At 37.2% G+C, this 60,948-nt stretch overlaps 4 long non-coding RNA genes across 4 annotated transcripts; 3 read left to right on the top strand and 1 right to left on the bottom strand.

Moving 5' to 3' along the window:
• The first annotated feature begins 467 nt into the window (after nucleotides 1-467).
• LOC143885573 (uncharacterized) lies at nucleotides 468-5,199 on the top strand. The gene is made up of 3 exons (XR_013253506.1): nucleotides 468-489; nucleotides 706-761; nucleotides 5,129-5,199. It is a non-coding gene; the product is annotated as an uncharacterized LOC143885573 (long non-coding RNA).
• Nucleotides 5,200-13,620: 8,421 nt separating this feature from the next.
• Nucleotides 13,621-33,930, top strand: LOC143885494 (uncharacterized). The gene is made up of 3 exons (XR_013253287.1): nucleotides 13,621-14,120; nucleotides 16,166-16,238; nucleotides 33,585-33,930. It is a non-coding gene; the product is annotated as an uncharacterized LOC143885494 (long non-coding RNA).
• Nucleotides 33,931-38,191: 4,261 nt separating this feature from the next.
• Nucleotides 38,192-44,254, top strand: LOC143885495 (uncharacterized). Its single transcript, XR_013253288.1, has 3 exons — nucleotides 38,192-38,636; nucleotides 39,844-39,999; nucleotides 42,367-44,254. It is a non-coding gene; the product is annotated as an uncharacterized LOC143885495 (long non-coding RNA).
• A 9,189-nt stretch (nucleotides 44,255-53,443) lies between these two features.
• On the bottom strand, nucleotides 53,444-57,325 carry LOC143885493 (uncharacterized). The gene is made up of 3 exons (XR_013253286.1): nucleotides 57,195-57,325; nucleotides 56,834-56,927; nucleotides 53,444-54,691 (listed from the first exon to the last, which is right to left on the bottom strand). It is a non-coding gene; the product is annotated as an uncharacterized LOC143885493 (long non-coding RNA).
• Nucleotides 57,326-60,948: the final 3,623 nt, after the last annotated feature.

The raw sequence follows: 60,948 nt of genomic DNA, 5'->3' as shown, positions 1-60,948 counted from the left end.
AAAAGCGTGTTCGTTTCTCTCTCTCTCTCTCTCTCCAATGTTTGCTGATCCAGCAAGAAGAAGAGGTAACTTGTTTTCCCTTTATTTTGTTTGGGCTTTGGGTTTTTTTGGGGCTTCAACTAATTTTTCCAGTTTTTTTTGAGATTTATTTGGTTCTCTCCAGAAATTTCATTAGGGTTTTTTATTTTCCTGGAGATTTTTGCTTCAGCTATTTCCTTTCAGTTTTTTTTCCTGATATTTCATTAGGGTTAAAATCCTATTTTTGATATTTCGTTATGATATTTTTTATCATCCTATTTAAAATGATCATCACAATGTATGTAGTTAAGCCTCTTATTTTCAGGACTACTTCTATCTTTGCACCATTTTTTTGTCATGATGTGATGTTTACATGACTGGGTGTTAGAGCCTTTAACTCCTTCCATGCACGAACATCTCTTGCTACATGACATCTTTCCCCGTTCATTGATATGCCTTGTCATTTGAGAGGTTAGTACAATATTACCCCCAATCTATTCTTCATTTGCTTGGATTTTGGATCAAATTTTATTTTATTTTATTTTTTGCTTTTCTTAGGAACATAGCTATTTTATTTGCTCTTCATTTCTTACCAGGTGAGCAGTATTATTTGAAGCCCCTCTCTGTCTCTCTCTAATGTGAGTTATGTTTTTCATTGTTCTCATCAATAAATTTTTTTTATTTCAGCAGGCGCGGAAAAAAGTGAGTTGTAAGTGAGTTGTATTAAGAAGCATGCTTAGCAAGTGAGTTGTATTATTTGTTTTTTCTAAACTTTGTTCCATGATAATGGGGAGTGTAATTCTCTCCTTAATATGTTGAATGGTACATAATCTCACCAATTGGGTTAGGGGACCTTGGCTATACAAATCAATGGTTCATAATCTCACCAGTGGTTCATATTTTATTTGAATAGATATAGCAAAACTTTATTTGCTGGGAAATTGAGATTATTTAATTGCTACTATTTGTGGGGGTAAAATTTGGTTTAAGCTTATTGTAAATGGGTTGAGTTTAGGGTCAAGGCTAATACATTATCATGCCACAGCTCCCTCAAGCTCTACGAATTTGGGGCAGCTTCCACATGAATAGGAGATTATGGGCCTCTTTGGATGTCACCAAAATCGATCCTTATCTCCAAATGGGCAAGGTTAACGCCTGTTAGGAAGTCATTAGAAATAATATATTTATTGACTTTAAAAAAGGCCTTACTGCCCTATTTGCATATTAAAACAAGAGTGTGTATATGCAATTTTAGAAATCACATTTTGCATCATTTTTTCCACAGAGTAGCATTATTTCTTTGTACCCATGCTTTTTGCCTGTGAAAATAGGTTGGTATTTTGCCTACCAACCCATGTGTTGCACAACATGATGGTTGTTAGGTTATTTTCATGTGTGGTTTAGATTGGGTAATGAGCTATGCTGTGCTGTTTAGATTGGCACTTTCGACTGTCTATTTCCAGGTTTTTGTAATTGCAGTTGAAATGGCTTTGTCTCTTTATATTGCCTTTGAAATCGCCCCGACAATGATAAGCTTAATTTCTATATCAGCGATTTGGCCTGCATGTGCACCCAGTGGAGGTAATTACGAAGTTATTGTTCATTTTCTCAGTTTTATTGGAATATACTTCTTTACCAATAGATTACAACCAATGATCAGTTTTACTTCTATCAAACGAGGGTTTGGTATCAATTTCATTCTTTTATTGGTAGTGTTACCTCAGAACTAAGGAATTGATAATTTTATCTTCTCTTTCTTTTGTTTTTTAATTACTAAATTGTTTGTACATTTAGTTTTTCTTTCTTTTATTTTTATAGGTTTGTCAACATTTATCCTCATGGATCTTTTTAAGAATGCATTTTGTTTTTTAAAATAGTTTTAAAGCATATTTTGCTCCTCACTCCGTGCATCACACGGGTCTGCAACTAGTTAGAGATTAAACCAACAACATTTTTTTTATTATTTCATAAATGTGATAGAAGCCGGTATTTTGACTTATAATTTTTCTTATTAAGTTCTTCCAGAATATACTAGAAGACAAAGCTTTGAACTTATGATTTTGTTTGACTTAAGTTACTGGAATGTATTGTTGTTTGTGTAATGTTTCAAATAAAAATTACCGAGATGGATATCTGAAAATGATAAGCTCTATTTATTTCTATGGTAATTTTCCTAGTTTCAGTTGAATATTGTAATACAAAATCCTTATTTCATAATCTTTCACACATCCTATGGATATAAGATAAATGTTGATTAGTTGAGAATTTTCATGATTATTTTAGGTTTCCTTGTTTTTTACATGAGTTACTTTGATATGAAGGTATTCAATGCACGTATTTTTCCTAAAAAAAAGGGTAGCATTTTCATGATATGTGATGAGTGAATAATATTCTTAATTCAATAGGTTATACAGTTTTGTGTCTTATTAGTTCATCAAGCCTTGAAGTAAGGTTGAAATAAAACTAACTAAAAGTTCATGGTATACATATTGGGTCATATTCCTTTGTGATATATAGGCGAGTTCCAGGGTATTTGATGACTATTAAAGCATTGAGTTTTTTTATTTCATTCAAGCTGTTAATATGTTTTGGGAAATGGCTTTCAATTGAGAATTGGTTGAGACCTCTTCCTCTGCTTCCTTGAGTGAATGGGCTAAAATTGATCTGTTGTTTGTATTCCTTTTTGTTAATTCAATAGTTAACCACCGTAACCTTGGTCTTTGTAAAGCTGTCAAGATGAATAGAGAAGGTGTAAAATTTGTGTGCCTTGTTGATCCGTTTAACATACTACTTGTGGTGGCAGGAAGTTTACAAGCTTCAGTTGGTTGGAAACAGCTATAGTTTTAATAAATACATGAAATTGGCTTGTTCTTAAATGGATATATACTTTATTACAGCAACTTTATCACAGAATTTGCATGCTAACTGATGACTTTAAGTTCGCACTAGGTGAAATGCCTAAAACATTAGCCATAATTAAGAGAGACATTTATAGAAATATTGGCTTGTGTTCTTGACGCCATATGTGTAGAGGACTACTTGAATGGAATTTAGGTTGCTTGAATGACAAATTCTTCAATTGGATAGATGGATAGATGATTTGGGAGGGTATATCTGACATATTATATTCAATTTGTTCCATGATTGTTGTGAATTAAAATTATATGTGATTTCCTTTCTATTAACTTGTTCCAATTTAATCATCCATGGTATGTCATGATAATATGTTCATATTGTCTGTGTAAAGTATTACCCTTCTTCATTCTATAGAAATGAATGGTTTAGACCATTGATTTTAGTATATCTTATCCGCATTCTCTTTTGCAAACAGATTCTGTTCAATTAGAGTTAGTTCCATTTCATTTGTTTTGTAAAACTAGTTATCATTTGTCATTTAAAGTAGATGATGTTTACATTTTTTTTTAAATCTGTATAAATATTTAAACTTTAGGGGTCTGAGGAAAATGTGTCTATTTGATGATTATTGGTCAGTTGTACATTTCATTGAAATCATGTGTTTACTTTTCTTTAGGAACTTGAGGCATGTTTTGGGTGTTCCATTTATTTCATTTTCAGGAGGTTTTTCAAAAGAATATACAGGCATGTGTATACTCATTGGATTGGATAACAGGTGGTAGTTATCAAAATAGAGCAATATTTACTTTCATAATGATGTTATTATATCTAAGGCAATAATATGTAATATGTTCATCTTTTTCAAGGTAATTGTATCCTTCCTCGAATTCTTAGTTGTCCTATTGAGTCTACTTTGGTTTAGGATTTATCCAAGATATCTGTTAGTCTTTCCAATTGGTTTAGGACAATGAAAGAGTCATCTAGAGCCCCCTATAGGAGACATGCTTTGTCTCTATAGTAAGTTACTCTTTAGGAGACAAGCCCTGTCTCAGTAGAAAAGTACCCTCCTTTAGGAGACTATCCAAGTCTCATAACTTGCACCCCTAACTAAGTTAAAGACTAGCTTAGTCTTTTAGTTGCCCTATCCTATTTATCATTGCAAGGGCAATGATAAGAATACTTGGAGTCAATCTCTGTGTGTAGGAGACTTGCTCAGTCTCACTAGCACCCTTCTTTGTCTCCTCTTCTTCTAGGAGACTTGCTTTAGTCTAGTTAGCACTCCCTTTAGAGCTTATAGACTAGGAGTCAGCCCAATAGAATAGGAGTCTACCCTCTAGTTAGGAGTCAGTTCTTCAGTAGGATTCTGTCCTACTATCGTAGAGAGTTAGGATTTTGTCTTACTTTCATAGAGTCATAGGATTCTGCCCTATTGTCATAGAGTCATAGGATTCTATCGTACCCTTGCAAAGTTTAGGAGCCTGTCCTACCCTTGCAGACTTTAGGAGTCTGTCCTACCCTTGCAAAGTTTAGGAGTCTATCCTACCTTGACAGACTTTAGGAGTCTGTCCTATCCTTATAAAGAATAGGAGTCTGTCCTGCCCTTATAAACATGATTCAAACATGAATTCCCAAGATCGAGAGCTTAGCCTCAATATCCAACTCCGGAATTCGAAGGATGAGGAACAATGTAAGCGAAAAAAAAAATCTAAACTAGTATATGGATCTTGCCCAAGGAATTGAAATTTAAGGAAACTCAGATTCCTAATGTAATAATGGAAATTTACTATGAAAACACGGCAAATATACTTAGAAATATAACTAAATATGAGCTTATTGTTGTAGTGACTACTCCTAAGATTTTCTTTTTTCTACAATTCACATTCCAAAAATGGGGAAACATTTCCAGAAGAACGCAGGCACTTTCTATCCTGGAAGGATGAAGGAATGCTCTTATACATTGAATTCTCTTGTACAACGTTCTGAATTTTGTTGTACATGGAATTTTCTTTTATATCTACTTGTATTGATTTGAGTGCAATATATAGGCCTCAAATTATGGCATATGGATAGTTTTGCTAGAGTTTTGCTAGAGTTTCAACCAACTTTTGAAATTTGCAGTAATTAGAGTTTCTCACATGCAAGAGCTAGCCGTGAAATGGCTTTCCGGCCTATCCAAAAGTACACTTTTGTCAACTAAATGTGGATCTTTGCTTCTTTTTCTTTTTTGAACAACCATTTCTACGGTCTTAATCAGATGGTTACGGTCATTGGCTCTATGTGCTTTTGGATGGTTACATGCCAAGGTGGGCCTATGACAATATGACCCTCTAGATTGACCGAGGTGAGATTTAATATTAGTCTAATTTATAACACGTGTAATCTTCATAGTTTCTTTACACAATTATTTTGTGAAATTATATTTTCACCCCCTTTTTGTCCTTGGCCACTCTTTCTTGTGTATTTAGGACTACTTTTTTAAACACTAGAAGGGGGTGTGAAAATATCACTACCCTTAAAAAATATGGGATACACCAAATGCTAGTTATTGAGACTATCACCCCTCACGTATGCTGAGAGGCAATATAAAAAGTGATGGGGGTTCCTAGCAAGACGGGATCCGTGCTGAAAAAAGCACAAGATCCTCTATTGTTACACGTGCTCAAGAGACAAAAAGAGAGAGCGTGTATCCCCACAAATCCAAAAGAAAAAGGGTAAAAATATCCAAATCCTTTGGTTATTCTCATCCCTGATTTATTTTTGGCACAAGATCCCGTTTTGAAGTGTTTTCCAAGAGTGATTGAGATTGTCATGTGGAGTGTGTAGCATGCCATAGAGAGATTATCTTGATTGTCTTGGTTTTCAGATCCCACACGGACAACCTTGAATTGTTTGCTGGATGGACAAGTAAAATACATTTCTAACATACATGCAACTTTATCTATTTCTTTAAATAATTCAAAAATGCTAATTAGTGGAACTATTTTCTATGAGGGTCTGTTTGGTTGCTTGGCATGGACTTGGAGAGTACTGGAATAAGTAGTCAACATGGAGGAGACAAGCATTGGATTTGCCTGGAATTAACTCGAAGAATAGTCGTTGAAAGTTTTCGGTTGCGCAGCATAGGCTCGGAGAGTAGGGGAATAAGGAGGGGGTGTCATTACCAATGCATAGAGAGAGAGAGAAAGCACTGCTCTCAAGAAATTTAAAGCGAAATTCCACCTTTTTGGGTGTGTTTGATTGCACAAAGCCAGGATAGTTTAGGGGTTTTACTTTGCATTTGGGTGCTACATCAGCAAAATCTCTTGTTTGGTTGCCAATGTAGCAACGAAATCTCTGGATACTACTACAAGACAAGATTCATAGGTCATTATTGCATGTCTAGTGACGTGGCATCCATGTCCCACCCTTATACCTTCCGACCCATGTCTGGTGACATGGCATCCATCTCCCCTCCTTATAACTTCCAAACCAAATTTCTCAAAAAAGGTGGATTTTGGCTCGGAGAATAACGCCTTTTCTCTTTCTCCCTTGCTTTCTCTATCCTTTTTATACTAGTAATGACACCCCTCCCACTACTCTACAAGGTTGGCAACCAAGCACTACTTATCACTATTCTAGGAGGTAAATTCTAGGTAAATCAAAATTTTGTCTCCTCCCTATTAAGTAGTTATTGTTGGAGAAAATATGTCGGTGGTGATGGTGGGAAATAGAAAAGAAAGAGATGCTTCAAAGCGCGTTGTCGCTTTCCTGAAGATAATATTCGCCCCCACTAGTTAGTGTGCAAGGGGTATCACGAATTTGCCTCCAACATACAATGAAGCCTGGTGTTATCTGTATCTAATGTTTGTTGACGCTTTGTACTAAGCGAAAACAAACTCTAAATCACCTTTGGATAAACAAGTATTTGAGACACCGGTTACTGTTTCTGCAGAAAACAGTACACTAGAATGGATTTGTGAAAAGAAAGCAAAGAACACAGTTGATAAACTTCCAAGAGAGTAATTTTGGCTATGGATTTACTCGAACTCAAGTCCCACAAGTGTAATTTTTGTATTTTATTTCAAAGGTTGTTATCTACTCTTTTAATAGAGTATTTGGCAACCTTTATGTTTGATTTGCACCCCTACAAGGGCACCTTTTAAAAGCATGTTGAAATTTGGCCGTTAGATCGCGCCAATCCACGATTCTACAGTCCAGAGCAATCTTGGAGTGATTATTGGTTTGTGTAAAACCTCCGTCCTCCCCTCTAACTGCTAGATCAATGATCCACGGTGCAGATTGCACCCTTTGGCTTTTGATCGTTGGGACGTGACGGGACATAATCCAACAGTCCTCATCACACCTTATCACCCACTAGTCGTTACACAACGATCTGAAGCTTTGGATAGCACCCGCTCAAGCACTAGCCGTTGGAGTGTGTTGGACCAAAAGATCGACCACCCATATGAGTAAAACCATGGCCCAACCCGACCGAGTGGGACCTTGATCGATCCAACGGTTCATTCGGCCACCTACGCGACCGATCCATGTTCAATCCAACCGATCAACTGGTCTTTATTAGACGGCTCATATCAAATCTGGTAAATTTTAAACTCTCCAGTCGCTCCTAGCGATGATGCGAAGTGCGCCAAAAGAGCGCCACTAGCAGCCTACAGACCACGTCACGCATGCGGATGGTGTGTTGCACCGTGTCGTGGGTCCACCTGTTGTGCAACAAAACAATAGAGAGAAGTGGATAACGCTATTTATACCCTTTTCCAACTCTTTGAACATCCATTGTGGGCCTATCCCCCCCAAAGCGGTTTTAACCTCTTTTCCAAAGCACCCCCACTTTTACAAACCAAATGCACTTTTATATATAAAACCTTTTCAAAACACTTTTACTTCGAAAATACACTTACAGTTATACCACTAACCTGAAGCCAAGAGCCACATCTACAAGCAAAATTCTTGTATGTTACAATGCACAAGAATGTTATATCAACATACATGCAATAATTACCCAGGCGACATGTTAGGGAGTCTCCAAGGAGTTCAATGCTATATTGCAACCAAGAATGAAGAATTTTGCTGACATGACACCCGGATGCCAAGCAAAATCCCTAAGCCTCCCCTGCTTTTATGCAACCAAACTCACTCTGAATGTAAGGATGTGGAGATCGTGGGGTGCCATTCTTCCCTCGAGGGTCCCACAAACTGGAGTGATTGAGACCTAGTAATGAGTGATTGAGATGGTCATATGCAGTATATGGCACGGCATAGACATTTGGTGGGGTGTTCTTTTCATGAGAGAAATATAATGGAAGAGAAATTATATGGTGCTTGACCGTCAAGTAGCGTCAAGGTGGTACTTCAAAAGTACCACCCTTGATCTTTGATCCAACAGCAGCCTCTTAAAAAGTGGGCTGCTGTTGGATCAAAGATCAAGGGCGGTACATTTTTTAGGCTGCTTGACGGTCGGGCAACATATAAAAACTCATAATGGAAAATGAGAAAAAGAAAGTAGATGAGAGAGAGAGAGAGAGAGAGAGAGAGAGAGACGGCAACCCATGCTAATTGAAATTGAGAAAAGTAATAAGAATAAAAAATCGAACCGACCCCACTCCTCCCTAACTCCAATCGCTAAATGGCCTAAAAAATCAAATTGGAACCGACCCCACTCCTCCCTAACTCCAATTGCTAAACTGCCAAAAAAAATAAAATTGGAAGGTAAACGAAATAATTATACTCTCTTGATCATACCCAAAATATCTCTTGGATTTTAGATACCGTGGAGACTACTTTGAGTCATGTGGGTCTGTTTTCAATGAATGTAATGAGAGACTTACTAACGAGTGATTGAGATGGTCATGTGACGTATATGACACGACATCGACTATTAAATTTTAATTGCTTAAATCTCTATCAACAAGACTGCTTTTTCATCAGAAGTCCGTATTAAATTTTAGGGATAATTACATTTACACCCCCTCTGGTTTCTGACACATCCGCTTCCACCCCTATAGTTTAAAACGTGACAAATACACCCCTGTAGTTTCAATTTGTTTAAGGTTTGCCCCCTCAGCTGAAGGTTCGTCCATAGATTGAAGGGTTAGGATGATCCGATTGAGCTGATTTTTTGGGCACACCCTATCTATCATTCCTCAATAATCCTAACCCCGGATCAACAGAACGACGACATTACAGAAAATGATACAGATCGGAGGGTTAGGATCAACCTAAGGGGAAGAATTTTGGGCACAACCTACTTACATTAAGGTGACCCAAACGAATTATTTAAATCTAGAGTAATGATAGATGCAAGGATGCCCTTGCATAAAGAGCTGGAAAGGGCCCCTGATTTGATCCACATCTTGAGGAATGATAGATGCAAGGGCACCCGTGCATCTATCATTCCTCATAAATCTGTAAACAAACTTCGGCTCAACTATTTGTTTTTAAAATAAAAACAAAAATAAATAAGGCACAGCTACTCCTTTAATGTAAGGTGAAGGAATTATTGATGAGTGATTTAGAGTGTGAGGCACGCAGTGGAAGTATTCTGGAAGTATTCTCTTGACTCTCATATTAGACGGATAGAAAAAGAGACGACCTTTCCTGTCACAGTTGTGGGTCTCACTCTTTATGAGATGTCACTATTATTACACATTTTTCCCATATATGACACAACATTGACTATTAAATTTTAATTGTTTAAATCTCTATCAACAAGACTGCTTTTTCACTAGAAGACATTAAATACAGTCCGACCCGCACTCCACACTAGAGACAACTGTCTCAATTAATCGGAATCTTCCATCCAAGGATGATAAATTAAGATTTTCGATCTTTTGAGAGATGATAAATTCACACCTCCTGGCAGAATATAACACTTTTTTTTACGTGTAATAGGGGTGCGAATCGTCCTACAAGGGGTGCGAATTTAGCATCGCCCTTCTCTTATCCTTTAGGGTATCATATATTTCCGTTTTAGGGTCAATTTGTTTTTCCATAAAATGGGTGTAAAAGTTTACAGTCTTGAATTATTTACTTTGAAATTTTTTACCTTATTTGTTTTTAGCTGTGCATTACTCGTTATCTCCTCTTGAAAATGACCAAAGCAAAACTCTCACATAATAATAACCCCCGACCCCACCACACACACACACACACACACAATTTTTAAATATGAAGTCTATAAGAAGGTTATTGATGTTGGCAGTGGGACTTCCGCACTTTTTACTTGCACTAATTTACCTTGTCTTTTATTTCCTAATTTGCTTTTACGATATATTTTTTAAAGGAATTTGCTAGCGTCCATCGCAGAAGGCATTTTGCGGAGCATCTTATTCATTTAATTCATCTGAGCTGGCTGCTCCCTCATGCAAAAGACTCTCCGTGAAATGCCGTCTGCGACGCCAGCAAATCCCCAAATCCCTATTTTGAAATTGTGATACCATTGACAGCTGGTAAAATAGTACAAGACAATGTGAGTTAGTGAAATTATCAGAACATGGTGTGCAAATTTCAGGAGCCTATCAAAATTATTGAATGTGCTACAACAAAGTCTGTGTATCATATCACATACTTAAGAGATGTTATTTGGATTGCGTATGACGGTAAACTTTTAATACAATTTGGTCGAATTTAATTTGAACAGTGAACTTTTGGGTCTTGCACACATAGCATGAGGGGTGCCATGGCCCCCACTGACTGGCAAAATCTCTTTTATGATGCATGGTTAGCTAGTTTAGTGGTCATGTCCCCCAACGACCAATGCAGCCAAGTGTAAATTAGTCCGGCCCCCAACTGTAAATTCCTGTCCAAATCGTTGTATCTTATAGATTAATGGATATGAAAATTAATGTTTTAATTTTTCTCCACCCAACTCTGAACAAGGATACATGGATCACCGAGCCAATTTGAGACGAAAAGATGGGGCCGACCCTAATGGATGGTCCAGATTAATCAATGGTGAAACTCACCACGGTGCACGTCTCCTAGCCTACCGATGGATAATCCATCGGTAGGTTTGACGGGATTAGTATCATGGACAGCTCTGTAGTTTTTTTACGGTCTAGATTGACTGAAAGTGTCTTTGATCTAATTCTCATTTTGTAATATATAAACCTGCATCTTCTTTAAATAAATAGAAAATAAATAAATAAAGGTTACACAAAATGAAAATGAGTGTGAGACTTACCATCCTTTAATTATTGATGAGTGATTTAGAGTGTGAGGCACACGGTGGAAGTATTCTCTTGACTCTCATGTTACACAGATAGAAAGCCATTAAATAAAGAGACGACCTTTCCTGTCACACTTGTGGGTCTCACTCTTCATGAGATGTCACTATTAGTACGGCGTTTTTCCTTTCATTTTCAGTTGGGTCCCATATACTTCTACTAGTCATAAGCCATCAACGAGAGAATACTTGGCTAAATAGTTTATAAGATAGTACTTATTGAATTTTATTAAAAGTTAAAATTTAACCATACGGAATTAAAAAACCTAAAATACTTTTCCCTTTAAATACATCTGCTTGGCCCATCCTGCTAGCTGGCACTCTGTTTTTGCTCTGCCCCATACAAATTTTGTATAACTCAACAAATAGGAAATTTATTATGAAAATATGGTTCTAAATTTTAAATATGATGTATGTGCTTAGATATGAGTATTTTTCAAAAAAAGTGGGCCCCGCTTTGTTCAAAGATCCAAACCCTTCATATGGATTACCATAACATAAATATGGTGTGCCTCAATAATCCTAACCCCGGATCAACAGAACGACGACATTACAGAAAATGATACAGATCGGAGGGTTAGGATGATCCTAAGGGGATGAATTTTGAGGCACAACCTACTTACATTAAGGTGACCCAAACGAATTATTTAAATCTAGAGTAATGATAGATGCAAGGATGTCCTTGCATAAAGAGCTGGAAAGGGCCCTTGATTTGATCCACATCTAGAGGGATGATAGATTCAAGGACGCCCTGCATCTATCATTCCTCATAAATCTGTAAACAAACTTCGGCTCAACTATTTGTTTTTAAAATAAAAACAAAAATAAATAAGGCACAGATACTCCTTTAATGTAAGGTGAAGGAATTATTGATGAGTGATTTAGAGTGTGAGAAGTATTCTCTTCACTCTCGTATTAGACGGATAGAAAAAGAGACCACCTTTCCTGTCACAGTTGTGGGTCTCACTCTTTACGAGATGTCACTATTACTACGCGTTTTTCCCTTATATGACAAGACATTGACTATTAAATTTTAATTGTTTAAATCTCTATCAACAAGACTGCTTTTTCACTGGAAGACATTAAATACAGTCTGACTCGCACTCCACACTAGACACAACCGTCTCAATTACTCATAATCTTCCATCCAAGGATGATAGGTCCCACAAATTAAGATTTTTCGATCTTTTGGGAGATGATAAATTCATACCTCTTGGTAGAATATAACACTTTTTACGTGTATTAGGGGGTGTGAATCATCCTACAAGGGGTGCGAATTTAGCATCGCCCTTCTCTTATCCTTTTCATAGGAGTGAGAGTCGTCCACAGGAGATGTCCTATCATTTTCAGTTGGGTCCCATATGCTTTTACTAGTCTTATGCCATCAATGATATACCTGGCTAAATATTTCATAAGCCATCAATGATATACCTGGCTAAATATTTTATAAAATAGTACTTATTGAATTTTATTAAAAGTTAAAATTTAACCATAAGGAATTAAAAAACCTAAAATACCTTTCCCTTTAAATACATCTGCTAGCTGAGTGTAAGGAAGAGGCCATTGACAGCTGGTTGAATAGTACAAGACAATGTGAGTTAGTGAAATTATCAAAACATTTTCCCAAACGAAATCTTTCTTGCATGCATGTATTACAATATGTATATGCCTGGTTTGGATTGCAGGAATTTTATGAAAAATGAAAGGAAGCACTTATCCAATTTTTCCTTCTTTTCCATTGTTTGATTTTATATGAAAAAAATAACTTGAACCTGTTCAATTTTTGGTGAAAAACAAACTTTCAACTTGTGGCTTTACATGCATGGTTAGCTAGTTTAGTGGTCATGTCCCCCAACTACCAATGCAGCCAAGTGTAAATTAGTCCGGCCCCCAACTGTAAATTCCTGTCCAAACCGTTGTATCTTATAGATTAATGGATATGAAAATTGATGTTTTAATTTTTCTCCACCCAACTCTGAACAAGGATACATGGATCACCAAGCCAGTTTGAGACGAAAAGATGGGGCCGACCCTAATGGATGGTCCAGATTAATCAAAGGTGAAACTCACCACGGTGCACGTCTCCTAACCTACCGGTGGATAATCCATCGGTAGGTTTGACGGGATTAGTATCATGGACAGCTCTGTAGTTTTTTGACGGTCTAGATTGACCAAAAGTGTCTTTGATCTAATTCTCATTTTGTAATATATATACCTGCATCTTCTTTAAATAAATAGAAAATAAATAAATAAAGGTTACACAAAATGATAATGAGTGTGAGACCTACCATCCTTTAATTATTGATGAGTGATTTAGAGTGTGAGACCTACCATCCTTTAATTATTGATACCTGCACTGGAAGTATTCTCTTGACTCTCATGTTAGACGGATAGAAAAAGAGACCACCTTTCCTGTCAAAGTTGTGGGTCTCACTCTTTATGAGATGTCACTATTACTACGCGTTTTTCCCTTATTTGTGAGCTCAGCTTCTACTTTAGACATTTGGACAGTCCAGATTTATGAATGGTGAGGTGGCCAAGACCGGGAAGACTTTGGATCCACCTTCCAGCTTCCACCTTTCCTTCTCTACATATAGAGTGAAACTACAACCGAGCTTTTAGTTTGGAGATAAACTTGCTAAAAATATGAGGGGTTTACACGCGTATAGTATTGTTAGGGTGTTGTGGTTTGTGAGTGTATGTTGCTGCTTTTACGGGGGCCAACCATGTTTGGAGGGAGAGAGAAAAGCTCTCTTACAATTGAAAGACTCCATCAACGACTATCCAAATAATGCTACTTATCCTGTCTTGGAAGATTGGGTTGGAGAGGATTGCTGTCAATGGTGGGGTGTATCATGCTCTAATTCTTCATCTCGCGTGATAGGAATCGACCTTTTCAATGCAATGGATTCTCCTTGGTTTGGAGTGTGGTATCCTAATGCTACTCTGTTTGCCCAATTCAAAGAATTGGAGTCACTGGGTTTGGGTTATAATCAGATCGGTGGATGGGTTATGCCAGAAGGTAATACTTGTTTCCTCCAATTTTATAAATCCTTCCTCAAATTGCATAAAAACCCTCAATCTCTTTTCTTAGGCAATTCAAAGATATTGATGGATGCTTAGCAAATCAGGTTTTTCTTTTGGTTCAACAAAGACCTAAAATGGATTCACCGTCTATATATTTTTCTGGAATTCTCCAAAAGGAAAAAAGAACAAAAACAACAATGGACAAATGGTAATTTGAAAGCAGTGGTATCCAACAATCATTCCCGCCATGAGGCCCATATATGTTTTAGTATTATTATAAAAGGGGAGGAAATATAGTCATCAGCACCTCACTCTCTCATCGTCTCTTCCTTTTGCAGGGTTCATTCAAATGAAAAACTTAAAGTTACTTTACGACCAACTCCATAGAATGATCCAAACCATTCATTTGATGGGCCACAACGTAAATAGGTTGTGCCCCAAAAATCATTTCCATAGGATGATCACAACCCTACAATCTATAGAGGTTGCATAAGATGTAGTTTCTATTTAGATTGGAGGGCTAGGATCAGCCTATGGAAATGATATTTTGCCATGCAACCTATCTATGTTTATGGCCATCAAATGGACGGTTTGGATTATCCTATGGTGTGGTATGGGCGGGGCTTACGTTGTTCAAAGATGGGCCCACCATTCCACCAACGGTTTCTGTTGGGCCCACCAACTGTTCTTGTTGTGTGTGTGGAGAGAGAGAGAGAGAGAGAGAGAGAGAGAGAGAGAGAGAGAGAGAAAGAGAGAGAGAGAGAGAGAGAGAGAGAGGTCAAATGGTGGGAAAGTGACATATAAGTTAAATCCTAACGTTTAACGTTAGCCAGCCGTTGGGGGGGGGGGGGGTGGGGGTGGGGGTGGGGGTGGGGAATATCAGCGCCCTAAATTGACCTACTTTATTTAGTGTGAAGCACGCAGTGGAAGTATTCTCTTGACTCTCCCATGTTAGACGGATAGAAAAAGAGACGACCTTTCCTGTCATAGTTGTGGGTCTCACTCTTTATGAGATGTCACTATTACTACGCGTTTTTCCGTTATTTGTGAGCTCAGCTTCTACTTTAGACATTTGGACGGTCTGGATTTATGAACGGTGAGGTGGCGAAGACCGGGAAGACTTTGAATCCACCTTCCACCTTTTCAAGCCAAATTTTTGGCTATGGACTTACTCAAACTCAAGTCCCACAAGTGTAATTTTTGTATTTTATTTCAAAGGCTGTTATCTACTCTTTTTTTTTTTTTGATAACGAAGGGTGTCCCCACCCCCTTCGGGGGTAGGACTATTTCCCTACGGATGCGCGCAATCACCCGGAAACCTCGTGCATCGGGTAATCAAGGGGGGATTCGAACGCTCGTCACTGGGGAGCAAACCCATGACTTTACGCCAAAGAGCCACACCCTTCCGGGTTAGCTGTTATCTACTCTTTTAATAGAGTATTTGGCAACCTTTCTGTTTGAGGCAGAGGTGGGGCCCAAGATTTTTATAAAGATTATTAGTATCACTTGTGCCTTTTTGTAACTAATCCCCAAGGTTTGGAACGGCTATCAGTTACTAACCGTTAAGACTAAAAAATTCAAATTCAAAATCTGATTAAAAAAAAAACCGAACCAAAGCCCCTCTATCAGACAACACCTACAAACAAGAAACGAACTCTTTCAACCCATTACCCTCAAAACCCATCATCTCCATGTTTGTGGTTGATCGGAATCTTGCCAAAAAATGGACCAAACCGATGGAATTCCGATCAAATTATACGATCTCCAGAGTGAGCCCTCCTCGTTCCCCTCTTCTCCAAAAAACCCTCTCTAAGACATCAATGCTAGTGAATTTTCTTCCCACGGGCACCCTACTCACCTTTATGATGCTCCTCCCATCGGTCTCCGGCACCGGCTAGTGCTCCCCGGTGAATACTATGATGATCCATGTCCTTTTAGGCCTATGCGCCTTGTCATGTTTCTTCTTTTAGTATTATTATAAAGGGGGAGGAAATATAGTCATCAACACCTCACTCTCTCATCATCTCTTCCTTTTTGCAGGGTTCAGTCAAATGAAAAACTTAAAGATATTGCATCTTGGGGACAATATGCTAAACCAAAGCAGCCAATCCTTGTCAGTGTAGACACCCCATTTTGACCGGACCCAAGTTCGCTATGCTTGGGCGAAATCCCGTTCAATCATTTCCGCCATGTTTCGCACTTTTCCGTTAAGTGTTGAGAGAGATTATTCCCAAGAATCCGAACAAGAGAGAATTTGGATCCGATTGATGGGCCCGTCTTGAGCATTTGTTTAGATTTGGATCAAACAGGGTGGCCCGCACATTGTTTTAGTGAAAAATGAGTTTTGAACCTACTTCGATCCAACACCTAAAGATGATCATCAAGAGAACGGTCAAGATCTCAGAGAAGTCGTTTTAACAACCAATTTTGTTTCGATCATCAGGTTGAGTTACTCGGATCAGCCCATTGAAATGATTTAGGAGGACACAACCTACTTAGGTAGGGGACCCATCAATTGGATGGTCTGGATCGTCATAGAGGAATGATTTAAGGGGGCACAACCAATTTACATTGCGACCCACCATTTGAACGGTCAAGATCATCAATTGTCGCCCATCAAATGGACGGTTCGGATCATCAAATGGGAGTGATTTAAAAATGGGGTAACATATTCACATTTTGATCTATTGGATGGCTTGGATCAGCCCATAGGATTGATTAGCGGAGCACAAATTAAATCACATTGTCGCCCATCAAATGAACGGTTCCGATCATACTTTGGAGTGGGGCATATGATTTTATGCACAATTGGGAATTTGGTCACATATGGGACCCATTTGGATTATCTTTTACCTACTCAAAAGGACTTTAAAAAACATGCATGGGGCCACACACATGTCAAAATTCAATGTCCACAATGGTGGCCACCTACCATGGAATATGTCCACAATGGTGGCCACCTACCATGGAATAAGTCCACAATGGTGGCCACCACCCTCCCATTCCTTTGCTATAAATGGTTCAATGAGGGTGAGTGAGGGAGAACTCATTTCTCTTCTATCATGTGTTCTAACAAAGTTGCTATGAGGGGTTGAAAAGAAAAAAAAAAGAAAAGAAACAAGAAAAGAAGAAAAAGAAACAAAAAAAGAAGCAAAAAGAGAAAGAAAGCGGAAGCGATCGCACGGAGGCGGAATTTTTGAGTTTTTCGGCTCTCGGATTCGGCGAGGATTTCGATCACAGGTAGGTACACCGTTCTCGGAATTTTTTTTAGAATTATTTGGTATATTTTCGGATTTTTGCATGATTTTTAACAAAGAAAACTAAACGATATACTAAACAGATTCCAAAAATAATGAAATTTCGTGAGAAAATAATATGATAATGATACATTCTACCATGAATTTGTGAGAATTTTTGGATTTTGTTTGGTATATTATTTTACGCATTCTTTGAAAATTATCAGATTTTGGGAGAATTGTTACTGACGTCAAATCACAGATAAAATTCTCCAAAGTTTTACAGTAGTCTTAAATTCTATACTTCTTGCTTCTGTAAAATTTTCAAGTGATTTGGATCTTGTTTCATATGAGCTGTAGTGTTAATTCATAATCTGGTTTGAAATTTGAAAAATCCGAAACTGATAGTAAATAGTTTTCTAAATTCATGGAAATCTCACAGCATGCTATTTTCACTTATCTCTTACTACTGTAGAAATTTCATGGAATTTAGATATCTATTTCTAGTAGTTTATGTGTTATTTTTGCAATCTGGTTAATTAATTTTTAAATCCATATTAAATATGAGTTTAATGTAAAAATCTGTAAAAATCTTCCAGTAAATTACATCTCATCATATCTTGTTGGTGGAGAAGTTTCAACTCATTTCGAGTTCGTTTGCAACAGCTTCACTTGTAAAATCACTCATATGGTTAAAAATTGGTAAAATCCATTAAAAAAATAAAAAATTAAGTGAAAATCATCTTAAAATCTCTAAAGCACCTTCATCTTTGTGTGTGTTTGGGAGACCCGCCAGGTCTCATTCTCTCGTTAGTCCTCTTTGTGCGCCGTTTGGTTTTGGGAGAACACCCTACTCGGCTTGGCTTCATACCCCTACCCTTATGGGTATTGGGTTGCACATTTGTTGCACCCTAGGGCTAGGTAGCTGTCCGGCCCGGCTTGGTGTTTTACCTCTGCCAAATGTGCAAATTCGTGTTTCCTTTTCTTTTAGAGAGTCTTTGACTCATCTATCCTTTAGTTGGTGTTATTGGAGTCTTTGACTCATGTTTCCATTTCTTTTAGAGAGTCTTTGACTCATTCGTTCTTTTGTTGTATTACTAGGAAGTCTTTGACTCATTGGTTCTTCTGTTGGCGTTATTTGGGAGTCTTTGACTCATTCCTCCTCTAAGTTGTAGTATTAGAGAGTCTCTGACTCATTTGTTCCCCTCTTTAATGTTGTTAGTTCGGAGTTTCTCCTTTAGAGTTGTTGATTACTTCGCTTTTGATTAGAGGCTAACTCAGTCTTATTAGAGCTTTGCTTGCTTGGGATCTTGGATCGTTTTCTCTCTTCTTGGGACGCTATCTTTCTTGTTGTGGTTTGTCTCTTTGAGACGCTAATTGCTTATTCGGGGTTTCCCCTTTTTGCTTTAGGGCTTTGCCCTAGTTTGTGGTATTACTTGCGTGTTCCCTTTAAGATTAAAAATATTTTAAGGTCCTGAGCATTGGAAAAGCTTTAAAATCCAAAAACATTAGAAATTTAAAACTCAAAAAACATTTGAAAACATCAAAAACCTTAAAAAAATCTAAAGTGTTGAGTGTTTCTTTTAGAAGCGTAGTTTGAGAGTTCGTTTCGAACTACGTTGGCTTGATCCTCTTACGAGGTACGTAGGGCAGCTTGGGATTTATATCCCAAGTCCAGCCAAACTTTTTTTGTAAATAAACGTTTTAAACCTTCTTCAAAAACCTTTAAAATATTGTTTTCAAAAGACCTTCCTCTAGAGTTAGGAGTTTCTCCTCGATAGAGAATTTTAGAGTTAGGGTTTTTCTTTTGATAGGTTGTTTGATTGATTGTTTGCTGTGTGCTTGTTTTAGAGTTAGAGGTCTGTCCTAGAGTTATAGGAGCGCCTCCGTCCGATCAGTCGGCGATCCATATCGCCGAGTGATGACTAGAGTAGGATACGCTAGTCCACCCTTGGTTTTCCGTAGGAAATACAGCCTAGTCACACATAGGTTGTAAGAACCACCTGCATTAGCTTAGGGCTAATCTGCATTTAGTTAGGGCATATAGGGTGTCATAAAATCCACAATTCACTGAAATTTAAATAATCGTACAAGAAACTTTAATAACCGGTTCGGTCTTTTAGATCGAGTCTAGGATAGAAGTCTAGGTGTCTTAGGCATCCTAGCTTAGAATAGGCGCGGAGAACTACGTTGCCTTGATTCTCGTGGAGGCGGGGATACGTAGGCTTCTTTGGATGAATACCAGATCATCTGAGGACTCGGGCTAATCACTTTTAAAACTGTTGAAACAATCAAATCACTTAGGATTTTCCATGAAATTAGAATTTTATGAGAACTTTCACTTAGATTGAATCCAAACCAATTAAGAAATCAAGATACACATTTAGGATTCACATTGAAATTAGATCATAGGATGCATGTCACATAGATAGCACATTAACAGAGAGTTGAATGAGCCATTAAAAATGAATTTAAAAGAGTTAACTTTTGGAATTGAAGACCGATTATCGGGCAGGAATGGTGCATGTGGTGGATAAATCCCCATACCTTCCATTCTTGTAACCAGGTAGCGAGTCTAGATTTCTGGTTAATTATGGGTCCTAGATCCCACATCTAGGTGGCGACTCTGTCAGTCTCTTTTGTGTGGAATTCGGATTGCCTTAGTGATCCCAAGTTCACATAAAAGATGAATTAAAATTAATAATAAAAGGCACACGCCAATCGCGTGGGTACGAGAGACCAAGAGATAGTGCGTGGCGGCTCTCGCGCCACCACCCCTCTCGCGGGATCGGGTCCCACAGACTGGCGACTCTGCTGGGGATAACCTAACTTCATTACAATTCCAAAGGATTACTCATTTGAATCTATTTCAACTGGCTCATGAAAACTCTATCTCTTTTATGCTTGTTAGATTACTTTGTATGCTTTATTTTCTCATCACATTTACTCAAACTTAATCTAAGAAAACCTGAAGGCATCATAGATTGCGCGAACTTATTGCACACACTTACATCACTTTCATCTAAACCCCTGCATCTCACATGCACACACGTCCTATTTTAGGAACCCGGAGTGTTATCTAGCATGGTTGACTGGGATTTCATCACCTGGTGCCTCTGTGCTAGAGAAGCATTCCACCCTTAGCCTAGTACCTTTATGGTACGTAAACGGATCTCTTGTTCACGTACTGATACACCGGACACTGGTACAGTATATCGAACATGGATTCGCGCTAAGGGAACTCTTGGCCTTACCCCTAGATTAACCCACACATGCATGTAGTATACGAACACATGTGCATCACGTGTGTGAGCCTAGTTTAGGATATCCAACCCATTTGTGTCTAGATTAAGCCGTAGTCCATCTTCCAATGGCTACGATCGGTCCTAGGTACACAAACAAAGTCATGAGTCGAGATCCTCTCTCCACTCCGCTAGATTAGGGTTAGGGTTGATGCCTTCAGGTAACACTGATAAAATGTGCGAAGATTAAAAAACTTTTCCTTTGGGGTTAGGATGTAAATCCCATTCATTTCCAAAGATCTCATAGGATTACTCATTCATGATCCATCTGTTGAAAGCAATCTTATGCTATCTCATCTCATCTTGATCTCATCTTGTTGTTGATATCCATCATTCAGATTTTAGATCTGGTCCTTGACCCTACTTTTGTCATTCTTATGGCCATGGTCTATTATCTGAGCCATTGATTGATCCAATGTTTATCATATATCTTTTACCCCTGGATCATATCGAAATCATTGATGAAAAAGTTTGATCTCACCTGTATTCTTTGAGTGCATGATCGTTGCTGAGATCGAAACTTATTTTGATTAGGGATGTTTATCGTTCCTGACTCTTTCATTCCCAAAAGAAGAACGGTTATATCCAAAGAACACCTTAAGGAATAGATTGAGGATTCTTTCCAAATTAACATACCCGTTGATGTATTTCAAGATTACTCTTTTCTCTATTTGTTTAGAATTTTTATCCCATGACTATTGAGATAGTGTGATTGCTTCTAAGTCAAAAGTCTGTGTTCAACAAAAAGCCCCTCTTCCAAAAGACTGACCATTTCTGAATTCATTCGATACATCAGTCTATTGCTTTACCCACATTGTCAGCATAAGCCTTTTGTTGCCCCATTTAACCTAGACCTTGTGGAGTTGCCTTTTCTGGGATTCCTACTTCGGGATCGAACTTTGTAATTATCATTATCATGAAGAAAGGTGTATCACCTATAAACTTTCAGTGCCGGTTCACTACCTTTGAAGAAGTGTCCTGTGTCTTTAGATTTGTCTTTCATTGAGTGTACATCAACTTTCTTCTCTCGAAGTTGGAAAAGTTCAGTTATGTTGATGTTAAAAAAAGAAAAGAAAATGTGTCATGTCAATCAGTCTTTCTCGTTCAGAGTCGGTGTTTAGCTTTTTGATTAAATTCAATGTAGAGCCTACTGAGGCGCGTTCAAAGTCATCTATGTACTTCAAAGTATTTCAATTCAATAAAGCATTTGAGTCTGTATCTTCAATTTTTTATGATTCACTCTTGGATTAAATGTTTAAAACAACTACAAGACCCCCTTCTCGGATGAGAATGCAGACGAAATTCCCCTCGAGATTTGAAAGATGGTCAAACGAGAGGAAGAGCGTCGAGCATAGCCACTTGAAGAAGAAATCGAAGCCATTGATAGTGGTATCGAAATTCGAAACTCGGGAGAAATGGATTGGAAAAACTTTATCTCCTAAGGAACGCAAAGAATTGATAAACCTGTTTAGAGGGGTTTGAGGTAGTCTTGCTTGATCCTATAAGGATAAACCAGGGGAATGCCCTGTCGTTGAGCAAAGCAAGACTTCATCTGCTTTAGACATCCAGTTGAAGAGTAAAATTTTAAAGAGATAAGCATCAGACATCCTGTGGAGCTGATGAAATACTGAGAGAAGATTTTCGGACAAGGAGTTGTGGAACCTTGAGCATAAATTCAAGATCTTCGAGATGGGAGTGGAGCACAGCGGTTGAAGTTTTGCCTGACATGCCGTCAGACTCCTCGAAAAAAATTCTAAGTCTTTGAACCTTAGCAAAAGAGCTTGTACATCAAATACATCGGAAGGCCATCCTTGGACGTCTGAACTTTTATGGCCAAAATCCCAGCGTTTAAGAATCCTTCTATAAACCCTTTGGGCCAAAAGCAAAATTAAACAATTTCTTTTCAAACACATTATAAACCCGGGGCATTTATGCACCCGAACTACGTCGGACCTGATCCTCATTTCTTCAGGGGTACGTAGGCAACTTGATTAATTCAAGTTCGGTCAAACCTTGGGATAAAATCCCTTTTCAAAATTTTGAAGCTAAATGCTAAACCATTCTTTGAAAAATCCTTAAGCGAACTACGCGGACCTGATCCTCCATTTTTGGGGTACGTAGGTAGTCTGGCTAGACCAGATTCGGTCCAAATCCTTAGAACCTTAGGTATTCAACCCTTTTGAACCCGAGCCCACCTAGAAAGTCCTTCTGGTGAAACAAGTAAAGGTTCGAGGCGAATGAAAAGAAAAACAGAAAGAAAAGAATGAGAGTCTGAAGACCCGCTAGGTTGAAAACCCGAAAGGGCGGCCTAGAGAAAGGTGAAAGTCGTTTTTCTTGCTAAGTCAACAAGCAAAATGATTGACTTATCAGAAGGTAAGGGTAGTGGTATGCTGGATTGAAAACTTGAAGAGACAATCTAGTCAGAGGCAAATACTTCCCATGAAAAGTTGAGTTGAATAGAAGCAGAAGGAGTTCCTCAGTTACGTAGAATTCCTAAGTTTGAGTACAAGCAAAAATTGAGATAAGCAGTCTTTTAGACTGAAAGCTTGGAAAGCAAAAGTTGAGATAAGTGGTCTTTTAGACTGAAAACTTGGAAGACATTAATTTTGACTTCTTCCGAAAAGACAAATCAAGGAGACTGAGAAGCAACCTCTATAGGGCAGGATCCTGGAATCCGAATAGTGTCAGCAAGGCTTACTTTGACACCTTTTTAAACTAGGGGCATTAAAACCGAGCAATCCGAAGGGGTATAACCATGACGGATGTCCTGATGGAGGAAACTAGAGCCTTTTGGCATGGTTTTTGAGACTACTCTAAGAGTGGCTGACCTTACCATTTAAAAAATTATACATTTGATTTAAGAGTGAATCAAAATTTAGTCAAGTCCCTTGAATATTGTAAGTCTTCTTTGAAAGAGTCCTCAGGAGTCTGTTCCTTGTTTATCATTGTTTTCTTTTAGAATCCAAAGTGTTTGGCACTGAAAAGAATGGGTGTACACCTTCCGAAATGTAAAGAAAAATCTAGAGTAGATCCTGGTTTAAGAATCAAGGAAAGGGCAAGAAACATTTGGTCCAAACCTACCAGACACATCAAGCCTCAAGTAATGTTCATCAATGAAAGGAAGAATCTTAGTTCAGCCTTTGTGAAGGTGGTCTTACCATTATACCAAAGAAAGAACCCATGCAAACTCAAATTTTTCCTACTTACCTTGGTTCTGCTTTCTTAAAACCTTGTCATGGAAGCACATCATACTAGGGGCATCTTTTATGACTTGCGTCATAAAAGATATTACACAATGATAACTGGGATATCTATTCTTAGCAAATAGAAACCAGAGAAGCTTGAACATACTCTTTGAGTTGAATTCCCTTGATCAAGTTGTTTCTTTTGGAGTCAAAGTTTCATAAACTTCAATTCCCAGCGGGGTATATAATCTACTCCTGCATCCTTCAAACCTCATTAGAATGCTTTTCATCTGTTAAAGAGAGTCAGCACCTAAAAATCTCATCAATCTACTTGAGTTTTGCTTTCAGCAAAGATCATGCACTCCCATTTATTCTCGGCAGGAGATCGCTATGCTATCAATGAACTCGATATAAGATCGATAAATATTTTTGTGTTGATTTGAGACTCTTTGAGTAGTTAAGGCCCTTTGAGTGTTACAGACTCTTCGGGTAGTTGAGACTCTCTGAGTATAAATGTTTTGATTTGTTTTGAGACTCTTTGAGTAGTTGAGACCCTTTGAGTGTTACAGACTCTTCGGGTAGTTGAGACTCTTTGAGTATAAATGTTTTGTGTTGATTTGAGACTCTTTGAGTAGTTGAGACCCTTTGAGTGTTACAGACTCTTCGGGTAGTTGAGACTCTTTGAGTATAAATGTTTTGTGTTGATTTGAGACTCTTTGAGTAGTTGAGACCCTTCGAGTGTTACAGACTCTTCGGGTAGTTGAGACTCTTTGAGTATAAATGTTTTGTGTTGATTTGAGACTCTTTGAGTAGTTGAGACCCTTCGAGTGCTGCAGACTCTTCGGGTAGTTGAGGCTCTTTGAGTATAAATGTTTTTTGTGTTGATTTGAGACTCTTTGAGTAGTTGAGACCCTTCGAGTGTTACAGACTCTTCGGGTAGTTGAGACTCTTTGAGTATAAATGTTTTTGCATTAATTTGAGACTCTTTGAGTAGTTGAGACCCTTCGAGTGTTACAGACTCTTCGGGTAGTTGAGACTCTTTGAGTATAAATGTTTTTGTGATGTATTTGAGACTCTTTGAGTAGTTGAGACCCTTTGAGTGTTACAGACTCTTCGGGTAGTTGAGGCTCTTTGAGTATAAAGGTTTCTCTATGTAGTTGAGACTCTTTCGAGTATAAAGGTTTTTGCACGTGTTTGAGACTCTTTGAGTAGTTGAGACCCTTTGAGTGTTACAGACTCTTCGGGTGGTTGAGACTCTTTGAGTATAAATAGATTTTGGTGTATTTGAGACTCTTTGAGTAGTTGAGACCCTTTGAGTGTTACAGACTCTTCGGGTAGTTGAGGCTCTTTGAGTATAAATGTTTCTCTATGTAGTTGAGACTCTTTCGAGTATAAATGGTTTTTGTGTATTTGAGACTCTTTGAGTAGTTGAGACCCTTCGAGTGTTACAGACTCTTCGGGTAATTGAGACTCTTTGAGTATAAATGTTTTTGTGTGCGTTTGAGACTCTTTGAGTAGTTGAGATCCTTTGAATGTTACAGACTCTTCGGGTAGTTGAGGCTCTTTGAGTATAAATATTTTTTGTGTTGATTTGAGACTCTTTGAGTAGTTGAGACCCTTTGAGTGTTACAGACTCTTCGGGTAGTTGAGACTCTTTGAGTATAAATGTTTCGCCATGATTTGAGACTCTTTGAGTAGTTGAGACCCTTCGAGTGTTACAGACTCTTCGGGTAGTTGAGACTTTTTGAGTATAAATGATCTTTGTTGATTTGAGACTCTTTGAGTAGTTGAGATCCTTTGAGTGTTAGTTGAGACTCTTTGAGTATAAATGTTTTTGTGATGTATTTGAGACTCTTTGAGTAGTTGAGATCCTTTGAGTGTTATAGACTCTTCGGGTAGTTGAGACTTTTTGAGTATAAATGATCTTTGTTGATTTAAGACTCTTTGAGTAGTTGAGATCCTTTGAGTATTACAGACTCTTCGGGTAGTTGAGACCTTTTTTTAGTATAAATGTTTTGCGTTAATTTGAGACTCTTTGAGTAGTTAAGGCCCTTTGAGTGTTACAGACTCTTCGGGTAGTTGAGACTTTTTGAGTATAAATGTTTTGCGTTAATTTGAGATTCTTTGAGTAGTTAAGCCCCTTTGAGTGTTACAGACTCTTCGGGTAGTTGAGGCTCTTTGAGTATAAAGATTTCTATGAAGCTCTCTGAGTGTTTGATTTGAGACTCTATGAGTGTTACATACTCTTTGAGTAATTTGATTTGATATTCTTTGAAGGGTTGATTTACGTCTGCATCGATAGTGGTCTGCTTTCTTTGAGGTAATTTCATTGGGTTCGTTTTCTTAAAAGCTTTATTTTAACAGAGTATGTTTGTGTTTGCTTTAATAGAGTCTTTGCGTATTGATTTAAATAGTTGAGTTGTGAGTATTAGAGAGAGGCCATCTCATTGAGATGTCGTGATTGCCGAGTTAAGGGTCGGTGAGAGGTCATCTCCCTTTTGCTTCTAGTCTTTCAGTCTCGTAGTGCTATTTTGTTGTTTTACCCTGATGAACATCATTTTAAAAACAAAAAAAAAAAAAAAACTTGTTTTACTTTGTTTTCGGGCCGGCCAAAATGTGTCGTCTGTTCAGCTTTGCCATTCGTGTGTTACACACGCTTTGCCAAAGAGGGGCATCTGTAGACACCCCATTTTGACCGGACCCAAGTTCGCTATGCTTGGGCGAAATCCCGTTCAATCATTTCCGCCATGTTTCGCACTTTTCCGTTAAGTGTTGAGAGAGATTATTCCCAAGAATCCGAACAAGAGAGAATTTGGATCCGATTGATGGGCCCGTCTTGAGCATTTGTTTAGATTTGGATCAAACAGGGTGGCCCGCACATTGTTTTAGTGAAAAATGAGTTTTGAACCTACTTCGATCCAACACCTAAAGATGATCATCAAGAGAACGGTCAAGATCTCAGAGAAGTCGTTTTAACAACCAATTTTGTTTCGATCATCAGGTTGAGTTACTCGGATCAGCCCATTGAAATGATTTAGGAGGACACAACCTACTTAGGTAGGGGACCCATCAATTGGATGGTCTGGATCGTCATAGAGGAATGATTTAAGGGGGCACAACCAATTTACATTGCGACCCACCATTTGAACGGTCAAGATCATCAATTGTCGCCCATCAAATGGACGGTTCGGATCATCAAATGGGAGTGATTTAAAAATGGGGTAACATATTCACATTTTGATCTATTGGATGGCTTGGATCAGCCCATAGGATTGATTAGCGGAGCACAAATTAAATCACATTGTCGCCCATCAAATGAACGGTTCCGATCATACTTTGGAGTGGGGCATATGATTTTATGCACAATTGGGAATTTGGTCACATATGGGACCCATTTGGATTATCTTTTACCTACTCAAAAGGACTTTAAAAAACATGCATGGGGCCACACACATGTCAAAATTCAATGTCCACAATGGTGGCCACCTACCATGGAATATGTCCACAATGGTGGCCACCTACCATGGAATAAGTCCACAATGGTGGCCACCACCCTCCCATTCCTTTGCTATAAATGGTTCAATGAGGGTGAGTGAGGGAGAACTCATTTCTCTTCTATCATGTGTTCTAACAAAGTTGCTATGAGGGGTTGAAAAGAAAAAAAAAAGAAAAGAAACAAGAAAAGAAGAAAAAGAAACAAAAAAAGAAGCAAAAAGAGAAAGAAAGCGGAAGCGATCGCACGGAGGCGGAATTTTTGAGTTTTTCGGCTCTCGGATTCGGCGAGGATTTCGATCACAGGTAGGTACACCGTTCTCGGAATTTTTTTTAGAATTATTTGGTATATTTTCGGATTTTTGCATGATTTTTAACAAAGAAAACTAAACGATATACTAAACAGATTCCAAAAATAATGAAATTTCGTGAGAAAATAATATGATAATGATACATTCTACCATGAATTTGTGAGAATTTTTGGATTTTGTTTGGTATATTATTTTACGCATTCTTTGAAAATTATCAGATTTTGGGAGAATTGTTACTGACGTCAAATCACAGATAAAATTCTCCAAAGTTTTACAGTAGTCTTAAATTCTATACTTCTTGCTTCTGTAAAATTTTCAAGTGATTTGGATCTTGTTTCATATGAGCTGTAGTGTTAATTCATAATCTGGTTTGAAATTTGAAAAATCCGAAACTGATAGTAAATAGTTTTCTAAATTCATGGAAATCTCACAGCATGCTATTTTCACTTATCTCTTACTACTGTAGAAATTTCATGGAATTTAGATATCTATTTCTAGTAGTTTATGTGTTATTTTTGCAATCTGGTTAATTAATTTTTAAATCCATATTAAATATGAGTTTAATGTAAAAATCTGTAAAAATCTTCCAGTAAATTACATCTCATCATATCTTGTTGGTGGAGAAGTTTCAACTCATTTCGAGTTCGTTTGCAACAGCTTCACTTGTAAAATCACTCATATGGTTAAAAATTGGTAAAATCCATTAAAAAAATAAAAAATTAAGTGAAAATCATCTTAAAATCTCTAAAGCACCTTCATCTTTGTGTGTGTTTGGGAGACCCGCCAGGTCTCATTCTCTCGTTAGTCCTCTTTGTGCGCCGTTTGGTTTTGGGAGAACACCCTACTCGGCTTGGCTTCATACCCCTACCCTTATGGGTATTGGGTTGCACATTTGTTGCACCCTAGGGCTAGGTAGCTGTCCGGCCCGGCTTGGTGTTTTACCTCTGCCAAATGTGCAAATTCGTGTTTCCTTTTCTTTTAGAGAGTCTTTGACTCATCTATCCTTTAGTTGGTGTTATTGGAGTCTTTGACTCATGTTTCCATTTCTTTTAGAGAGTCTTTGACTCATTCGTTCTTTTGTTGTATTACTAGGAAGTCTTTGACTCATTGGTTCTTCTGTTGGCGTTATTTGGGAGTCTTTGACTCATTCCTCCTCTAAGTTGTAGTATTAGAGAGTCTCTGACTCATTTGTTCCCCTCTTTAATGTTGTTAGTTCGGAGTTTCTCCTTTAGAGTTGTTGATTACTTCGCTTTTGATTAGAGGCTAACTCAGTCTTATTAGAGCTTTGCTTGCTTGGGATCTTGGATCGTTTTCTCTCTTCTTGGGACGCTATCTTTCTTGTTGTGGTTTGTCTCTTTGAGACGCTAATTGCTTATTCGGGGTTTCCCCTTTTTGCTTTAGGGCTTTGCCCTAGTTTGTGGTATTACTTGCGTGTTCCCTTTAAGATTAAAAATATTTTAAGGTCCTGAGCATTGGAAAAGCTTTAAAATCCAAAAACATTAGAAATTTAAAACTCAAAAAACATTTGAAAACATCAAAAACCTTAAAAAAATCTAAAGTGTTGAGTGTTTCTTTTAGAAGCGTAGTTTGAGAGTTCGTTTCGAACTACGTTGGCTTGATCCTCTTACGAGGTACGTAGGGCAGCTTGGGATTTATATCCCAAGTCCAGCCAAACTTTTTTTGTAAATAAACGTTTTAAACCTTCTTCAAAAACCTTTAAAATATTGTTTTCAAAAGACCTTCCTCTAGAGTTAGGAGTTTCTCCTCGATAGAGAATTTTAGAGTTAGGGTTTTTCTTTTGATAGGTTGTTTGATTGATTGTTTGCTGTGTGCTTGTTTTAGAGTTAGAGGTCTGTCCTAGAGTTATAGGAGCGCCTCCGTCCGATCAGTCGGCGATCCATATCGCCGAGTGATGACTAGAGTAGGATACGCTAGTCCACCCTTGGTTTTCCGTAGGAAATACAGCCTAGTCACACATAGGTTGTAAGAACCACCTGCATTAGCTTAGGGCTAATCTGCATTTAGTTAGGGCATATAGGGTGTCATAAAATCCACAATTCACTGAAATTTAAATAATCGTACAAGAAACTTTAATAACCGGTTCGGTCTTTTAGATCGAGTCTAGGATAGAAGTCTAGGTGTCTTAGGCATCCTAGCTTAGAATAGGCGCGGAGAACTACGTTGCCTTGATTCTCGTGGAGGCGGGGATACGTAGGCTTCTTTGGATGAATACCAGATCATCTGAGGACTCGGGCTAATCACTTTTAAAACTGTTGAAACAATCAAATCACTTAGGATTTTCCATGAAATTAGAATTTTATGAGAACTTTCACTTAGATTGAATCCAAACCAATTAAGAAATCAAGATACACATTTAGGATTCACATTGAAATTAGATCATAGGATGCATGTCACATAGATAGCACATTAACAGAGAGTTGAATGAGCCATTAAAAATGAATTTAAAAGAGTTAACTTTTGGAATTGAAGACCGATTATCGGGCAGGAATGGTGCATGTGGTGGATAAATCCCCATACCTTCCATTCTTGTAACCAGGTAGCGAGTCTAGATTTCTGGTTAATTATGGGTCCTAGATCCCACATCTAGGTGGCGACTCTGTCAGTCTCTTTTGTGTGGAATTCGGATTGCCTTAGTGATCCCAAGTTCACATAAAAGATGAATTAAAATTAATAATAAAAGGCACACGCCAATCGCGTGGGTACGAGAGACCAAGAGATAGTGCGTGGCGGCTCTCGCGCCACCACCCCTCTCGCGGGATCGGGTCCCACAGTCAGGTATCGAGTCTAGAACGAATTTTACAAACTCACACACATACAAAAATTTCAATAAATATTTAGTGGAGTAACAATCGATAGAATCATATTCTAACGGCATGCCTTGGATGGAAATTGAATCATGTTTATGATTTGTATGAAACATCATCTATTCTTTTCTTCTTTGTTTTCTCATTTGTAAAAAGCTTGTTTTCACTATAATTTGCTCATTTCTTGCATGATTATGTGGTTTGAAAAACCTACTATATTTGGATCTTAGCTACAACAATTTTAAAGCACTTCCATCGTGTCTGCTGAGCAATCTCTCTGCATTGGAAGAATTGTTCTTATATGGGAATAACCTGAAAGGAGACTTACCTGGTATTCTGCATTTTGCCACTTCATTTCTGTGTTAGTTGAAGCAGTGTGAAAAATCAAAGAGTAGACTTTTTCCATTTAGAATTAGTGATGTGGAACAGGTGAGTAGGAAATGGATCTTAAGCTGAAAAACTTTAATCTCTATAGACTGAGGTGTTTTAGGTCAAAATTAAAGTTTAATTTTTAGAGAAACAGCACACTCTATCTTGGAACATTGTAATGAATGAGGATTTATCAATAACAACTCATAACCGATCGGCCGAAAAGAAACACTTAAAACAGAACGTTAACTCCAACTCATGAAAGAACATGTTTCTATTTTTCTTGGCCCACTGACCGCTTAGAGAAATGATCGGATCTGATCACTATGGATGCAGAACTGATTTAGTAGGTGGAAGCTAAAGGAGATTCCTTAATTTCTCTTCACACTTGTCATCTGAACATAGAGATGACATGAGATGGGAAAGACCCTTGTAGATTCAAAGTTGACTTGAAAGAGAAATTTTACAAGCGTGGGACTGATTACATTCAAAGAAATTCAAGATAAAGGAGATGAAATGGAGCACCTTACCTTTGAAAACTGCCAAAAATGAAACTCCTTATTTATAGAGGAAGAGAAGTCTACTAGAAGCTGCTCCCATCTTATGACAGCTCAAGCCAGCTGGCTTGCTGAGGTGGCATGCCACATGGCTTCTTGTAAGGCTCCCAATCATGTGGTCCCTTCTTGCCCAAAGCCCCCCCTTCTCGCCTTCTCTAAGCTCCCAATTGAGTGACACATGGTGTGTTCTTGTGCTTTCACGCCTTTTAACAATTAGTCCTCCCAACCGACTATGCCCTACCATCCTTTCTACCCGATATTGCCTCTCATATGACAACATTGACCTTACAACATTTAACCCCCCGTACGCATAAAGGAAAGTAAAAATACGACTACTCTATGCTAAAAAGAAACCCACGCTCCTCGAACTCTCCCCTTCAAAAGAACATTCCCTCAAGCTCACGTCTTTCTCCAGGCAGACTCAACACAGGTTCTAGGAGGCCCTTTGCCCGGGGCCGATCCATGTCAACACCTTACCTCGTTGTCAATGGTGTATCGCACCACCTGCCTACTTCTGATGGTGCCTTCTCTTGATCTCCATCTTGAATTTCAAGTAAGTTTTATGTCCCAAGGCTATCCTCACGAATCAAATGTTTCTGCCATAATGTTCTATCATGATCCAGAAAAGGATCTTGAATGAAAAGCTCTATTAAGTCAAAATGTTCCCTTGTCATCTCAAGATCTAGGCCGTCCACTGCCTACACCCTTGGGCACAATATGGTCGTCCTCTACAAATGCCATCCACTCTCCATCATCCTCTATGAAGTGTTCCTTGTATCTACGACGTCAGACTGACAATCCTCCCAAATCTCATTTTGTGTGTCAAACTCTCCTGTCTCCACACAAGAATCTATCATCAACCAGCTCATGTACACACATCAATTGATGTAGATTGCCACGTTTAGATCAAATTGTCATGCTAGTTCCCAAAGGTTAACGGAAAACTCTGAAGATCTGATCTTCAAGACTTGGATCTAAATGCAAAGCTCTCAACAACAGTGATGAAGTTCGATCTACTCACTCTTCAGAAATGAGTTTTAGAATTCTGGTCAGGTTGAGGCTTCGCTATCACTATATTCTTTGTGAAATTAATGCTCGCGAATGTATACTGCTGCTCAGATTGAGCTCTCAGATTGAAGATTCTTCTAACCAAGGACTTTTGATTCTTTGGGATTCAATTGTGTTTCAGTGATGGAAGTTGCAAAGCAATCTCAGATTTGCAAGCTCCAGGTTGAAACAAACTCCTCCAATGATTGCTCCTTAGTAAGCTCAATTTGGCTAGACCCTCTCGCTTGTTGTTTGACAATAGCTCGCTGGATTGGAGTTCAACGAGGTTTGCTTCACTCGCTGAACTGGTTCGTGTTTATTGTGAAGAGGAGAAGTAGATCCAGAGAAGATATTAAGAAGTATCGAATTGGTAACTGAATACCTTCAGCTCGGAGTTCTCCTGTTCTAGGAAACTCAGATCTAGCACTTGAACCCAAGTATTGGAGGGGAAAAAATACAAATGAGAGAGAAGGAGCAATAGGACCTAGAACTTGCTGAATTCTAGAGTGGAGAGCTGGAACTTGTAGATCCGGAATGCCTTTGTATTCAGGTGGACCGAAGCTCAGCTTCAGAAAACTATCGCCTCACGCCAAGATACGACAAGCAGGTGGCAGCTCAAGCTCCACATAGTTGATTTTCATGATAACATAGCACGATGTCTTTTCTCCTTCCAGCTCAAAATGGATCAAAGGTTCATCAATACCAATTCTCAAATACCTGTTTGGATCAAACAACCAGAAAGCATAGAATTTTCTCAAAAACAGAGTGTCGGTGGTACTCTGTTTCTGTGTTCTTCTAGAATATAAGAAACAAAAGTTGAATCCTTTAAGATCAAGTGGATTTGTTGTTTTGTAGAGATGTAAGAAGATAATAAGTATAGGATCCACAATACTTGTTGTTAACAATTAGCACTATGTATTCCAATAAGACGAATGATCAGTTTTCCCAAAGACGAATTATCTGCCATGAAGTAGTGTAAAAACTCAGTGGTTTTATTGCCATCTAGATGACTCCTTTCCCCATTTCAATTCTGTTCAAGGAAGGCTTTTGAAATTTCATGAAAAACATGAATAGATTCATGCATATTCTATTTTGATCTATTAGATCTTTATGAGGAAAGATCTCAGAGATGAAGTCCAGCAATGAATGCAGAGAGGACCGAATGGATTGCACGTCCAGAACAAAGCGAAAAAGAACACTCAAGGATATGGAATCAAACAACGAGGCTCTCCTCCAACTGCTAAATCTCTAAAACTCTAAGTCCCATGAAAGCAAAGAGAATTCCTCAAGTATCCTAATAAGCTGCAGTTCGTGTGACGGGGATGGTTTTCCTGATATGATCCGAGGAAAAAAAAACAATGGAGGTAGAGCAATGTTTGATGCTCTGTTTTTTTATTCTGTGAATAAATTCAATGGAAAACTGTAAAATTCTCAATGGAGGAAATATGATCGACCAAAGAAGAAGGACTTTGTCACTCCTTGATGTGCTTGTCATGAGGCTTTCCATTTGAGTTGCTTGTGGAGTAATCTCATATTGACCTGAACTTAATCCACAATACTAACAAGAAAATCATTAGATTATAAATTTCAATCAATTTGGGTTTGGGATCAATCAAAATAGGGGTGATCGTTGAACCTTTTTGCTTACAAAATTTCCGCAAATTTGGTGGACTTTTCGACAATTTCTATGGAAATTTTGGTGGACATCTTTAAAATTTCGATGGGAATATTTAAAATTTGGGTGGAAATCTTGTAAATAAGCACGAAAATGAAATTTTGGAATTTCAATGAAACCGTGTAAAATAAATGACTCATTGTGAATTTTGTTTCGGTCTTGCCGAAATCCGAAATTTTGGCTGAAATTTAAAACCATGCCACTAGTCTTATGTCTTGGAAAGCAGCCCTCACTTCCTCTTTGCTAGATTCCTTGATACCAAAAGGCCGAGGGAAGGCTCACTTATTATCACCAGTCTTGTCTCTAACAAGGCCTCCGATGTCGGTCGGGCCTGGGTTGCCAAAGCTAGAACCATCGAAATTTAGCTTCAAACAACCGGGGTGTGAGTGACATTTTTAGCATTTTTCATAGAAGTGATATAGAAATTTGTGTTAGTATCTAAGTCAAATAAAAAATGTGGAAAATTGATCGTACCTCTTGCCCTGATGATCATATTGACAGTGCTTTATGATATGTGCTACTATTGAAAATGCTCCTATCTTCGAGTATTGTTGATCACTGGAATGATTTTGCAATATAGCCAAGTCGTGATGCTCAGATCAATAGAATCTTTGGCCTTACCTTTGGTATAACAAAGAAAAATCATAAGAAATCCTGAGATCTGAATATCTCTTGCTCCCATCAATTAGAAACCCATATTAATAAAAGAGATTGGGGTTAATCCTCCTAGTGAAACACACCTTCCTTCTTAAAGTTGAACTTCTAATAGATTTAATCTTTAATTTATCTAAAATCCATTGGAGCAAAAATCCTAAACACGGATTAATAAAAAATCTAAGTGGCAATGTCGGCTACCCTATTAGATCTCACGAGAGATTATTCCAGCATTCTCCCAGTGGTCGATATTGACACTGCTATGTTCTGGGTAAAAAAAGACCGGGCTTTGGACACTTTAAATTTCTGAAGTATAGGCATACATCATTTCCTTTAACAAATAATCTCTTTAATCTAGTCTTTCAGGGAAAATATACATTCATGTAAAGAGAACTAAATAGATAGGTCATGGCAGCAAATACCCAAATAATGAGCATTACATTCCATATATCACAGAAATAATGATTTCCTTTTATGAGTACTTAATGTGGTGCACTCTTTATGATAAGACTAACTAATATGCATTCGTGGTTAATCTTCCTTTGACTATATCCAAATGTATACACTTTACATATGATCATGGTTTTAAATTTCGGCCGAACAAAATGTTTTGGTTTCGGCACAAAACCGAAATGAAATTCACATGAAGTCGTTTCTTTACAAGATTTAGCTGAAATTCTACAGAAATTCGGAAATTTTTCGGTGTCAATTTCGGTTGAAATTTTTGCTATTTCGGTGGAAATTTTGTAAGAAAGTCCAAAAATGAAATTTCAACCGAAATTTCGGCTACATTTTGACCGAAATTTCGGCCTAAAACCGAAACGTTTCGGTTTCGGTGTGGCCGAAACCGACACCGAAACCGAAATTTAAAACCTTGCATATGAAACGAATCACCAAAATTAGTGTCAAATTAAATTTAAAAGTGTCTCGTAATCGATATCAAACACCAAGGCCCTGTTTGTTTTAGATTTTGAGAATGGATTGTGAGTTCAAATTTAATTACTGGAGTAAAAATTAAATGTAATTTTGAGTTCAATAATCAGTTTGAGACTCATAAATGATTCTTAAAATCCAAACACAAACAGGGCCTAAATGAACCGATCAATCATATATGCTCTACATGCCCCTAATGTGATATGTATGGAAGCCTCTTTTTGTCACTTAGTATGCAACTATCATCACAGTGTATATGTACTTAGCAGCCAACTGATGATCCCTAATGTTCTCTCTAACAATATGATATTATATGTAATTATGTCTACTTTCATTGTCACCCTTCCTACTTCTTAGAGAAGAAACCTACTGTAGAATTATCCCAATAAATAACATATAGCCTAGAGATATGAGTGCACGACTCCAAGCCTTGTGATGAAATTCTGCAACCATAGTGCTCCTATCGCAGTCTTGTAGCACGAAACAAAGTTTGCCTCCATACTAAAAGAAAAGATCTGATACTAATGCTTCATGTTTTCTATGAGATGAGATTTCCCTCCTTGCACATAACTAGGAGGACATACCCTAAAGTAGACTTCATTTGATCGAGGTATTGTATTTATAAGAGAAAATTAGCAGGTTAGCCTTTTGTGACTGATCCTTAAACAGAACATCACTCAAGGAAAACCTAAATGAGTCTTACGATCCCATATGCTCTACATGCCCCTTATGTGATATGTATGGAAGCCTTTCTTTGTCACTTGGTATGCGGCTATCATCACAATGTATATGTGCTTCACAGTAGGGGTGGACATGGTTCCGGTTCGAACTGAGGAACCGAACCCAACCAGCACATTTGGTTATGTTCAGTTCGGTTCCATTTCTATATGGTTTGGTTCCGGTTCAGAAATCCGGGAACGGGTGCAAATTCGGTTCGGTTCTGGGTTTGGGATCCCGGAACCGAGAATCGAATTGGTTTAATGTGATTTTTGCTTGGGATATTAGGGACTGTTTGCTTTGAATATTAGGGCCTTATTATTTCCCAAATTTGTAGTTCATGGCTTCATGCATTGCCAAAATTTGTGCATGATTATCCCACTTGTTTGTACTTCTTCATACTTCATATAAGTTTTGCATTGCCCAAATTTGTGCCTGTTACTGTTACTGTTAGTGCTTGTAATTCATATATAAACAGGGCCATTGGTGAAGGTTGGGTAAACCCAGAACCGAACCGAACCGATTATATATGGTTCTGGTTCGGTTCGGTTCCACACATATGGTTTGGTTCTGGTTCCAATTTCAGGGAACCGATTATATATGGTTCGGTCCTGGGTATAGCCCAAAACTGAACCAAACCGGACCATGTCCACCCCTACTTAATACCCAAATGATGATCCCTAACGTTCTCCCTAACAATATGATACTTTAAGTAATTATGCTTATTGTCATTGTCACTCTTCTGTCTCCTTAGAGAAGAAACCTACTGTAGCATTATCCCAATAAATAACATGTAGCCTAGAGATATGAGTGCACGACTCCAAGCCTTGTGATAAAATTCTGCAACCATAGTGCCTGTATCGCAGTCTTGTAGCATGGAACAAACTCTGCCTCAATACTAGAAGAAAAGATCTGACACCAATACTTCATATTTTGTATGAGATGAGATTGCCCTCCTTCCACATAAGTAGGAGGACATCCCTAAGGTAGACTTCATATAATCGAGGTATTGTATTTATAAGAGAAAATTAGCAGGTTAGCCTTTTGTGACTGATCCTTAAACAGAACATCGCTCAAACAAAACCTCAAATGATTCTTACGATCAAGCCTAACGTCAACATCATGTCATACATAGGGACAAGGGTGTGGAATCAAGATCATTGATCTGGTGAAACATGATGAGGAAAACCCATATGGTTCTAGTCCCGTTCCTAATGGACATCCCATTCACCCAATTAACTGCTATAGATAATCAAAGCTTTAGCTTCTAATAGAGAAAACCTTAACGAAGCCTAATACTCAAGTGCTAGGATCATTCAATCAAGGTTGGGCGAACAATAATGTGCCAGGTTTATGTTCGCCAGTTAGTTAACGAAACAGATCACGTCCACAGGGCACAAGTGGAGGGCCCAGGATGTGAGCCCAGGAAGTTATATGTCTTCAAGGATGCGAAGAATTGATAATGACTATTATCTCATAGACTATGAAAATATAATAAAACAAAGTTAACTTTATTTTTTTGGAAACCTTAAAACGAGGGTTGGTTAAAGAACCTAGTATCATGTCTCTTGGCAAAAGTAACAAATTTTCCTTCTTGCAATTGACTATAAGGTTTTAGCTAAAACAACATATTTTTGTTGTAAGGTGGGGTCCATTTTTGGCTATCCATGTCATTCAACTCATGCTCATATGTTGGTAGATCAATGCTATTAAAAAGAATTTTATTCTTGGGCAAATTATGCAAAAAAAGAAAAAGAAAAAAGGGAATATAAGGGGAAGAAACGGAAATTTGGTCCATTGTCCCACACATAATCAAAAACTACTATTGAGGCATTTTATGCAGGCATTATCGCAGTGAAGTTGGTGGTCATGAGAGTCACACCTTTGATTGATTTAATCCAAAAGAAAACAGGGCCTAAGAATCACTGTTTTTTGCATTATTCTTATAAGTAATATAGAAATTTGATTTTTTTTTCCTTTGCATTGAAAGGAATTTGTTTTTTGGTAATAAATGAAATTTGCTCATATTTTCTTGTCTTCATCATTTTCTTGTAGGTTTATGCAGCTTGAAGAGACTCAAGCAACTAGATCTCTCGGGAAACCAACTTGATGATCGAAGTCTTCCATCATGTCTAGGAAACCTTTCGTCCCTGGAAGATTTAGATTTATCATATAATAATCTTAGAAATCCACTTGGCATCTCAACAGGTATGGAGTGGCAATAGTATTTTATGTGGAGTCGGCATACGCCCCCTTTATCGCCTCTCTAATGCAAGCTAAAGCTTTTATGTGGCCCATTTCCTTGTCCCCAATAGAAGCTAAAGCTTTTATAGTTGTAGGCCTTAAATCTAACATATGTGATCTCTGATGGGACTATATGGGTTGCCTCATGATAGTCCATTAAATCAACGGTCTTAATTACACCCTTGACCATTTAGAAGACAGCCATGAGGATTGCAGGAATTTTCTTAAAAAGTTTGGAAAATAAATTTCTTATAAAATTCCTTCCTTTTCCATTGATTGATTACAAAGTTTAATTTATTAGGACTTTCTTTTTATAATGGTACCCCTCTAAATAAACCGTAACCCTATGATTCCCCTCTAAATTGTGAAATAAATAAAAAATCAAAGAAAATATTTTCTGCGAGAAATGTTTTTCTGCAATCCAAACAGAGCTGAAACAAATCTCATATGTTTTTCTGCAATCCAAACAGGGTGTGCGTAACCAAGGCCCTTGATATGGCAAACTATCATGAGGCAACGCATATGGCCCTAGCACCACACCCAACGGCCATCCCATCAGTAAGGGCCCATTTGGATACCCAGAAGATTTTGATTTGGATTTCTCACATTTGCAGCCCTTTTTGTGTTTTGATTTGGATCCGGATCAAATCCTTGGATTTCCAAATCAGCTACTGACAGTGAAAAAAATCAGATTTCCAAATATGCTGTGGTAATAAGTAATTGGAAATCCACAAATCTGTCTCCCTCAACATGAGCTGCCGGATCTATTCATTTTGTATTCAAAACTCAATTCCAAATCCAAATAAACAATATCAACTATCCAAACGGGCCCTAAGATTATTTGTTGAATACAAATATGAAAGCTTTAGCGGCTTTTGGTGTGAGACCTCATAAATCAAGGCTCAGGATCATCTGATCAAGATTGGGAAAATGATAAAGAGCCACTTTTGTGGCTGCCTTCTAAATCAACAGAATTGATGATGTCCACATGGCACAAGTGGGTCCAAAAAGTAATCATAGGAAAAAAATAATCCAAGGGTGATTTTTCTAGCAATTTTCATGTAAGTAATATAAAACTTCGAGATTTTTCCCTTGCAGGGAGAGCAATTTATTGTTTAGTAATAAATGAAATGGGTTTTGGATTTTTATGTCTTGATAATTTTTCTTGTAGGTTTATGTTTCTTGAAGAGACTCACGCAACTAGATCTCGGATCTAACAATCTTCACGATCAAAGTCTTGCATCATTTCTAGGCAACCTCTCCTCCCTTCAAACCCTGCATTTATCATGGAATAATCTGACATTCACATCTGGTGCCATCTCAACAGGTACGGGGCAATAGCATTTCCTCGCCCAAAATGATGATGTGTGGAGTATTTTTTGAGAGGATTTTATTATTTTTCTGTCATAGTACCCGCTTTAAGAAAAGTAAACTATACATTTAATAAAGAAAATAGCATCTGATCAAGATTGGGAAAATGATAAAGAGCCCATTTTTGTGGCTGTCAGCTAAATCAACAGAATTGATCAACTCCACATGGCACCAGTGGGCCCAGAAAGTGATCCATAGGAAAAAATTCTAAGGGTGATTTTTTTAGCATTTTTCATATAAGTAATATAAAACTTTTCTGCACATCCAAACATGCTTTAAAAGATGATCCAAGTACAATGACATGTGATATAGTATAAGGCAGACCGGCAGACCATATTTGGATAATGCCATTACTCACTTTGTTTTGCACCTTTTATGAGTGACATGTTTATACCATCTTGAATATTGTAGCGTCATTATCAAAATACGGTAGTGCAGATATCAGTCCCCCTAAAATAATCTTCCAACCTTGTGACAATAGAATTTGGCACTACCTTGTTTCATAATTGCAGAATCTCAGCTTGTCTTTTCTTCCTTAATTGCTTTGAGTGCTTTTGGGGAACTATAATAACCTTTGACAGCTATTTAAATGATAAAAGACAAGATGAGTTAGTGCAATTATCAAAACATGGGAGTGTCAACATTAGTAGCCTAGAATATACACTAATACAATACCTACGATGGAAGTTCAATTTTTGCACCTTTCAATTTTATTGAACAATATAAAGACAATTGCAAGTTCATATTTCAAAATAAAAGATCTGTTTTTCTCGGAATAAAGTACACAAAACATAGATCAGAAAAGAATATATAACAATAATGCAGGGAAATAAACCACACTAAAAAGGGGAAAGAAGAAAAAAGAAAAAAAATGAAAGATTTTAGTTGGGCTTTTGTTGATGTATATTACACAAACACTACGCAAATCACGCACCACTCTTACTCCAAGGCTTGATGACAACAACGACAATGATAACCACGATTATGAGAAGGAGTATAATAGCAAAGCACGTCCATTTCCGTTTGTCTCTTTGCAATTTCTTAGCCTTTTGGAGAGCAACCGTCCCAGATGAAACATGATCCACCGAGCTCGAAACCCAAGTTAAAAGCGTACTTAGCAAAACGTGATTTGGCACCACAAAAAGGACGGGGATTGGAAAAATTCGAGTTTAATACAATATTGGTTCAAAAAATGTAGCAAAAAATGAAAACACAAAAAAAAGAATTAAAACTTTTGTCATTTACAAGATGGAACGGGACATGGTGACCCTTCACGCGATCAAGTATCTCAAGTTGTCAAAAATGAACTCTGGAATTCCCATATATATGCACAGAGCCTAAATGACATGACCATTCACATTTGGCATCCAAAACAAACAGGACCTAACTGAACTAATCAATCCCATATGCTCTACATGCCCCTTATGTGATATGTATGGAAGCCTTTTGGTCACTTGGTATGCAACTATCATCACAGTGTATATGTACTTAATGCCCAAATGATGATCCCTAACGTTCTCCCTAACAATATGATACTTTAAGTAATTATGCTTATTGTCATTGTCACTCTTCTTTCTCCTTAGAGAAGAAACCTACTGTAGCATTATCCCAATATATAACATATAGCCTAGAGATATGAGTGCACGACTCCAAGCCTTGTGATACAAGGAAAACCCATATGGTTCTAGTCCCGTAGTCCGATACCTAATGGGCATCCCATTCACCCAATTAGCTGCTATAAATAATCAAAGCTTTAGCTTCTGATAGGGAAAACTTAACGAATCCTAATACTCAAGTGCTAGGATCATTCAATCAAGGTTGGACAAACAATAATGGGCCAGGTTTGTGTTCGTCAGTTAGTTAACAAAACATATCACATCCACAGGGCCAAGGGCGAGGGCACTTGAAAGGGAAGGGGGACAGTTGCCCCCTTTTATAGATCAATGCTATTAAAAATAATTTTTTTCTTTGACAAATTATGCCAAAAAAAAAAGAAAAAAAAAGGGGGGCTTTGATGCATGCAGGCATCATCGCAGGGAAGTTGGTGGTCTTGAGTCACACCTTTGATTGATCTAATCCGTTTATTTCGTCAGCATTGCTTTAGTTCACCAAAAAACCAAGTGTCACTCCAAACGGACACTCCTAACATCTCACAATGTGTCTATCCAAAAGAAAACAAGGCTTGAGAATCACTTTTTTAGCTTTTTTCTTGTTTTAAGTAATATAGAAATTTGATTTTTTCCCTTTGCATTGAAAGGAATTTGTTTTTTTGGTAATAAATTAAATGTGCTCATATGTTTTTGTCTTCATCATTTTCTTGTAGTTTTATGCAGCTTAAAAAGACTCGAGAGTCTACAGCTCCAGGAAAACCAACTTGATGATCGAAGTCTTCCATCATGTCTAGGAAACCTTTCGTCCCTGGACTATTTAGATTTATCATATAATAATCTTGGAAACCCAATTGGCGCCATCTCAACAGGTACGGAGTGGCAATAGTATTTTTCTCATCCGAAATGATGATGGTTAAAGTAGTTTTTCTCTTCACTTTCACTTATCTCATAATTTCAATGATAAGATGATGCATAAAATACGCTTTTGGTATCTGGGGATCTTCAGCAGCTGCACCCTTTTTCAATTTTCGAAAGGCAAACTGATCACTGCATATAATGATTGTCATAGGCCTATGAAAAACATAATAATAAAAAGTTAACCTGTTTTTTCTTTTTGGAGAAATCATAAAAATGAGGATTGATTGATCAATAGGGTAGTATCATGTCTCTTGGGGAAAGTAACAAATTTTCCTTCCTTCAATTTTTAAAATAACACAAATACACATTAGATCAATTGTCTATTCGGTTTTAGCAAAAAGAAACATATTTTTGTTGCAAGGTGGGGTCCATTGTTTGGTTATCCAAGCCATTCAACTGCCGGTGGATCAATTTCAATGCCATACAAAAAAGTTTTGTTTTTCTTGGATAAATTAGGCAAAAAAAAAAAAAAAAAGGGAATAAAAGGGGAAGAAATGGAAAGTGGGTCCATTGGTGCGGCAATCAGAGGGTTAGGCCAAAACCGAAAGATCTTGGGTTCGATGGAGATCCAAGAACAAGGTGAACAGCAAAGAATCTGAGATCAATCACGGAGACCTCTCAAACGCAATTATATGTCCAAAACGACATTATTCCAAATCAACAGAACTTAAATCTTAGTGTTTTTAAAGATCAAAACCATTTTTTGGATGGATCTTAGCTTGGATCACTATTTCGGCCTCCAAGATGGTCTCTCCACTTTCTCCCACACGAACACGCTCCTTTAGGGCTGTTGCATGATTAGATTAGGTTAAACTCTAGAAAAACCACCCAAAAGTTGTATTTTTAGGTGTTTAATATGAAGCCCTAACCCAGGTTTTGCAAATAGACAAAAACACCCTCTTAAAGCTTTAGCTTCTATTAGAGAAGCGAATGCCGAGTCCAAGGGGCGAATTTATCACCTCCCTTTCTAATGGGATCAGAACCTTATCGGCTACCCCATGAGGGGCAATGCTTATAATCACATTCATGGTCATGGCCATTTTGGATTGCAGGAATTTTCTTAAAAAGTTTGGAAAAGAAATTTTTTATAAAATTTCTTCCTTTTCCATCGATTGATTACAAAGTTCTATTTATTAGGACTTTCATTTTATAATGGTACCAGTCTAAACAAACTGTAACCATATGATTTCAGTCTAAATGGTGAAATAAACAAAATCAACGGATATGGCCCAAGCACCACCTCTGACGGCCATCCCATCAGTAAGATTAATTATTGAATACAAATATGAAAGCTTTAGCGGCTTTTGATGTGAGACCTCCTAAATCAAGGCTCAAGATCATCTTATCAAGATTGGGAAAATGATAAAGAGCCACATTGATCATGTCCACTGAGGGTGATTTGTTTAGTATTTTTCATATAAGTAATATAAAACTTTGAGATTTCTCCCTTCCATATTGAGAGCAATTTATTGTTTAGTAATAAATGAAATGGATTTTGGATTTTTATGTCTTGATAATTTTTCTTGTAGGTTTATGTTTCTTGAAGAGACTCAGGCAACTAGATCTCATCTATAACAATCTTCACGATCAAAGTCTTCCATCATGTCTAGGCAACCTCTCCTCCCTGAAATATCTGGATTTATCAGAGAATAATCTAACATTCACATCTGGCGCCATCTCAACAGGTATTTTTTGACAGGATTTTGTTATCTTTCTGAGAAGGTATTTTTTGACAGGATTTTGTTATCTTTCTGGCATAGTACCCGCTTTAAGAAAATTAAACTATACATTTAATAAAGAAACTGGGAAATGATATTCCCACCCCCTCTTTTAAGATCTTTGGATCTCACAAGTCAAGTCACAACACAGAGACAACTACTACAATGACTGGGCCATATCTTGTAGGTATATCATCTCCACATGTTTACAGGACTAATTAGGATGAAGCCTAGGGTCAACATTAAGTTCCACATATGGTCAGGGGACTCAGGGATGTAATCAAGACCGTTGATCAAGTTGACCATCATAAGTCAACCCATACTGTCCAAGTCTTATGCCTAACTGAGATCCCATTCGTCAGATTAAGGCCTACAAAACATTGAAAAAGGATGCGGAACTTCCTTCACGATTTTCTCAAACATAACGGAATGTTTTATCATTTTCCTAACAAGAGGGATATTTTTGTCTTAAAAAATAATTATGACTGTAACGTTACACACATGACAAAGCATGATAACCTCCCTACATATTATTGTTATGGTATTCTACCTACTACACTGGCCTTTTTATGAAGATAAGCAAAAAAATGAAAAAGGGAAGAAATAGCGAATGGGACCCCACGTTGGAGATTTGATGTATGAGGGCGTCATCCAGAGGAAGTTGGTGGTCTTGAGGGTCCCACCTTTGATTGATCTTATCCTTACATTTGATAGGCCTTACATTGAGTCAAGGTGTGAGAATATTATTTCCCAAAATATGACTATTTACATTTACACTAATAAATTGGAAAAAAAAGAAAAATAAAATTTTATTAGAAACTTGGTTTTTAGCGAAGAATTTTATCTCTTGCCTCATAATCATACAATGGGGCTTCCTCGTTATCATTTTGCAACATCAATCTAATTTTGTCACCATTTTCTCTCTGTCTTATTCTTACAGGGATTTGCAAACTAAGGAACCTAAGTTACTTGGATCTCATGAGCAATTCAATTGAGGGCATTCATCCATGTATGGAAGGCATGCATAACCTGCGATGGCTTTATCTCTCCGACAATCGCATTACAGGGAAGATTCCTTCATTCATTTTCAACAACCTAACGAAGATAGAGTCTATTGATCTTTCAAATAATCAGTTCATGGGTGTGTTCTCATTTTCTAGTTTTGCCAACCTCTCAAAGCTTTCAGGTGTTGACCTTTCAAACAATGTCCAATTAGTGGTCGAAACCCAACATCCACATTGGGTTCCTACTTTTCAACTCCAGTGGTTGTCCTTAGAAAATTGCAACCTCAACAAACATAGCACTCGTAGCATTCCCAGCTTTCTTTCAAGCCAGGTTAATTTATATGAATTAAATTTGGGTCATAACTCTCTTAAAGGGATCATCCCATCTTGGCTATTGTACATGTCAATTTCTTACTTGTGGTTGATGGGTAACTTGCTCGAAGGCTCAATTCCTCAGTCTACCCACAACACTACATCATCTGTCACTTTTCTAGATATCTCTGAGAACAATCTGTCTGAGCCACTTCCTACAAACATCGGCACACTCTTCCCTCAGTTGAATTACTTCAACCTATCTAAAAATATTTTGCAAGGTAGGATCCCGTCATCCATGGGTGAAATAATAAGCTTACAGGTATTGGATCTATCTTGCAACAACCTTTCAGGAGAAATGCCACATCAACTCACCAAAAGCTGCACTCAGCTGGTTTACCTAGACGTATCAAGTAATAGATTGCAAGGAGACATTCTCCCAGTTGATGCTATCTTGACACGATTGCAATATTTATTTGTCAGCCACAATAACTTCACTGGAAAAATTCCATCTGGCCTGTTAAATAGCCCTGACTTGATGATTCTTGATATGCGAAAAAATATCCTATCCGATACTATTCCTAGTTGGTTATTCTCCCTCTCAAATTTGGTATCAATTCTTTTAGCGCATAATTTCTTTCGAGGACACATTCCAATACAACTATGTCAACTAAGTAACCTCCATACCTTGGATCTCTCCAACAATTCTTTTTCTGGAAATATACCTTCTTGTCTCAACAACATAAGTTCATGGAAGAAAACAGGTCAAATCCAAATTCCCTATGTTTTTTTAAATAGAACAAGCTTTATTCCTACGCCTTCAACTTCTTTCACCACAAAGGGTGTAACTTACAGTTACGAGGGCCTTCCTTTTAGCTTGATGACTGGAATTGATCTGTCCATGAATCAATTGGAGGGTGACATTCCATTCCAAATAGGAGACTTGGGAGAGCTTCACTCATTAAATTTTTCCAACAACCTGCTAACTGGCCATCTTCCACAATCCTTTCAAAACCTAAAAAGCTTGGAGAGTTTGGATCTTTCCCACAACAAGTTAGTTGGGAGAATCCCTTATGAATTATCTCAACTGGATTCACTTGGTGCTTTCTCTGTCGCCTACAATAACCTATCAGATAAGATCCCTTTTGATAAACACCTTACCACATTTGGTAAGGATAGCTATGAGGGAAATCCAAATCTTTGTGGACCACCACTAGAAAGAAATTGCTCCTTGGAAAACCCTTCACAACCTCCTAGAGATGAGGGAAAAAATTCTAGGGTTCTTGATAATCCTGTGATTTTCTACTCATTCGTGGCAATGTCATATGCTTTGGGATTTTGGGGATTCATCAGCTTTCTCATCCTCAACAAAAAAGGGAGGCATAAATACTTCAGAGCTATGGATGCATATATTGACCGGTCGATTGAGAACCTCTCAGAATTCCATAGTTACTTGAAAAATTGTTGTTTCAAATAATGGTACAATTTTCCTTTAGTTGTAATGCAAAATGATTGTTGGAACTAATAATAAGCTTTATCTTAATAATTTGATATTTTTGCAATGAATGGCTTATGACCACAAAGATCAAACCGCCCACCGAAAGCAATAGTGTTGATCACTCCATATCAACAATTATATGGTTGGGATGGCACAAAAAAAATAACTGCTTGAACTTTTAATAAATTATTGTTAGATAATCATCACCTGCATTGTGAGGATGTCCCAGATTGTGTTGGTTGTTCCTAGCAATCTCTTTAGACTATAACATCCTCTTAGAGTGATAGCTGAGATATCTTCACTATATATATATATATATATATATATATGAGGAAAGTGTCTCTAGTCTCTCCCCTAGATAAGCTTATCTACTCCTCCCTTTAAAAAAACACAGTGGCTACACATATCAAAAGTAGTTAGGGGCTACACATACCCAAAAAGGTTAAGGGCTGCCCTTATTAAAAATAGTTAGGGAGCTACACATACCAAAAACTGGTTAGGGGCTACACATATCAAAATGGTTTGTAGGGGCTGCTAATTATGAAAAAGATTTAGGGGCTGAACTGTGCTAAAAATAATGCTGCACTGTGCTTAAAAAATAGGGGCTGAAATATGCTAAAAAACAAGGGCTGACTTGGGCTAAAACAGGGGTTGTAATGAGGGCTAAAACTGGTAACAAAAAGGGTGAATCTGTGGGCAGATATGTACTTAAAACATAGACAGATTTGGGCTCAAAACTGGACAGATTTGGGCTTAAAACTGGGACAGATTTAGGGGGCAAAAAGCGGGGCTCAAACAGGGGCAGATTTGGGTTCAAACCTGGGGCAGCAATGGGTGAAAAATGTGCTGAAGCAGGAGGCTGAAGTTGTGGAAAAAAAATATATACAGAAACTGGGGCTAAGTTGTGAGCAGAAATGTACAGAAATTGGGCTGTATTGTGCAAAAAACGAGCAAATCTTGTACCTAAAACTGTGCAGATTTTGTGGATGAAACATGGACAGATTCGTGGGTGAAAAACTATACTTAAATAAGGGCTGAAGTGGGGTGAAATATACAGAAACTGTGCTGAAACAGTGGGTATATCCAAGATAAAGCAAGCTCTTACACCCAAAACTTATATGATCAATATAAAAATAGATGATACTTAAAAACATCAGTGTGATCATCAGTTTTCTTGTGTATGCCATCAAGCTATCAAATTTGAATCATTGGAATTATAAATTTTGACAATATGAAACATCCAATTTTCACTTGATGAAAAAAATTAAGAGCCATTCAGAGAAGTCTAGGGACTACTAACTTTCAGACTACATCTCCTCTATGTCTATATTAGTTTATTAATTCCAAACAATTATAAACAGAACAACGTGTGACTTATAACCACTATGAGCCTTACCAAGACTCAAAATCCAATGGAAGACCTGCTATGAGCATCACCGTAACTCTACAATAGAGGAGCTGCTATGAGTATCTTAACTGAACAATAAAAAACAAATTGTTATATACAAAAGAAGGGGCAACTAATGGGCATTTCTGTGACTCACCAGGGAAAAACTACTATTGTAAGCCATTAGAGATCAGTCTACAGATGATAAGATATAAGACATAAGACATAGATCTCACAATTCAAAACTGCTACTATCCATAGTTCTGTATATGTTATAAAGGAAGTAACAAATCTGCGAGGCTATTACAATACAACAATATCTATAGCATCACCACATCATTATACTATCCCAAGAGCATGAACTAAATCAAAACAAAGACAGATTCTTACTAGAGGATATCTAAAGAGAGCATTTCACTCTTAATCAACAATAAATCAATAACATATTTCTGTTGCATTAGATAATCATGAATTTAATATTCATTAATAGGTCAATACTTCATACAAATCTGAGTTTCCATATGGTATCCAATTTAAAATGGCATGCACTTTAGAGTGGTCTTGGGAAAAATTTTCAGTAAACAATTCAACCTGATAGAATTAAGGATAAGGAGAAAAAGATTTCCGAAGTAAATATTATCTTAGTACAGACCTGCTCATTTGAAAATATTCAAACAACACAAAACCTTATGCCCAAATCCTTTTGAAGACATTTAACAAATACTATGGGAAAACTGGGTGTGAAATGTGAACATAATTATGCTAAAACAAAGGCAAAAATAGGGCTGGATCTATATGAATCTGTGCCAAAACAGTGCCAAGCCATGGGCTAGATTGTGAGTAAAATCTGTGCATCAAACAGGGTCTAAAGTGAGTAAAATCTGTGCATCAAACAGGGACAGATCTGTGTTGAAATTAAGCATCAAATGTAGACAGATTTTGTATTGAAATTGTATACCAAACAGGGCAGCAATATCAATATGTAATGATGGCATTAAAAATCAATGAGATGAAGGTGACCATTATCAAAAGATGTAAGGCTGCAAATAACAACTCAAACATGTATAGACTAATGACAATCTCTTCCAGTTTATTTCTTGAAATTTTTTATCATATCATGAAATTATTATGATGCATGACATAAGATCCGCTATAATACTTTGAGCTGCTTAAAGAACATTGTTTAATCTTGTACCGTCTGTAAAACAGATTTTTGCATTTTTTTTGACAAATTTAAACATTTGATTCTCAAAAAGGACAATAATTTTTTTTACTAAATATACAAGGCCAGTACAAACAGTATCACACCTGTCAAAGAAAGCATAATATTTTCCAAAATCCATTAGAGAATTCCTCGTAAACAGGGTCTACTCCAACATTCTCCATATTTACTCAAACAATAAAAACACATAATGATTAAGTTAACTAAAAAATTATAACTTGAAATTTCTTAACCACATCAAAGCATATTCTGAAAAACATTCAACTCTACAAACCAGAAATGGTAAAATAATCTAGACAAAACATAGAATCAAAATAGAATCCATGAAATCTATTCTATGACTTACAACTTTTATTCAGACAAACAAACAAAAAGATGATTTTCTCAAACATACCAAGGATTATGATATGAAAACTCTGCTTCTAACTTTTCTACTTCATCGAAGCATATATAAGTTATCAAATCCAAAACAAAACTAAGTATAGATTATGTTGTCATTGAATTCTATGCAAAACAGTGCTGAGATTTATAATTTCATCAGAATAAATATATATATATATATATATATATATGTATATGGTGTATCAAAACCTCTCATTTGTGATTTAGGACAAAATAGCAGTGATAACCGTACACAAAAATGGAACTTGTGACCCCACATAAAACAGATTTCTACTACCATTCAAGGTTTTCCCTGGCAAGCTGGAAGTATGTCAATCTAATACTTAAGAATGTCGTGACTACAATAAGAATGACAAAAACGATGAACAAAATGCTACATATTGTGTAAATCTTATGGCCCCACAAGCCTGTGAATATGAAATATAGCTTAAGAGAAATTACACAGAAATGGTAAAATACTGGCCATAAACATCTGAGGGAGTGGTATCTTATACTAAAGTAATGTTGGAATTTCCGCTGGAATTCTTTTGGTAGCACAAAGTGCATGAAATTCAGAACTATAGATTTTTCAAAATATTAAACAAACACTAAAAAAGAAATGATAAGAAATCTGCTATTCATTAAGGTTGATTTATTTCTCATAAGATAGAATTAACTAACAAATAAATATGCAACTTAAATCCCCTTTTATTTTTAATTAATGCACAAGATCAACTCAAAACAATACTAATCCCAAATTCCTTGTAAAAATCAATTCGAGCACCATACATATCAATGCTCAAACAAGAAGCCAAATCTCTAAAAAAAATTATAAATACCGCCAGATAAAAAATAAATAATTGGATACAAAACATACACTTCAAGATCAAAACCTACTGGAATCTTAAATTGCTATAAACTATACTACCTATAAGGTTAATAAAGCAATAATAAATGATAACATGAACAATCAATTCAACAGTTATAAAATCAAGGAGCTAGAGATCATGTAGATCAAAGAAAAGTAATTCAATTAAAAAAATAAATACCTATTTCCTTTAGATTTTCTCCAGGCTACACAATCAATGGATCAAAGGCTTACAAGGCTAGATCTGCAGATGCTCCTTCCTTTCCTTTGTATAAAATCTTCACAATCAACAGATCTAAGATTTTTCGAGAAAAAAATCACCGATCATAGATCTAAGTGTAAAAATTTGCAGATCTGAGGTTTCTAAGGCCAGAAAATGAGATTTAAAAGCTTCAAATCTGAGATGGAAAAATTAAAAGAGGAGAGACACACAATAAGAACAATCAGACAAGAAAATGAAAGATTTGACTGAAGTTTCACCCGGAGCTTCACTAGAATACGGCCGGAATTTGAAGAAGATGAACGGAAAAATTGCCGGTGTAAAGATCTGAGAAGATGACGAAATAAAACTAGATTAGATTTTTGAGGATTTTTAGGGATTTTTCTCTTTCAAGAACACGAGGAACTCTAGATCTGAAAATGAGCAAGGATCTTAGGGTTTTGTGCCTTTGATCTAAGATTTCTAAGGTTTTATGAAGAGAAAGAACTGGAAATCAATAGTTACAGAGGAAAATAAGGAAGAAAATGGAAGAAGTATGCCGGCCGGAGCTTGACAGGAGCTCGCCGGAAAAGAGACCGGAGAAAATAAACGCGATCGGTTAGGGTTTAAACCGTAAGATCTACTCTCTCTCTCTCTCTCTCTCTCTCTCTCTCTCTCTGGAATTTCTCTTTTTTTCTCTTTTAAAAAAAAAGAGAGAAAACGTATATTTATACCAAAATAAGGGTGCAGATATTGGCACTACCATTTGATAAGCGCACAAAAATTGATGAACGCTCGCGCGCAATCCACGTCTTTTTAGGCCTAGATTCGTCCTTTCCAGGATAAATTCGCCCCCCTCTCAGGATATATTCACCCCCCTGTCTGGTTTACACTATGATTCTCTCTCAGCTCGTTTGCTATGCAAACACGCTCGGATTCCAACGAAATTTCGCAGAGACCTTGCTGGGACTCTAACCTACCTTGGAATTAAATTTGGAGTTTTAAAACATTGGTTTAGTTAGGTTTTGCTCAAACATGAGAGGTTTAGGGTACGGTCAAAATGGGGTGTCTACAGGCCCACGCTGTTTGGATGATCCAAAGCATTCATTTGATAGGTCCTAACATAGATAGGGTGTGCCCAAAAAATCAGCACCAAAGGGTCATCCTAGAACTTCGTTTTGTGGGGCACACCGTGTCCAAAATGGATGCATATAAACGTGGACGTTTATATGTGTCCATTCTGGGTACCACAAGGCCCCACAAAACGAAGTTCTAGGATGACTCTTTGGTGCTGATTTTTTGGGCACACCCTATCTATGTTAGGACCTATCAAATGAATGCTTTGGATCATCCAAACAGCGTGGGCCCACTGTGTTTTTTTAAAGGGAGGAGTAGATAAGCTTATCTAGGGGAGAGACTAGAGACACTTTCCTCATATATATATATATATATATATATATATATATATATATATATATATATATATATATATATATATATAGACACACACACACACACACACACACTAGTAAGAAACCCTGTGCGATGCACGGGTAAAAAAACAAAAGCCCTAAAAACTTACACTTAAATAGCTTGATTGCATATGTGGAAGGAAAGATAAAAAATACCATAAGAGGTAAATAGAACTGAAAGAGAGATCCAAAGAAGCGGCAAGCCTGTTGGGAAATGAAATTAAAATGTAGCTGGCAATGTTTCATAACTAATATAAACAACCTAACAATAAGGTATTCACCTTTCTAATATGACTTCTCTCAACAGCCTATTGATATGACAGATGTGAGGAAAATAGAAAGACCAAGCATGAAAAGAACCTCAACCACAATATAGTACTATCAATTGAAGAGGTGGTTATGAAGAGGATTTTGATATGGCCATTCCTAGCACAACCAAACTGATAAACAATTTGAATAATTGAATACGTGGGCCCCACCTTGACAAATGAAAGACCCCCACTCAAAATAACAAAGGACAATTTACTATCCTTCTTTTCAGTACAATGACGAATCGAAATCTTAACCCGTAAAGTGGTATTAGAACATCACAAAAACTTTGAATTCTACATGGACACAGTAATGAACCTCAATTCTACACCCCGTGCGATGCACGGGCAAAAAAAAGAAAGTTGGCTTAAAATTGTTGCAAAGGCAAAAATATGCATTCGTTAAAAATATTAAGTTTGGAGATGCAGGTTTTGCCTCAAAACATGTGAAAAAAGAGTAATAGCTCTTATAAATTATCTATTTAAAAATGGAGATGAAAATGGAGGAGTAAAGAATAACAAATTCATTTTCTTGGAAAGAGGAAGGAATAACAAATTCAGTTTCGCAAACATAAACAGAATGAAAATCGAGCAAAATCCCAACTTCTAAGCCAACAAATCAAAGACAGACTATCAACAGAAAGTTCAAGTGGTGAACATTGTCTCCTGTTCTTAAGTGATGAAATAAGATGAAACCTGAATTTCCCACTCTACTCCACCCAAGCAACTGTCATTCTTTGCAAGTAGACCTCTCCAACTGCAACTCAAGCCTGCAAGCTCAACAACAAAATTATTCATGTGGGACCTATGAAAAAGCAACTACGGAAGGATTAGAAGATTTCGGTTCTTTATCAAAAAGCAGAAATGCAACTACGGAAGCATTAGAAGATTTTATTTCTTTATCAAAAAGCAGAAATTTTGAATAAGTAACTCCTATGATCCAAATTTCAAAATACATACCATTTAGGACAAATGTGACAATGATCAAAAGGAGATGCTGTTTTGCTGATAATGATCCATACAGTTGGTTATTCAAGCACAATAAAGAGATCATTAACCTTGGTATGGTGGGTTGAACAGATGAGACTCCACAAACACCCCTTGTTCGGTCAAAGCTGTACCCACTTGGAGGGTAAAGCCAGCTCCTAAAGAATGGCCAGCAACGCATACATTGGAGGTTCCTAATCTATCAACCGCCAAATTTAGTGCCTTGAAAGCTACATTATATCTGACAGATTTGTAAACCCTACTTGGTAAAATGTTTGGGCCATCCTGTATGCAAACACGCATTACATTGAAAGTGATTGTATGTGCATTACATTTTTGTACTGTTCATGTAATAGTAAATAAATTACCATCTCCTTCTCATAAAATTATCTATTTCGGTATGAAAGAAACAAACAGGATTGACATAGTACCATCTGCAACATGGATTCATGACAAACAAATCTGAGTATACTTACTCAAGGAGTCACCTTCTTAGAAGTTCTCCATAGAGTAGCAACCTGCCCTCGCCATTCTTGGATTCAAATGTGTACACATTCATATCTTGTTACAAACACATAATCCAGTGCAGAGATATTGTTGGGTATACATGGACAGCTTGTATGCCCAGAGACGAATAATCACTGTAAACAATACATGAGGATGCCACATACCTTGGCAATCAGCATTGAGAGGCTTGTGTTTCCTTTATCAACTGAAGTACGGCTTGCCTCTCAGAGGCAGCAGTAGATATCCTCGAAACGTGTCTATTTAAACAAAAATATAGCAGCAATCATAGAAAGAAAAATGTTACCTGAGTTCCGAACTCAAAAACATTGAGGACTATGAGATACCAAAGAAGAATTAACATTCTACCAATCGTCATGGAAATTGTAATAACTATTGCCAGCAGACAACTAACAGTCATGAATTTTCTAGGCAAGAGAAGTGAGGGCGGATTTTTATGGAGTGGAGACAAAGTAAACCTGTATTAAATAAACTTCAACTCAATTTGTAGTACAGTAACTTGTGTTATGGCCATGGTTTTAAATTTCAGTTTTGGTTATAATTTCGGTCTTGACCAAAGCCGAAAATTTCGGCCAAAAACTGGTAATTGGAAAATTTATTAATTAATTATTTAACAAATTTCTGCTGAAATTACCAAAATTTTGGAATAATTTTATATTTTTCAAAAAAATCAATTTCTTAAAATTTCGAATGGTAAAACATGGAATTTCAGATTTTGCCAAATTTGGTTTTCTGTATTTTGGATTTTGGCTGAAATTTGAAACCATGGTTATGGTAAATCCGAAATTTGAAACCATGGTTAGGGTGAGATTATGTGTATCACAGAAAATACCTTAAGAGTATCTGCAATTGGTGACCGTATAAAATGAATGAGGGATCTGATTAGTAAAGGTGTAGAAATCAGAGGCATCAAAGTGGTCCTTGGCATGAGATTAGAAAGTTTTTGTGCATAAATTCCAAAGTTCAATTTCCTAATAAGTAACAAAAAAAAGGCCACAGAAATGTGGTTATCTAGCATCTTGAAACAATGATCTTTCCATGAAAGAGGGATTGTTTTTTGAAGGTAGGGATGTAAAAAAAAAGACCTCGAAACTTAGTTTTCTACCATCTTCAAACAATGATTTTTCCATTTGGCAAGAATGGAATTGGGAGAAAGAAACTTTGCAAAAAAGAAGGAATATGGAAGGATGTTTGGACTTGGCATTGAATTCCCCTTACGAAAACCAGAAGAAAAAAATCTTAATAGACGCTGAAATACTTGAATCGTAGTCCAAGTACACTTGACTTGGATATCTTCCTCTCAAAGAAGGTATCCCATATTGTCGAAGATATGTAAAATCGTTATGAAAAAGAAACCAATATTAACATTGGAATGACGATTGGAGTTGGCATTTCATCCATAACCACGTAAATTCCCCTTACGAAAAGCAGCAGGAATTTTCTATGGAAATATCGATGCCACAAACAATGGCACAAACATAACTAATCCCATAAACATCAATGCAACAAACATAACTACGTGCATGCCCACTAAGAAATGTGATGAAACTTCTTAGAAATGGCATTGAGCACGGACATGAATTTCTTCCATTTCAAAGACGGCTTTGAGCTTTGGACACCATTTTCTATAACAAAGCAGGTCTTGAGATAGAAATAACCAATCCCAAAAAAAATCAGCCAAATAACACCTTCCAAAATTTGACTGAAAAATATGAAGATAATCTAAATACCAACAGGCCATCAAAATGGCAAGTTAATCTAAACAATTCAGCGCACCATAAAAAAGAAGATGAGACTAAAATAATAGCCCTGTTTGGGTTGCTAGGATTTTTTGGAAATGTTTGGAAAATGAAAAAAATTTTACATTAAAAATTAGTAGCCCAAACAAAAAATTTAAGATTGCAGGATTTTCTTGGAAATGTTTGGAGAAGATACCCATCCATTGTAACAAAAAGAGAAGATACCCATGACGATTTGCAAAACTGAAAAGGAATTGGGAGAAGCAGCACCCTCCTCGCTCCACTCTTGCTGAATGCCAGGGCTACAATACTGTGCTAAAAAATGTTGTGCCTGCTAAATCTACACATGGGTTCCTCTTATGGCTCTAGTTGTTATAAAACTCTAAGTGGTGGGTCACTCTTGCAATTTGGGAACTATGCATAGGAATTTTGAATCACCCGGCGATATCAGAGAATGGAATACAAAGAAGAATATAACGTTGAGCAAATGGTAGATATACTGCCCCTTAAAATCAGTGAATGGAATGAGAAAACAGAGAAAAGAATAAAACTGCAAGTTCACTAAGTTCTTTTCCTTCATATCCTCGAGGATATGAAGGAAAAGAAGAGAAAAATTGCCTCATTAATAGTAAAAAATATTACCTTTTTTTCTATCAAAAGTAATACCATAGCTTGACAGAGCAACACACAGTGGTACAATTCACCTTCGTAGGAGATGAAAACTGCCCTCCAGATCCTGATTTCCAAGAATGAAGCTGGGCATGAGAATAGGTTTGTAGCAAAAATAGATATGAAATTGTCATCCATGAAGAAAACTAAAAAATTGTCTTAGATTTCATACAGGAGACAAATACCCCTAAAGCCAATGTATTAGACATGGAGACAGGGAAAGGCAATGAGGGTATGAAACCCTAAATTACCCAAAAAAAATAAAAATACAAAAATCCCAATGTTGTAGAAGATAAACAGGAAACCTAAGAAGAAGAGGAAGATAAGGAAATACCTTTTTTTCTTGGACCGTGTATTCCTTCAGGAACTGAAAGCAGAGCTGGGCCTGAGGTATTTCTACTACGTATTTATTTATGTTGCATGCATTAGACATTGAACTTGTTTTCTTCAACATGACCTTTTGAGTAATGCTAAAAAGGCAATGTTTTAGTCCGAAGAGTTTGTTGTTATATTCCTATGATGTTTTGAATAATTTTTATTCAAAAAAATTGTGTACATATGGGCCATGTGTCCAACAGAAAAATAATCGGAGACCAACATCGATCAAAGCCTTGTCCCCTAATTATTATGGCTCAAATGGGCAGTCCGCCAGACGAAATTTGGTCGACGGCAGGACTCCACCTGGCATTGAACACTTCTAATGGACATACTACTAATTAACCTTAACATTTAGTTGAAAATGTAACCCTCTATCTTTTTCTACTTTACCATTTCGACTTTTATTGGTAAGAAACTAGTGAGGGCATTTCAAGTTATTTTTTTGGAAAATGACTGAAAACCCTCTACATAAAAACATATCTAAAAGAGTCTGCCCAAAATTTTCTTGATTACCAATAGCACAGTATTGTGTCCTAAATAGTTTTTAATTTTTTGTCTCTACCAATTTCAACCTTAATTATATTAGGGAAAACTACTAAAAACCGACTACATCACAACATATCTATAAGAATCTCCACGTAATTTTCTTAATTACCAATAGCTTAATCTTCGCCTTAGAGAGATTTTAATTTTTTTTCTACCCATTTTATCCTTATATTACCTAATTAGATAATGTTTACTTTTCCTAAGAAGGGACAAATTCTTAAATATCTCTCCCTATCAATAATCATTTGGAATATATATCTCTCTCTCTCTCTAAAAAAAAGATAAAAATGCAACGGGAAGGAAGAAACACCGCAAAGAGTCGTCTTTGTCCGCTATTTCAGAACAAAGGCTCCTTTGAAAAAAGTGGCTCTCCAAGGGGGGAATTGCTTTGTAAAAATAAAAGATAGGTAACCGGATACATAAGTCCCTTTAACCTTTTGAGTGAAAGGATCGCTAAGGGGGGTGAATTTATTGTGAAGCTGAATTATGACTGCCCTTTCACTTTCGTCTGTATTTTCCAAACAAATTCCTGTTTTGGAAGTGTTTTTAAGTCCTTTATGAGATGACCTAATTATTGCTAGTCCCACACCACATGAAAATCAAATCCATAAGATAGATCAACTTTCGATCACCTATGATCGAAAAAATTTCTTTATGGAAGTTGAAGCAGGCGGTTGTTTATGGAGATTTTGGTTCTAGAAAAAAATTCTTAAGAGGATGAGGACGATGACCTATGATGAAGAGAGGACTTCTTTCAATGACCCAACCGATAAAGAGATGTCGGGAGATCTTCTCCGGAAGCAATGGAAACTATTTAAGCTAAAGACCCAAGATTGCCCTTGGAAACTTTATAGCCTCTATGGGACAGACACAGTCAAAGACACCCACTCGCCGTTGTATAAACACCCTTTCTTCAAACTAATCTTGAACGAAGAAAGAGTGGTGAGGAGGCAGAACTGGGAAGCTAACAAGGTGGTGGGCATCCACCTGGTGGGGGAAATGATTGCTAGCAGAAAAGTTCCTGGATTCTTGAATCGGGTTCCGGAGGATCTCCTCATTGAAATGCCGGATTTCCAAATCCAGCACATCCTGGAGGAGTTGGAGAAGTGCTCGGCATAGGTGAGCCATCTAAAGATGAGTTGCTGCTGGAATTTTCTGAAAGTAGGGTGGTTTCCATAGCGTTAGGGACATTGTCAGAATCTTAGGTCTTTTTGGTAACATAAGTACACTTGCGGAGGTTTAGAGGTAGTCTTTGGGTATTCGAGGTCATACTTTAGGATACCTTTTGTTCTGTACTTGGGACTCCTGGTCGCAACCCTTGTAAAGATGTTTGAAAGATTGAAATAAATTGTCATTTAAAAAAAAAAAAAAACTTTCGGTCACCAGATAGATCAACAATATTGATCACATGCAGAAGGTACACGTGGGAGCAAAAAAAGCTATAGTTAGGAAAGATTCATCTTTTAGTGAGATAATAAATGCACCTTGTCACGCCTCGACCCCACTTTGTAAATATTGTTCGATTCTGGGTCTTCTACCCTCCTCGGTTTTATTTTCCAATAGCACTAACCGAGTCCGACCCACTCCGCGGGGCCCACCCCTTGGAAATGCTGAAAACACATCTACACATGGAGAAGGAGAATCCACATATATAGCCCAAGAACATTCTCTCGCTTTTCGATGTGAGATCTTACACACCTCATTGTTATACGAGGGACAGACCTCCTTAGATCTCTGTTTTGAAAAAAAAAGGCGATGATGGACATTGATCGAATGGAAAACAGCGGAGTATGGGCCCTCTGCTTTGCACTCATACATAGCATGGCCCCCCGAATTCTAGTCTAATATATGTTAGAATATATCAGATCCATTAAGATCTGACCGTAGGATTATTGGGTACTGATTAATTAATTATTTAGATTAAGAAACTTAGTTGATTAGGAGTACCTCGCCATAGTTCTTATCCTTATTACTTACCATATTCAAGAGAATTCAATGTATAAGAGCATTCCTTCATCCTTCCAGGACAGAAAGTGCCTGCGTTCTTGTGGAACAGAGTTAAATAACACTCGATCTTTAGAAATGTTTCCCCATTTTTGGATTGTGAATTGTAGAAAAAAAAATCTTAGGAGTAGTCACTACAACAATAAGCACATATTTAGTTATATCTCTAAGTATATTTGCTACATTTTCATCTTAAATTTCCATTATTACATTAGGAAACTGAGTTTCCTTCTAATTTCAATTCCTTGGGCAAGATCCATATACTAGTTTAGATTTTTTTTTCCCCTTACCTTGTTCCTCATCCTTCGAATTCTAGAGTTGGATATTGTTGACACCCCATTTTGACCGGACCGTAATTCCCCAAAATCGAATAAGTTCTCGAACCCCGAACCCCATAAATCGACCCAAGTCGCACCCCAACCCAGGTCTTGGGTTCAAGTTGAGAGTAACATAAAGAAATGCGCAAGGTGGGTGAATTATCCAGCCCTAGTGTGCCTATATCAATCTCATGTGCCAAAAAAAATCTAAATGCTACCCCTCCTTCCTACCTGAGTCACTCCTTCGTAGGGAAAAAAGTGTTTATAAATACACTAAAGTTGGGTTGTCTAGGGAGGAAAATGGGGGCGGAATTTATCACTTCCCTTATAATGGATCGAATTAGGGCTTCGAAAGGGGGGTTCCATTTTCGTTGAAAAATCAAGGAGAGAGGGGTTCTCTGATCTGCAGACGGAGAAATTGAGGGAGAGGAGAAGACTGAGAGATTTGTAGAGAAAATCTCGAAGAGAGATCTAAGACAAATTTGTGAGGGAAAGAGATTAGGGTCTTTGATCTTAATTTTTTTTTTTAAAGAGTAGATCTGAAATAGATACATAGGGGGAAATCTCAGAAAAAAAAGAAAGCTGAAGGAGAGTTTCTAATAGCAGAGAGAGATATCTCCGATTCATCACTTTTACATCAGTGCAAGTGCTTTACAGGTATTTCTCTTACTTGTATTGTTTTGGAGTCATTGCACATTCAGATATATGGCATTTTCTTAAGGTTTTCTGAAACTTGACTTTTATTTTTGAGAGAAAGGAAAAGAGAGAAGAGAACATGAAGAGCTTTAAACCATTGCATCTGTCATCAGGTTTTTTTTTTTTAATCTATATGATTGATGCATT

The sequence above is a fragment of the Tasmannia lanceolata genome, unplaced genomic scaffold (genome assembly GCF_043159265.1).
Source record: "Tasmannia lanceolata isolate RefF3 unplaced genomic scaffold, GAP_Taslan_0.1 ptg000008l, whole genome shotgun sequence".
NCBI lineage: Eukaryota > Viridiplantae > Streptophyta > Magnoliopsida > Canellales > Winteraceae > Tasmannia > Tasmannia lanceolata.
Note: the sequence above shows the minus strand (reverse complement) of the source record. Positions and strands in the feature narration are given on the sequence as shown.